Source organism: Talpa occidentalis, unplaced genomic scaffold (assembly GCF_014898055.3).
Source record: "Talpa occidentalis isolate TD23 unplaced genomic scaffold, MPIMG_talOcc4v2.1 talOcc4.8, whole genome shotgun sequence".
NCBI lineage: Eukaryota > Metazoa > Chordata > Mammalia > Eulipotyphla > Talpidae > Talpa > Talpa occidentalis.
This window is the reverse complement of record NW_023605194.1, coordinates 62,277,976-62,350,064: the sequence shown is the minus strand read 5'-3', so window position 1 is coordinate 62,350,064 and position 72,089 is coordinate 62,277,976. Positions and strand designations below refer to the sequence as shown.

General features: G+C 38.6%; 1 protein-coding gene across 2 annotated transcripts; it reads right to left on the bottom strand.

The window, feature by feature from the left end:
- Window positions 1-26,028: 26,028 nt before the first annotated feature.
- Window positions 26,029-70,066, bottom strand: FAS (Fas cell surface death receptor). Of its 2 annotated transcripts, none has more exons than XM_037496575.2 (9): window positions 69,689-70,066; window positions 50,158-50,293; window positions 39,319-39,456; window positions 38,409-38,517; window positions 35,926-35,981; window positions 35,703-35,774; window positions 34,182-34,243; window positions 32,625-32,643; window positions 26,029-29,426 (listed from the first exon to the last, which is right to left on the bottom strand). In XM_037496575.2, exons 1-9 carry the CDS (start codon window positions 69,716-69,718, stop codon window positions 29,089-29,091), a joined length of 960 nt encoding a protein of 319 aa, XP_037352472.1. In that variant the 5' UTR covers window positions 69,719-70,066; the 3' UTR covers window positions 26,029-29,088. The 2 variants fall into 2 exon arrangements, with proteins under 2 accessions (XP_037352472.1, XP_037352473.1); XM_037496576.2 differs by having other exon boundaries at window positions 50,188-50,293.
- Between the last annotated feature and the right edge of the window lie 2,023 nt (window positions 70,067-72,089).

Below are 72,089 nucleotides of genomic sequence, written 5' to 3'. Positions count from 1 at the left end.
GGGTTGTTTCCAAAGCTTAGCTATTATAAACAGTGCTGCTGTAAACATAGGGGTGCAGGTGCTCTTTGGAATTGATGTTTCTGTGTCCTTTGGGTAAATACCTAGGGGTGGAATTGCTGGATCATATGGTAGCTCTACCTTTAGAAGGCTGAGGAATCTCCACACAGCTCTCCATAGTGGTTGGACCAGTTTGCACTCCCACCAGCAGTGCAGGAGAGTTCCTTTTTCTCCACATCCTCGCCAACATTTTTTGTTGCTAGTTTTTTAATATGTACCATTCTCACTGGTGTAAGATGGTATCTCAAGGTAGTTTTGATTTGCATTTCCCTGATTACAAGTGAGGTTGAACATTTTTTCATATGCCTGTTGCCCATTTGTATTTCCTCTTCAGAGAAGTTTCTTTTTAGCTCTTCTGCCCATTTTTTGACTGGATTATTTTCTTTGTTGTTGTTGAGTCTCATCAGCTATTTGCAGATTTTTGTGATCAGTCCTTTATCATTAGTGTTGTGTGCAAAAATGTTCTCCCAATTGGTGGGGTTTCTCTTTCTTTTTGTTATTGTTTCTTTTGCTGTGCAGAAGCTCTTTAATTTGATATAGTCCCAGCTGTTTATCTTTGCCTTCACTATCACTGCTTTGGGTGATGTGTCTGTAAAGATGTCTTTGAGGTGCATATCACGTAGTGTTTCGCCTATATTTCCTTCTATGTATTTTATGGTTTCAGGTCTTATATCTAGTTCTTTAATCCATTTTGAGTTGATTTTTGTGTATGGTGTGAGGTAGTGGTCAAGCTTCATTCTTTTGCATGTAGTGACCCAGTTTTCCCAGCACTATTTATTGAACAAACTTTCTTTGCTCCAATGCATATTCTTTGCTCCTTTGTCAAAGATTAGTTGACCATAAATCTGTGGGTTTATTTCTGGATTTTCTATTCGATTCCATTGGTCTGTGTGTCTGTTCTTGTTCCAATACCAGGCAGTTTTGATGATTATGGCTTTGTAGTATAGTTTGAAGTCTGGGCGTGTGATGCCTCCATTGTCTTCTTTCTTTTTCAGGAGAGCTTTGGCTATTCGGGATTTTTGGTGATTCCGTATGAATTTCATGAATAATTGTTCTATTTCTTTGAAGAATGACATTGAAATTTGATTGGAATAGCATTGAATCTGTATATTGCTTTTGGTAGGATGGCCATTTTAATAATATTTATTCTTCCAATCCATGAACAGGGGATGTCTTTCCATTTCTTTGTGTCTTCTTCTATTTCTTTTAACAGTGTTTTATAGTTTTCTTTGTATAGGTCCTTTACCTCTTTTGTTAGATTTATTCCCAAGTATTTGATTTTTTTTGTTTTGATAATAAAAGGGATGGTTTTTTTATTTCTTCTTCTTCAGATTTATTGTTTGTGTATAGGAAGGCTACTGACTTTTGCGTGTTGATTTTGTATCCTGCCACTTTACTGAACTGATTGATGAGTTGAATTAGTTTATCTGTGGAGTTTTTGGGGTTCTCTATGTATATTATCATATCATCTGCAAATAGTGATAGTTTGACTTCTTCTTTTCCTATTTGGATTCCTTGTATGTCTTTCTCTTGTCTTATTGCTCTGGTTAGGACTTCCAGTATTATATTGAAAAGCAGTGGTGAGAGTGGACATCCTTGTCTTGTTCCAGATCTTAATGGAAATGCTTTCAGCTTTTCACCATTGAGAATGATACTGGCCGTTGGCTTGTCATATATGGTCTTTATGATGTTGAGGTATGTTCCTTGTATCCCAAGAATTTCAAGGGTTTTTATCATGAATGGGTGTTGCACTTTGTTGAAAGCTTTCTCAGCATCTATTGATATTATCATATGGTTTTTATATTTCTTTTTGTTGATGTGTTGGATAACGTTGATTGATTTTCGGATGTTGAACCATCCTTGTGTCCCTGGAATGAATCCTACTTGATCGTGGTGAATTATCTTATGGATACATTGTTGGATTCTGATAGCTAAAATTTTATTGAGGATTTTTGCATCAGTGTTCATTAGGGAGATTGACCTGTTGTTTTCCTTTTTTGTGTTGTCCTTGTTCAGTTTTGGTATTAGTGTAATGTTGGCTTCATAGAACGAGTTTAGTATTGTCCCTTCCTTCTCAATTTTTTGGGAGCGTTTGTGAAGGATAGGCACTAATTCGTCTCTGAATCTTTGGTAGAATTCATTTGTAAATCCATCAGGTCCTGGGCTTTTGTTTTTGGGGGAGGTTTTTGATTACCATTTCAATTTCACTGCTTGTAATTGGTCTGTTTAGGTGTTCTATTTCTTCTTTATCTAGCTTTGGGTGATTGTAGAGTTGTAAGAATTTGTCCATCTCCTCTAGATTGTTGAACTTGTTTCCGTATAACTGTTCATAGTAGTTACTGATTATTATTTTGATTTCTGCTGTGTCTGTTGTGATTTCTCCTCTTTCATTTATGATCCTGTTTATTTGTACTTTCTCTCTTTTTTCCTTTGTGAGCCTGGCTAGGGGTTTGTCTATTTCATTTATTTTTTTGAAGAACCAGCTCTTGGTTTCATTGATCTTTTAGATTGTTTTTTTAGTTTCAATTTCATTTATTTCGGCTTTGGTTTTTATTATTTCTTTTCTTCTACTGGTTTTGGGGTTTTTTTGTTGTTCTTTTTCTAGATCTTTGAGCTTCGAGATTAGGTTGTTTCTTTGAGTTCTTTCTTGTTTCTTGCTGTGAGCCTCTATTGCTATATATTTTCCTCTTATTACTGCTTTTGCTGCATCCCATACATTTAGGAAATTGGTGTCCTCCTTGTCATTCAATTCAAAGAATTTTTTAATTTCTTCTTTGATCTCCTGATTAGTCCAGTGGTCTTCCAGTAGTGTGGTTTTCAATCTCCATGAGGTAAGAGAGTTCCTTGCCTTTTTTTTATGGTTTATTTCTAGTTTGATGCCTTCATGTTCAGAAAAGATGGTTGGTATGATTTCAGTCTTGGTGTTTCTGTTGATGTTTGTCTTGTGTCCCAGTATGTGATCAATCCTGGAGAATGATCTGTGTGCGTTTGAGAAAAATGTGTACTCCATTTTTTTTGGGGTTTAGTGTTCTATAGATGTCTGTTAAGCCCAAGTGCTCTAGGTACTTATTTAGAGCTTTAGTGTCTTTACTTATTTTTTGTCTCGTTGATCTGTCCATTGTTGACAGTGGTGTGTTGAAGTCTCCCACTATGTATGTGTTTTCTCTGATGTCTGTTTTCAGAGATGACAATAGTTGTCTGATATATTTTGGTGGTCCTTCGTTTGGTGAATATATGTTAATGAGTGTTATTTCTTCCTTTTTTTTTTATAGATGCATGTTTTTGTTTTATTTATTTATTTGTTTGTTTGTTTTTTGTTTATACATGCACTGGGTACAGTCAGAAGCGCGGGAGGGTGAGAGAATTCACCAGAGCCAGAGCGGGGAGCAGAGCAGGCAGAAGGACTGAAGTACACTGCTGAGGGGAGCAGCGGGTGGCAGGAGAGGTCTGCGCACCATGTGGGACCCTCCTCCAGTGACCGGGGAGCAGCCGGGAATCGAACCGGCGCCGCAGAGGCCGCAGGCAGCTTCGCAACCCAGCGCTCAACCGCTGCGCCACCGGGGAGGCCCTGTTGGCCTTTTTTCATTGTTATTTGTCCCTCTGAGGTTCTGCCTTAGGACTCCTTGTAGTGTTTTTTGGAGTGGGGGTTTAGTCGTAATGAAATTCTAGAGTTTCTGTTTGTCTGGGAAGGTCCTTATTCTTTCTTCATAGAGGAAGGAGAGCTTTGCGGGATAGAGTATTCTTGGTTGGCATCTGTTTTCTTGGATTCTGTTGACTATGTCCCTCCACTCTCTCCTTGCCCGTAGTGTTTCTTCGGAGAAGTCTGATGTCAGCCTGTTTGGTTTTCCTTTGAATGTTATCTGTTTCTTCCCTCTTGTCAGCTTCATTATTTTTTCCTTGTCCTGGATTCTTGGGAGCTTTACAGAAATCTAGTTTTCTTAAACCTTTACATCTTTTGTCAATATTGTGAAATTATCAATTGAATTTATTCTACACAAAATGAGAACTGTTACTTCTGGAGAGATTTTAATTAATATTTGATTACCTCAATTCAAACATATTAAACTATGCACAAATTTAGTTAAAATCATTTAAATGCACTTATAATTTTTATCTTCAAGTTTCATGTTAAATACTTCAAAATTTGTAACCCCAACTATTGTCTTTCCAAGTATTTTTTTAATGCATTTGATTATTTTTTTTAAATATATTATTTCTACCTCAATAATAAAAGAGGACATAAACAATGAAAGTTCTTGCTGCTCATATTATAAGGTGAGTTTCAGAAAAATTCCCTTTTCTCTCCTATTTTTTAAAATTTTATTTTCTTTTATATATTTTTTACATCATTTTTCATTTTTGCACAATGCATGCATTTTCATCTTGGTTATAGTCCCCATACAATTCCCACCCCCCTTGTTTTGATCCTACTCCCTTCTCCCCCCCTTGTAGTGTGTCTCTGGTTTATAATTGCTTGTTGATTTTGATTTTTACTTTATTATAATTAGTATTTTTCCTGGTATTTAAATAAGGGAAATACCAATTTCCCTTATTTAGGTTTTCTAAATAGCAGGAATTCCCAAATATTTAAACAGTTGTATTCCTAATAAAATAACTTGCAAATATAGTTAATAACCTAAGCTCCCAATACAATTTTTATACTTGGCAAATTATTTTATAACTATGAGCTTACATCCAAAATTCTAAAGTCAATTACATAATCTATTAGGAATCTATGTAGGCTTAGAATCTCCTAAACACTGCAAAACCTTTCATTTCAGATCCTGGAAGAATAATTTATTGATTACAAAATTTATTTTTAAAGCTAACATAAAATTGGTAAATCTAAAAATTCAATTTGTATTTTATTACTCATTTCCCAAGGATGAGAAGTCATTTGCAGTAAGAAAAGTAGATGAGGGCCTCCCTGGTGGCGCAGCAGTTGAGTGCTGGGTTGCGAAGCTGCCCGCAGCCTCTGCAGCACGGTTTGATCCCTGGCCGCAGGGTAAGGGTCCCACATGGCGTGCAGACCTCTCCTGCCGCCTGCTGCTCCCCTCAGCAGTGTATTTCGTCAGTCTGCCTGTTCTGTTCTCCGCTCTGGCTGTACCCAGAGCTTGTATAAATAAATAAATAAATCTTTAAAAAAAAGAAAAAAAGAAAAATAGAAGACACAGGCCACGGCGTAGACATGACCAGATACTATAAGAACCACACTGTGCACTAGTGAAAAGGGCACAGAATGGCATGTAGATACCCTGACACAAAAATGTAAATCTTTTGGGGGGAAGTGAATCCCATGTTCTGGAGAAATATCCACTCTGCCAAGAAGGGCTGGGAATATGCAGACTTACAATGCCACGGCCATGGGTATGCGTGCCCAATCTATCAAAGTCCTTCTAAGGCCCGAGGAAGTCCAGCCTGGCCTCATCACCTCTGCCAGACTCGGGAGGAATGCTATTACCTCCAAAAGGTTGGAATCTTTTTCAGGCCATGGGCCTCAGGGTCCACAGACCAAGGTCCCAGGCCAGAACTCAAATCAAGATCCAGGCTGCAGAGTCTTGGAGCTCCAACTCAGGTTCCCAGAGGTGCCCCAGCTGCCACTAGGCTCCTGAGCAGAGGCCTGTTTGCCAATGTGAAGAAAGAAGGACAGGTGAGACCTCTGGGTCGCAGTCTGTATGGGACCTCCTGTCCTCTGCTGTTTGTGAACAAATAAACGTGAGGCAGGATCTGTCAAATAAAGAAGGGGAGGAATCTTCACACAGTTTTCCATAGTGGCTGGCCCAGTTTACACTCTCACCAGTAGTGTAAGAAGGCTCCTTTTCACCACATCTTCGCCAGCATTTGCTATTTCTGTTTTTTTCTTTTTTATATATATGTGCCATTCTCACAGGTGTGAGGTGGTATCTCATTGTGGTTTTGATTGCATTTAGATCTGAGGTGAACAGTGGCAGGGGGAGGGAAGGGAAAGGGGTCAAACCAGGGGAGGGAAGAGCACAAGAAACTGTGGTGATGGATCATGAGTGCTGTGGTGGTAGGAGAACTCCAGGGACTACACCTGAGGGGAGAAATCAAATGCTGCCCCCAAGCTGACAATGATGTAAGAGAATAAATATATAAAAAAAAAAATTAAAAGAAAGGAAGGAAAGATGGTGGGAAGAAGAGAGGCAAGTAGGGAGGGAGGGGAAAGGAAAGAAAACCAGTTATTTTGCTAAGGTGAGGTAACCTGATAGGATGAACCAAAACTATCTTTCAGGCGAACTGAAGTTACCATCTTAACAGACTTTGGTTTCTGGATGACAATTGATAACTTTAATGCCCTTATTTGCTCAAAAAATGTTGTGACCAAGATGAAGTGAGTGCAGCATAATTCCAGGATGAGTCTTACTGCGTCACAGACAGAAACACTAACTGCCTGCAAACATACATTCTCTCTCCCTCTCCCTCTCCCTCTCTTTTTCTGTCATTATGAACACAATGGGAGATTTCAAATTAATGCCCATTATATGGAATTGGCTTTAAAACCTCCACCTCTGGGTTCAATATCATTTCATAGCTTCTGAACTTCCAACTTTGTTATAAGATATGGGTAGATGATACTCTGTAATTTTTTGCCTAGGTGAGCTTATTAACTGATTGGATTAAATAAATTTGTTGAATGTCTGAATATATTAACCACAATATAGGGTTATTTAATTTTTTTTTTTTTGTGGAACCCTTGCCGGCGGCCAGGGAATGAACCGGCGCTGCAGAGGCTGCAGGCAGCCTCGCAGCCCAGCGCTCAACCACTGTGCCACCAGGGGAGGTCCCACAATATAAGGTTATTTAATGACAAATATTCATCATCTCTTTTTAACTTTTTTGAAACATTTTTTCTTTTCCTTTACATTCTGTGAAAATTTTATTAAAGATTTGATTTTTTATTGTATTTGGAGTAGCTTCAATGTATTGTAAACCTCTCTCTGTTTTCACTAATGTCCATGAATGCATTTGTTACTGGATTCTGACTTCCTGAGTTTGCTGAGAAATGCAAATATTGGAGAATCTATTCCTACAAGCATGGAGAAAGATTCTATTAAAGCTTCTGCAGTTAAGCATAAAGGAGTCAGCTTCAGGGACAGAGTCTGTGTGCTCTTCTCCTGAGCAAAAGGTAGAGTCTCTAGCAAGGTTTTAAGGCAACATAATTAAGGGACTGGGGTCTTTTCTTTGTTCTTCTTTCCATGATATCTTTCCATCTCTTGAACTCATGCTGTGTCCTCATGCCTGTGACATCTTACTGTGTCATGATTGATTTTACATCATTAGCCCAAAAGGGTTGTTAGCCTAGAAGATTTATTAATAGTGAAGGCTTTTCTTTTTTAAATCAAAAGTATACATCGGGGAGGGGCTTCTTCTTAGCGGGAAGGACCGTCACTGTCAGTCGGGTATGTGACATGCCTCATGTCTCCACTGGAGAAAATGCTACTTTCTACTTTGCCATGACTTAGTGGGCCTCCGCCTGAGTTAATGTCCACTACCACGGGGCTTCCTAAGACTCTCCAGGCACTATCTCCTTCTTAACACAGGTTTGTTTGTTGTTGTTGTTGAATCACAAAAAGAAATGATAAATCCTCCTCTGTGGCTAGGGTTGCATTTCTCCTGGGGAGTTTGCACTGTCCAACTCAAATCTTAAGAATTCTGCTTCTAGTCTGACTTCAGACTGAAAACTAACTTATACACCTGCCTACCTGGTCTGCATATTTCAGATACACAGTCTCCACAATTACATGAACTGAGAAAGGTGTCTCCGCTCCTCTTACCTCCTCACACCATCTTCTTGCTTATAAATTGCAGATTTATAAGCAACTAAATGATTATTATTGTTTTAAGCCACTAATTTTGGGTGGATTGTGTTAAGGATCAAAAGTAATCATCTTATACCCCTCTGGGTTCTTCTAGACTGGCAAATATCAAATAAGCATCAGATGGCTTGAGAAGAGAAAATACTCAAAAAGAAGTTAATAATAAAATATAGACTTCCTATATACATGAAAGAGCTACAACATAGCTGACTGTCTCATTCGACTTAGGACACCTTCTTAAGTAGTTTGGCTAAGACTCTGGTGTGTTGGGGGGTGGGGAGAAAGAGGAGGTCAACTAAGAAGATTGTTGGGAAAACACAGTAGACAAAGATATGCAGAAGGATTCTTAATTTCTGCTTTCTCCACTGAAAAGACACAGGTAAGCAAAGGTAAAATCAATAACATATGAATGGAGAATTTATATGGTTGTAAATTCTAAATAATAATGGAGTGGACTAAGGATATTATTCTGTGTTTAGGTCCTGGGATGTCTTGGAGAGGAGATTTCATATGACTCCGAGAGTAAGAATAAAATTTTTAGAGAGAACATGTTCACTGATAGACCTACTGTTAGAGGCATCTCCATGGACAGGGGAGTAGCATTGCAGAGCAGTGAATAGGCATCACTTTCCCACCCCACTTACATGCAGCTGCCTTGGATTACAAGCCCTCATTAGCCACAAACCAGACAGACTTTCAGACTTCCTGACAGTTGGGAAGGAATGAGGTAGATATACAAAAAGGTGAGACACATGTGAAGGGACTTGTAAGTCACCTGGAGGGGACATGTGGAGGAGAGACATATAGATACAGTTGGAAGAGACACATTGGTAAGAGACATCGAGGGTGACTGATCCTGGCTCTTCAGAGAGACAATGACAGCCATTATTTTAATGTAGTGTATTTTGTATTTTGAGTCTTTCCTTCTGTCCCAGCCTTTTAGAAACTGCCAAAGTCCTTCCTTGTGATTCCTGGCCAGAAGTTACCTTAGTCTTGTGATAAGCTTTCGGTCCTCAATGGTCCCACTTCAGGCCAACCCTATTTGACTGGGCATTGCCAGTAGAACTGCAGAATTTTTTTTGGAATTTGTTATTTTAAATCCTTTCTCTTTCTTCTTTTTCTTCTCCTCTCTCTGCACAACAATTCAATTAAAAATATGTTACATTAAGAGTCTGTTTTTTTTTGCTTTTAGAGCATGCACCCCTCAACAGTTTGGGGCCATAAACTAACACTACAGTTAGACAAGAACCCCCCAAATTACATTGTTCTAGGTCATAAAAGAGGGGAGTAGTATTTTCAATCAGGAAATGCAGAAGTTTAGGGAAAGGGAAAGGATTTAGACAGGGAAACAAGTTTCTTCTAGCTTCCAGGGCTCTCAACTGCTTTCAAATCAAAATAATCTAGATTTTAGCTGCAGCAATAGATCTCCTGAGGTTCACAGGTCTTAACTGACCTCTGGTTGCCATGCCTTGCCATACAAAGGTGAAAGAAGGCATACTGAGAAAAGCTTATCTGACCCTTTTGGGGAGACCAGCCCCACAGCAGCATGGGTGATAGATAAGATGTGGAAAGTGATTAAGAAAAAGAAGGTGATGAAGTTTTTTTCTATTATAAATAAGTCCTCGTTATGATGGAACAAACAGCTGGGATGTGTCTCCTCTTGTGTTACTATTTCCAGTTTCCAGAGAGCTTGAATTTATGCAAAAAAAAAAAAAAAAAGGTTTCCAGGAATATTGGGCTTATGTTCAAGATGAGAACTTTCTATTAGTTTATTAGTGTTTATGTCATAAATACTAGCAATTTCTTCTCTAAAATCTACATGAAAAGCATGTTAGAGCTGAAAAATAATCCTAGACCAAGGAAAGAAGTAATGACAATAAATGTAGACGTGAATTCTCTTGAAATATGTGTCTGAGAATTCCTGGCAAGGAAGGGTGTGAAGCCATCTGAAGTGATCCACTAGCCATGAAAAGACAAGAGGATTGCCAAACACTTGGATATTTTCCTTTTGCATGCCAAGGAAAGACTGTCCTCTGAGAAAAGAGGAAGGCAAGAGGATTTATCACCTCAGGTTCCTCTCAATTGCTGTTTCCCAGTGGTCACATTTCTCCCTATAAGGAGCTAATGTCTCTGCACTTCTGTGTTGTTTCACTCAGTCTCTTCAGTGACTTCTCAGGATGCTAAATCCTGCACCCTGACATGCAGTGTTCTGTCTAAACCCACAAATGGTGACCAAAGACAGAAACTTTAAGTGTTCATGTTGTCAGCCAAAGCAGGTTCAACACACTCAGGAGAAGTTACTGGGTGGTCTTAGGCAGAAGAATGATAAGAGTTAAGCAGAGTTTAGGGTACTGTATTGATAGGTACAATAGTAATTGGGGTCCTGGGAGGTAAATGGAGTTGAAAGAATCTGAAGGGGTACAGAAGAGTTGTGTTCATGCATAATTCATTCTTCTTTTCTCTGTTTTGTTGCACAATAGGTGCTTGTTTCATGTTGCCTAATCCTCACAATTTTACATACATTTTACATGCCAGGAAATTAAGACTGAGAGTTTGCAAGTCCTGGTCAAGGCCACATTGCTAGTAAGTGTTGTAGCTAGGATTTGAATCCAGATTTCTTTGGTTCCAAAACCTGAGTCCCCTCTGATCTAATAGAAAACTGCAAGTTGTTTGTGAGGCTCAAATTTCTATGGCTTCATCTTTAGGCTATATTATGACAATACAATATTTCAGAAAACTAATAGGTCTTTCCCAGAATCATATTTTATCAACAAATTGGGAATCTACATGATATAAATGAGTTATTATGCACATACAGTTGTTCTTGGCTTTTATTTTTTTAGATTTATTTATTTATGCATACAAGAACTAGTGGTACAGGCCAGAGGTGTTGAGGGGTGAGAGGAGTCACCAGAGACAGAGTAGGGACCAGAACAGGCAGATTGACTAAAATACACTGCTGTGGGGAGCAATGGGTGAGTCAGGAGAGGTCTGCTGCACCATGTGAGTATCTCCCTGGCCGAGGATAGAACTCGTGCTGCAGTGGCTGTGGGTAGTTTCATAGGTTGTGTCTTAACCCCTTGCGTCACTAGGGAGCCCAGTTCTTGGCTTTTAAAACAAAATGGTATCCCAAAAGACAATTGTCATAGCAACCAGAAAAATCTAGTCTTAAGGTGTATTAGGTTTTTCCATCTTTGACTATCATAATTAGGTTTTTGTTTGATGATAGCTCAGTAAAAGATTAATATGGAGGCACTACTCAACAACACAACATCTTGAATAATATATGTCATATGTACATGTGTACACATATAGATATCTAATATCAATAAAGAAAAAAGGAAAGAAAGTATAAAATGTGTTTCACAGTTACATGTCACTTTTCCTTTGCATGAACCGACAAACTGACAAATATCTAATTTTTTATGGAAATGCAAAAGGTCCCAAATAATCAAAACAATCTTGAGAAAGAAGAAAGCTAGAGAACTTATGGTTTCCAATTTCAGATCTCACTGTTTTCAAGATGATGGAACTGGCATGAGGATGGATATGTAGATCAGTGGGTTAGAGTTAAGAATTCACATATTAAACCTTACATTTATCATCAGTTGGTGTCAAAGCTGTTCAGTGGGGGAAGAATATCGCCTTCCACAAATGGTACAAAGGCAACGAGATACACAAATGCAGGTGCGTTAAGTTGGATTCCCATTCCATGCCATATACAAAAAACAGCTCAAAATAGAACATGAGCTAAATGCAAAACTACAAATTTTTTACAGGAAAACAGAACTACATCTTTATGACTTTGAGTTAAACAATGGGTTCTTAAATACTAAATACTAAATACTAAAAGTTCAAGTTGCAAAAGAAAAAGCAGCTCTGCTGAACTAGCTTCAAATTTAAAACTTTGGGACTACAAATGACATTATTTTGAAAGGGAAATGGTAATCCAAAGACTAGGAGAAATATTGCAAGTCATATATCTTAAGAGACTTTTCCAGATAAGAGACATGTATCCAGGATAGATTAAAAAAAACTCTTGCAATTAAATAACAAAAAGATAAGTAACCAATTTTAAAATGAGCAAAGGGTTTGAATGGACATTACTCTAAAGAAGATGTACAAATCACTGATATGCACTAAAAAGATCATTAAACTTCATTAGTCATAACAGCAAGGAGACACTACTCATGTCCTCTCAGGATGGGTACAATAAAAAGACAGGCAGAAACAAGTATTAGGAAGAATGTTGAGAAGTAGAATATGCCTTCATCACTGCCAGAAATGTGAAATAGGGGCCTCCCTGGTGGCGCAAGGGGTTAAGATGCAAACCTATGAAGCTATCTGCAGCCAATGCAACACAAGTTCCATCCCTGGCCAGGGAGCTACCCACATGGCACAGCAAACCTCTCCTGTCACACCCGCTGCTCCCCTCAGCAGTATATTTTGGTCAGTCTGCCTGTTCTGTTTCCCACTCTGTCTCTGGTGAATCCTCTCAGCCCCCACACCTCTGGCCTGTACTCAAGTTCTTGTATGCATAAATAAATAAATCTTTTTAAAAAATGTGAAATAGTGCAGCCATTTTGCAAAATTTTCACAGATCATCAAAATGTGAAATATAGTTACCAGGTGATTCATTCAGCACTTCTGTGCCTAGATATGTATCCAAGAGAAATGAAAACATATGTCCATACAAAAACTAATGCTATGTCTATTCATAAACTGATAGTGTTCATAACAACATTGTTCATAATATTGAAGAAGTATAAACAACCCCAAGTGTCACCCATCAACTTATAAATTATCCATCAAGTGACAAAATGTGATATATCTAGACAATGGAATATTATCATGACCTCCAAGATAACAAAAATTTGTTCATAAAAAGGAATGAAGTATTGACACATGGGTGCTCCTTAAAATATTATGCTAATGAATAAAGCAATCACAAAAAGCAGCGTATTGCATGATTCCATCAATATTCAGTGTCCAGAATATAGAGACAAAAAGTAGATTAGTGGCTGCCTAGAAGGAATGGGGACTCAATGCTATTGAGTATGGGATTTTGGGGGTGTTCAGTGACATGAATTGAAGAAGATAATTGAATAATTCCAAATAATTTTAATGTCCACTGCCAGTAGATAATCATCTTTAAATGTCCATGAATATCTGTTCATAACAATATAGTGATACACTTAGATATGGAAGATGTTTGATGTCATTTCCTTAAGAAGTATTTACCTGCTATTCTACTGTTCCCTAGTCTAAATTACATTTCCTTGTTAAATCAATTCATAGAACTTGTACTTTTTCACACGGTGGCACAGGGGTTAAAGACAGTGCTATCAAGGGCCTCCCCTGGTGGCGCAGCGGTTGAGCGCTGGACTGCAAAGCTGCTTGCAGCCTCTCCAGTGCTGGTTGGATCACCGGCTTCTGGTGAGGGCCCCACATTGTGCACAGACCTCTCCTGCCACATCCGCTGCTCCCCTTAGCAGTGTATTTCGTCAGTCTGCCTGTTCTGTTCTCCGCTCTGGCTCTAGTGAATTCTCTCGCCCTCCCGCGTTTCTGACTTTACCCAGTGCTTGTATAAATAAATGAATAAATCTTAAAAAAAAAAAAAAAAAAGACAGTGCTATCAAGCTATCACCAGCCATTGCAGCATGAGTTGGATCTCCGGGCAGACAGGCAGCAACCCACATGGTGCTGCACACCTCTCCTGCCTTGCCTGCTTCTCCTCTCAGCAGTGTGTTTCAGTAGATCTGCCTGTTCTGCTCCCCACTCTGTCTCCGGTGGGCCTCCCTGGTGGCACAGGCAGTTGTGCGCAGCACTGTGAAGCTGTCCACAGCCTCTGCAGCGTGGGTTCAATCCCGGCCGGATGGGAAGATATCCACATGGTGTGGCAGACCTTTCCTGTCTCGCTTTCTGCTCCCCTCAATGGTGTATTTCACTCAGTCTGTCTATTCTGTTCTCTGTTCTGTCTCTGATGAATCCTCTCACCCTCCCGCATATCTGGCCTGTGCCCTAGTTCTTGCATGCATGAATAAATAAATAAAAAAAATTAAAAAGAACCTGCATTTTTTCTTGGTATCCTTTCTTAGAGAAGAAATTAATTACTATAGCTGTTTTCCGCTAGTGTTTCCACCAGTAAGATGAGGACAACGTCTATCTTATTTATTACTATATCCCTTGCATTTAACTGAGTATTAAGATTCTAGCTGGATAAATATTCAATACATATTCGTTCCTCTGGGTGTATGTCATGTTCTTCTAAAGCCACTTATCTGCTATCCAATCTTTTTGTCAAGTGCAATCATGAAAGAATCACGTGGAAATAGAATGCCATAGTAGCTTGTGTTCAGAACCATTGCATTTTGTAAACTTGAAAGAGAATTCATACAAGCACGCATGCATACACACACATACTCACTCGGAGTTTATGAAAAGTGAAATCAGGCACAAAAGATATTTGTTGACTTGTACCTGTTCTAGTCATCTTTATTAAGTCAATAAAGTCAATCGAGAAACTTCTTCTAAGAAAGAACAGACACCCCCACCTCTAACTCTAGATCTCATGCCAGATCCCATATTGGTTTTCAATGAGAATTCATTAGATATACAGTGGGGATGTGGCTCAGAGAACTTGAAAATGACATTGTTTCTGGTCTTAAGAGTCTCTGAGTTGTCAGCAGAAAGTTATGAGAATTTGTACAAATCATTCTTCTTGGATCTTCTGTTTCATCATCCTTAAAATGGGAGCAATAATACCTATCTCAGATGTTGGAATAAATCCCATTGATTAAAATAAAAGGTAAAAAAAGAATTTTGTGCGAACCAATGATAACTCTATAAACAGAAGAGTAAGACTAGTTTAAGCCTCTCCACAGAAATCCTCCTTCCCCACACCTACAGGAAGCCACCTTAGTAGATTTCCTTATTCAAATACTTGCTCCCATAGACAGTAAGAGTAGAAATTGAGGTAAGGCTTTTATGGAATGATCTAGCAAACTTGTATTGGTGCCACTCTTATTCTGGATTTATCCAAAGCTAACTGACCTTCGGAAACAGAAGTTTGACAAACAGTATCTAGATTTCATTTTCCTCATGTCACCCTTTGAAGTGAAAGAAATCTGAAAAAGCCTTTTATTTTTTGTGGCAGCTCTCAGACAATAGGTATTTGCCACTGCAATTCCTTTTTTGATTGTGCCTTACTAAAAATCCGCAGTTTCATTTGGACAAGCAGGTTTGTGAAAGAAACAAGACACATAAGCCACATAAACTATTATTTTTATATAAAATATCCAGAATGGTTAAACCCACAGAGTCAGAGAGCAGATTGGTGTCCAGGAGATGGGGGAGGGGAAAGTGATGGATGTAGGGTTTTAATGGATGTAGGGTTTTCTCTGGGGGTAACAGAATTTTTTTCTGAGTGTATTAAATGCCACTCAATTTCAAAATTTGAAATGGTTAATTTTCTGTTATGAGACTTTCATCTCAATTAAAAACAGAAAGTGAGGAGGGGGGAAGGTAGGGACTTTCATAATTCCAAGTTCTTAAGAAAGCCCTTTCTCAGTGAAAGTATGAGTAAGGTGTGATGCAGAGGTCAGCCACTGGAAAAGTCAGCTGCTGTTGGACTGGAGGGCGGGGACAGTGCCTGGGGCAAAGTGTGCTGTGCATAGGAAGGGTTCCGTGGTGGGTTGGGCTGTGGAAGGTGCTGCATTGGCATCACTTCAATTACTGATTGGGGATTCCACTAATTCAGCAAATGGTCTTTGCCAGCCCTCCAGAATGAAACCAAGTCCATTTATATTTATTGTGTGCCTCCTGCTGCCAGAATCTCATCTCCACAGTGGCTGAGTCTTTGGCTATTTTATTAACACTTGAATGAAAGGCCTAGAATGGTGTCTGGGTCTAAGACAGTAATTGTTAAATAAGTATTTGCTGAGAGACTGAAAATTCCATAGTTTCATTTAAGTACCTTCCTTTCTCTATCAGGGTAATGTTTGAACATAGTCCAACTGAAGCAAGTCTCTGCAACTGTGTCTTGAAAACATTCCCAGCAGCTCTGTCTGCTGTTACCTACGATGAGAGCAGAACACCCACATCCAGGTGCCTGGGTTATTATGCCCAAACTATTGTACCTTGGCAAAGGGCCCTCTGAGAAATACGAGTGTTGGCACTATGAAAGTCCAGCTAGTCCTGGTCAAAAAGACCTGGTGATCTCTGATAGCCATGGTGTTGGAGAACTCCAGGAGGTTCTGCAGAACTTTATTGTTAAACTTCCTTGCACAGCTGCCGACTTCAACAGTGAGGGTAATAATTCAGCCATGGACCAGAACGCACTTTTATAGCAGCAAAGATGAGCCTGTGAGGACCCAAAGGCAAAGTTCAGATCAAGTCTATTGGGTCTGCCAAGTTCTATTGCTGAAATGTCTCCATAAATGGGGTGAAATTTCTAGGGACACACTGAATTGTACAAGATCTGATTATCAGCCAAGAAATATTTCCAAGTACTGGCTTTGAACATAAACAGGATGAAGAAAATTTCTCTTCTGCCCTCACTAGTTCATCTATGAGTTGTGGAAATTTTATAAAACCTTTGTTCAAAAAGAGTAAAGGGGCCTCCCTCTTGGCACAGGCAGTTGAGTGCAGTGCTGTGAAGCTGTCAGCTTCACAGGGTTCGATCCCTGCCGGCCTCGGAGCACATGGTGAGCAGACCTCTCCTGTCTTGCCTGCCGCTCCCCTCAGCAGTGTATTTCAGTCTGCCTGCTCTGTTCCCTGCTCTGTCTCTGTTGAGTCCTCTTACCCTCCCACGCGTCTGGCCTGTATCCTGGTTCTTTATAAATAAAATAAAATAAAATAAAACAAAACAAAACAAAACAAATAGAATAGAATAGAAAATAATAAATCGAAAAAGAAAATAATAAATTCCATCATAAGGAAAGTTAAGAGTAATTTCTTAGTTTTCATCTCTCCCACCCCTGGCATGCATTTACGTAGTGCAGTTTCTTGAATTGTGGCCCAAAGACCTTCGGCACCGTAATCTTCAACATCCTTGGTAATGCTCAAATTTCCAGGCACTGTGCTGAGCTTACTGAAGGAGCTCTGGGAACAAGGCATGGTAATATGCATCATAAAAATATCCTTAGGTGATCCTTATGTGCATTATTGGTTATGAACCAATACCTTATAAATTATTACACTTGCAAGGTGTAAGTCTTCTCCTTCCTTTCAAATGTAATAAGTGCAGATGAGATGTGTCTTCATTTTAAAGGTGAAAGAAGAAACTCAGAGATGTTAAATCCAAGCTGACATAGCCAATTCATGGCAGAGCTAAAATCTAAACTGGATTTACCTGACTCCACATAAAATCCTTAGCATATCCCACACTTTGCTGCTGCTTTGCAGAAAAAAATAAACCAAAATATGAAATAGTGTATTTCTAAATGGATAACAATGTTTTACACAGCATCTTTTAGTAATAGGTGGCAGGGGTAAATTCACTACTCAGAGAAGCACTGCCACCTAGTGGCCCTCTGGATACAACATGTAGCCTTTTTAGATTGAGCAAAGGATGCTTTCTTCTTGCTGACCTGGATACAAATTTCGCTGATGGGCTTGTGTTGAACCCCCTCATTCTCCACTGATGCATTTGAAGTTCTTTGTCTTCGGTCTTTGGTTGATGTCCTTGGTCTTTGGTTCTGTGGCTGAGACTGTTTTCTCTTAGTTAAAGTCAATTTACTCATCAAGGACAAAGACCATAGGCTCACTAGTGCCTCACAATGATAAATAGTAGACGCAATGGAACCATGGGGAATCTCAGGACTGGGGATTAGGCCCCCCAACTACTACCCCTACGAATGTAGGGCAATGAGGGGCTCCTTCCCTTTCCATTAACGCCATCACACTGACTTTGAAAACTCATCTGGAAGGCATCACAGGGGCTTTCACTAGGCCAGTACATTAGAGACTATGGAACTATTCAGACAACTCTCAAAAATGTCAAATAGACATGAAATAATCAGTGTTCAAGATAACAAAAATCTTGTTACTGTTGTGGATATTCCTCAAAAACTTGAAAGAGAAAGTTCCACATTATCCACTTATCCCACTTGAGATATTTATCCAAAGAATAAAAAAGAGTAATCCAAAGAGATATGCACTCCATGGTCATTACAAGTTATTTCTAATAGCCAAGATACAGAAAAACCTAAGTGTCCATTGGCAGATGATTGGATAATGAAGTCATGGTATAAATGCACAATGGAATACAGCAACAAAAAAATAAATGAAGTTCTGCCATTTGTGACAACATGGATGGATGTAGAGGGTATTATGCTTAGTGAAATAATTCAGATGGAGAAATCATACATGAATTGATGGAGAAATCTGTGATTTCACCATATGTGATACATAAAGAAACAAAGCAAATGAATGAACCAAATAAAACAAAAATAAATTCTTCGACTATGAAACCAAATTAGTAGTTACCAGAAGGTGATGAGTTTTGATGAATTGGGACAAGGGGTCAATTATATGGTAAAGAATATAATTGAACTGCTAGTGGTGAATTTATTGTAGTACATACAGGTACTGATTGAAAATGACAAATACCTGAAGCTTACATAATGTTATATTGCAATGTTATTTCAATTTTTTTTTTAGTTTTGCTTGAATACTCCAGTCACCTGTGCAAACTGTCAATCACTACTTAGAGCTTGGTTTTAGAAATCTTCACACACACATGCTTCTTTCACTTCCAGGCATATTACTGCAATAGTAAGACACATATTAAAATCAAAGTATATATATTTATTAATATGGGAAAGTATCTACAATCAATCAATGAGAGGATAGCAGATTTTAAGCACCTATGGCATAGTCACTTTTATTAAATTCTGTATATGTATATAGCTATCTGGACTTCCCTGAGAGCAGTTAAATCTGATTAGTGAGGTTGGATTAAACTGCATTTTCTTTCAATTTTTAAAAAAAGATTTATTTATTTATGCATACAAGAACTTGAGTACAGGCCAGAGGTGTGGGGGCTGAGAGGATTCACCAGAGTGGGGAACAGAACAGGCAGATTGACCAAAATACACTGCTGAGGGGAGCAGCGGGTGAGTCAGGAGAGGTCTGCTGTACCATGCAGGTAGCTCCCTGGCAGGGGATCGAATTCATGCTAGTGGCTGCGGACAGCTTCATAGGTTGTGTCTTAACCCCTTACACCACCAGGGAGGCCCTGCATTTTCTTTTAAAAACTTGTTTGCCTTTTAAAAATGACTACATATTGACTTTGTAATCAAGGACAGGAATAGGATGACCGTATTTGCTGGGTTATGCCTCAGAATCATAATCGCTAAAGTGCAAGGAGTCATCATCAGTCCTTAGGTTGCTTCAGGGATGAATTGTGAACTCTCCGGCTTACTAATTTGTGCCATTATTTGTGCAGCAAACTTTTTTTGAATGCTATACACAAGTGAGACTAGTTAGGTACAACCCACCCTCCTGCTTTGTGGGTGATAAGTTTTGTATAAAACTTATTACAATGAGAGTGATAAGTGTAATAATAGATGCTGCATTTGAGTGAGCCAGACACTGAGCTAGATGCTTCATGCAATCATAGACAGTCCATGTTGCAGAGAATGAGGGAGACATGTGAGCCCCTCTTCTAAACAGATGGGGCGCAAGTTCTAAGAATGCTAAAGTAAGAAAGGTGTCTTCAGGCTGAGACATCAGAGAAAGTGTCATAAAGAAGGTGGCCTGCTGCTAATCATGAAAGAGGGGGAGATAATTGACCTTGGTAAAGGGAAGAGAGACTTCCAGGTCCAAAATGGCCGAAGCGAAGATGAGAGGAGATGAATTGTGAGGTTAGGGCGCCGGCCTTGTAATGTGTTATAATTCTTGGGATACTTTCACATGAGATAAGCCTGGTTGGGAGCAGACTAAGGAGGAGACTCCAGGAGACTGCAGCTGGGAGACAAGTCTGAAGTTCCTGCAATTCCTGATCTGACTACATATCATAACACAGAGTTTTTGGTGGTGGTAAAAAGAGACACTTTCTTGCTACTCTTACTTGGTGTTGCTCAGAATGCATTTCTTGCCCTGATGGCTCTTCTTTTGATCACAGTTGCTACAGAATTCTTGTGAAGAAGGTGAAAGGAGAGCACGCAATGAGGGGAGACAATCTTTCATGCGACCATTTCATTTGTCGTAACCTTTGCTGCCCCCTTGTGGCCTTCGCCACACATCTCACTGCTGAGTTGGATTTGTGAAAGCTGATGGATCACCAAGTTGGTAGCTCTTTATGTGGTCTCCTCAAACTTCACTGATGACATGTCAGTCTCACGCATATGCCAATACTGGGCAGGGGAGCTGGCGGGTTAGTGTGAATCTGGGAAATCTATATTTAGTACTTACCAATTGTCAGCACCTTCCATGTGCTCAAATGGAAGTATCTCACTTAAACTCAGAACAACACCGCATGGTAGTCATTATATTATTCCTCTTCTACAGGTTAGGAAACTGAGGCTTAGAGAGGTTAAAAGACTTGCCCAGCATGAAAAGACCCCAAATCTAGGAATAGTTGAGCTGCACATGTACCGTTCCAGAGCCTGCTCTGTGACTTCTTTGTGACATCATTCCTGCTCTGAGGGCATATACAGTGTGTTTGCAGGGACAAGACACACACACACACACACACACACACACACACACACACACACAGTCTGTAAACCAAATAGCACAGGGCGTTGGCTGAAATGTTAGGGGAAGTCCTGATGACAGGATAGATGACTTCAGAAATGACACAGCTTTCAGAGTTGGTGACATTCTCTTGGGGGAGTGCTTTCCCTGTGCTGTGATAGAATTTGACTAGATTTTTGGTTGGCTGTGGGTCGGGGGTGCGGGGAGAGAAACACAAACAGGGTGCAGGTAGTCAAGGGCAGGATTTGCATGGAGAATAATGGTGTGAGAAACAAGATGAGGTGAGGCATCAAGAAAGCAGTGAGAAATGAGGCCACGATGACACAGACAGAAGGGCCTTGGATACATGTGATAATCTAATGACATGATCAATAGTTTGGAAAAAATATCAGCCCTCTCCAACACCCACTATAACTTTCTACTAAATGCCAGTCACAAAACAACAAAAATGACTAGGGCAAACTTTTATTCCCTCATTAACTGATTTAGTCCAGAAACATTGATTAAACTACTTACTCTGTGCTAATCATGATTTTTGACCTCTCTTGGCTTATGACTTAGCACAGGAGAGACAATTACATGAGTAACTATCTACAGAGTAATATCATATGTGAATACATCAGAAGTGAGTGGTTTAGACAGCATCAGGATGGGATTGCATAGGAAGTGTTAGCTAAGCTGAGGCCTGGGGGATGCATTGGAAGTAGCTAGGCAAAATGGGGAAAGAAATAAGAAGGCAAAAATGTAACGGTAAGGGAGAATAGAATATCAGCACTGAGGAACAAAAAGTGGTTTGAATTGGTTGGGCATAGACTGGGGGAGGGGGAAGCATTGAGCCTGCTAGACAGGCACATATGCTGAGTCACAGCTTCGGAAGCTGAGTAGATTCTATTCGGAAAAACAAGGGGGAGGATTTTTTTTTTTAGAATTTTATTTTTTATTTTTTTATTTATTATTTTTATATATACTTTTATTTTTTACATCATTGTTCATTTTTAAACAATATTTTTAAGCGAAGAAGCCAAGCAATCAAAAGTGCCATTTAGAGAGGTCATAGTGCCTGCTGTTTGGAAAATTGATTAGAGGGCTTAGAAGAGTGAAAACAAGATAGATTGAAAAGCTTTGGCAATAATCCAAAGTAAGAAGGTGGCCAGGAATAGGGGAATGGCCGGGAAGGCACAGACAACACTGGATGGATTAAAGAGGCCTTCCAGAAGTCAAAGCAACAGAACCTGGGGCAGACTGGGAGTGAGGAGTGGTGATCATCACTCTTCGCATCCTCGAGGGCTCCCTTTGTAAGAAAAGGTAAAAGAGAGAGAAGGAAAGGATATGACAAAAGCAAGGATGGATAGAGAGAAAGCAAATGTGAGGAGAAGTCAAGAGAGGAGGCAAGAGAGATGTGATTCACACTGATGATATGGGCAAGGCAGGAGGAGGTATTGAAGCTGAGAAAATGAGGGTATTTTCTGGGTTGGTCCAGTTTCAGTGTTTGTCTAAGTGGAGTTAATACTTGATGATTGGAGGCATCTTTCAAGAGAGTACATGTCTCCTCTCATCAAAGCTGGAAGGAAAAGCTGCAAAAGCCCCCTTATATTCTCTTGGCTATATAATAAATTGATCCCTTCTACTTAAAGCTTCAAAGTCAGCAGTCTTTGATCAAAGTAATTATTTCCCCATTGGTAATATTGAGTTTCCAGCAGTCAAACAACTGACTTACAAAATTTCCGAGTATTTTATTTATTTGTTTGTTTATTTATTTATTTATTTATTTTTACATAGAAGAGCTGGGATGTAGGCCAGAAGTGAGAGGGGGTGAGAGGATTTACCACAGACAGAGGGGGAGCAGAACAGGCAGATCTACTGAAATACACTGTTGAGGGGAGCAGCGGTTGAGACAGGAGAGGTCTGCTGTGCCATGAGTGGGTAGTTCCTGGGCATGGGATCGAACTTAGCTGTGGCAGTGATAGCATTAAGACTTAATTTCCTGGACCACCAGGGAGGCCCAATATTCCTGAGTATTTAAAATTGACTCTTGTGAGTTACTGACCCAGACCTATGTACTTTCTGTGATTCGAGGTAATACATTTTTCTAATGTTTAAGTCAGTTTAAGTTTGATGTCCCAAAACACACTGGTTCTCCTACCTAGAATTCCCTTTCACTCACTTAACATTTTGCTTAAACAAGTGAGTTGGGATTTTTGTCACTGTAAATGTTCAGAGCCAATCACTATGGTATATACTTATATACCCTTTATTTAATCATCATAAGCCCCCAAAATGTTGAAACAATATTCTCATTTTACAATGAAGAAATTAAGGCTCAGAGATTAATTCATTTATTTCTGCAATTATGGGGGCAATAAATATCTAATCCTAGATCTTTATGACTCTAGATTCACTGCCAAAATAAAACTCAGGTGCATACGGGAAACACCACTATCTCTGCCCTTCTCTGTTGAGTCCTGGCAAAATACTCTATATAACCAAAAAAAATTTGAGTGCTAGTTGTAACTTAAAATTGCAAAAGAAAGCATTTTTTTCTGATCATCTAATGACAAAACTGGGATCTTAAGTTTAATATAAGTCATTTCTTGAGGGCCCTACTTCCAAATCTGAACAAGTACAATGATGCATAAATACCACTTTAAAAGGAAAGCAGAAAGGAATAAGGAATAAGTTAAAATATAGGATAAAATTCTGTTTTGCTATAAGAATGGAAAATAACTGCAAGACAATGATGGGCACAAGTCAAAGCCTTGTTGGGTCAATGCATGGATGGAAAGCAGAGCTTACTCCTTAGATTTAGTAAAGAATAAATGTGTTGGGCCTTCCTGGAAGCACAGGGGTTAAAGTCTCAGCACTATCTAGCTATCGCCAGCCACTATAGCCTGAGTCGATCCCCAGCCAGGTAATTGACCCACATGGCACAGCAGACCTCTGTTGTCTCACCTGCTGCTCCCCTCATCAGTGTATTTTAGTAGATCCTCCTTTTCTACTTCCCACTCTGTCTCTGGTGAATTCTCTCACACCCTGTAACCTCTGGCCTACACCCCAGTTCTTAAATGCATAAATAAAAATAAATCTTTAAAAAAAAGAATGTGCCCTGCCAGAAGCAGGAACAAAAATGCCTTCTTAAAACAAGGGGCCCAGGTAGAGCTTTCTGGTTTGTGAAGGACAGTTTATAAAAAAAAGCTAATGCCAAACGGTGCCTAGGACTATGGCTTATGTGAAGAGGCCTAAGGAACTGGGAAGACCTAGACATAGCTGAGCCAAATTTTCCTCAGATACAGAGGGAATTTCTGATAGTCCTAATATGACCAAGCGGTGTGAGTACTAAGACTATAATATAAATACACACTATAAGTCCTAGTTCAGAACTGAGAGCTCTGGATGGTCTGGTAAAAGGAGACACAAAACTACTAGATAGGGAGTGGTGAGTGCCAAGAATTACGAAAAAAGTTGTGATTCCAAATGAACTTACAAAGTTCAAAATCATGTGAAGGAAATTGCATGAGAAATTCCAAAGTTCAAAAGCAGCATGAAATCACTGGGTTAAAGATAACAAAGCAACTCTAAAAAGAGCTTTAAAATAATTATGTATAATATCCTCAAAGAAATAAATGTTAAAATGTAATCTATAAAATCAATAAATTGTGAAGGAAAGCCAGACAAAATGAAACAGGTACAATTAAAAATGTGAAATATAAATCCACACAGAAGCTCATTGTAGAGAAACTATAGAACACCAAAGGAAAAGGGTAGGAGAAGCTATAAAAACTATCAACATTAAAAATTAAAGATCACCTGCAAGGAAATGATAGTTCAACCACCACCAGACATCTCAGCAGTAGCGATAAATGTAGGAGGACAGTAGATTAATGTTTTTATTTTTTTTAAAGATTTATTTATTTATTTATACAAGCACTGGGTACAGTCAGAATTCACCAGAGCCAGAGCGGGAAACAGAACAGCCAGACAGACGAAATACACTGCTGAGGGGAGCAGAGGGCAGCAGGAGAGATCTTTGTGCCATGTGGGACCCTCGCCCTGTGGCCGGGGATGGAACCAGTGCTACAGAGGCTGCAGGCAGCTTTGCAGCCCAGCGCTCAACCACTGTGCCACCGGGAAAATTGCAAATACCTCATGAGGAAATTCTATACCCAGATATATTACCCCTTAAAAGTGACAGTAGACAAAAACAAACTTAACTGAATTGATTACATACCTTCTTCAGAAGTTGTTCAGAAACTCAATGATTCAATAGCTAAAATATGCTTAAGCAAATCAGATAGGTGAACTCCATGTGTGTGTCAATAGGAAGGTCAAAATGATGTGGTAGGATGGCCCATTATATGATCTGTGACACCCCTGCCCCCTCGCGTACAAATAGCCTTCTTTTCTGCAGTCCATGAACAACCTTATCTGACATCCTTACCCAGGATGCCCACCAAAAAGAGGATCTTCCCAGCTTCAACATAATGAGGGTGATTTTGAACCAAGGAGTCATTTCCAACTTGGGAGCATGGTTGTGATTGTTGACATGGGAGCAGCCATGCTCAGGTGCAAATTACAAGGGAAAGAGTCATTGTACCAAGTCCAAAGACCTTCTTAACTTTCCCCTTTTTCCCCTGTCAAAACTCTGAAATTCTAGACTAGCACTGATAAGAGTAGGCAAAGGATGTTTTCTAACTCAACTTCACCTTGCAAAGAAGGGCTTTGCTTCTGGCTATGAAGACAAACTCATATGGGACTTGTCCTACTCCTGCCTACAGTTGGAACAGCACAGGACAATGGGCAGCACAGACTTTGATCCCCCAGAGAAGAGAAACAAATTGTCCCTATGATCACTGACTTTCTGCCCAGAGGTGATTTCCAGAACTTAGCACAGGAGAGGACCCCAAGCAGAGCACAGCCATCTTGTTGAGTGGAGGAGCAGAGACTGGAGTTCAGGAGGCAGAGGCCGCCAGGCTGTTCAGAACAGAGTACTGGAAAGAAAGGAGTTACCCAGAAAAAGAGCTCCTGAGATCTGTACAGAGGTCCTCTTGGGTCTTTGCTTGACTACTATGTGCACATGAGGAGGTAAGACTCTAGGAGACAGGTACTGAAAACTGCTAGGTGACGTACAATAGAACAATTTCCAGAACTGACATTGGGTAGATGTTGACATTTCAGCCAACCAGAGTGAAGAGAGTTCATTGAACAAACCCAGGAAATACTGGACTTTAGCAGTAATGCTAAACCAAACATAGAGTTAAAATTGCCAGGACAAAGATACAGACCTGAGCTCTTGAATGTGGCAGCCTCTAGCCACAGTAGTTAGTGAAGCTTTGAAATGTCGTAGTCCAATCTGAGATGTGCTTATATGTATAAATAAAATACAAATTGTATCTTGAATATTTTAGTATAAAAAATGAACACAAATTATCTCATTAATACTGTTTATGTTGTTATGTTGAAATGATGATTGGCAATTATGTATCAAATAAAATATAGCATTGATATTAAGTTTAAGAAAGAGAGATGGCCCAGTGGTCATCAAGTAGCTAGAATGGAAAACATGCAGGAGAAAATATTTAAAAATCTCCACTTGTGTCCATACCAATAAAACCACTCCATTGACATATATATATACACAGTTTTATCCACATTCCAGTGCCTGACATATAATCCTGTCATAATAAATCCTCATGTAATGAGTAATCATGTGCTGTTTGAGAGGAGTATTCTTGGCAGTAACAACCTATGGAGGAAATCATTTAACCACTAAAAGTGTTTAACAAGGAGGCACTTTCTGAATGATAAAAGAGTTGTTAAAGCTTCATACACAGTTTATATTTAGCAGTAAAGAAAGGAAAACAAACACAAATAATAAAACATCATAAAAAAATAGAGATAACCTGACAAAACAAAACCATGACTTTTTTTTTTTAATTGAGGTAATATTGGTTTGCAACACCAGGCATGATACAGAAGTGTAGGATCCCATCTCTTCAGATATATGTCATTGCACCACATCCACCACTCTGGCACCCATGGGCCTCTACCACAGCCCATTTTGCTCCACTTGCTCTCCACTCTCCCCCTCTGTTAGCCTCAATTCTACAGTCAGACCTCCAAGGTTTGTTGTTGATTTGGTTTGTGAGATCCTTTATTTCTTGATATTCTAGATGTAAGTAAAACCATCCAGTATTTGTCTTTCTCCTTCTAACTATTTTTTTACTTAACATAATCCTCTCTATGTTGTCACAAATGGCAAGTATTCATCTTTTTTTATAGACAAGTAGTATTCCATTGTAATATAGATATCACATCTTCCTAACCCACTCATCTCTCTTTGGGTACTTTAGTTGTTTGCATAACTTGGCCATTGTAAACAGTGCTGCAGTGAATATAGGCATGCATACATCCCTCCCAACTAGTGTTTTCCCCTTCTTCAGGTAGATACCTAGGAGTAGAATTACTGGACCATACAGTAGATTTATTTTTAATATTTTGAGAAACCTCCATGTTGTTTTCCAAAAGGGCTGAACCAGTCTATATTCCTATTAGCAGTTAAGAGTGTTCTTTTTTCTCCACACTCATGTCAACAGTTGTTTCTGGTCTTTTTGGTATAAGCCAGTCACACTGGTGTGAGATGGTATCTCGTGGTGGTTTTGATTTGCATTTCCCAAATGATAATGAGGATTTTCTCTCCAAATGATAATGAGGATTTTTCATGTGCCTGCAGGCCATCTGTATGTTTCTTTGGAGAAGTGTCTGTTTAGTTCTTCTATTTTTTGATTGGGTTATTTTGTTTTCTTTTCGTTGACTTGTACATGGTTTTTGTACAACTTGGCTATCCACATGATGCGTGATGCACAAACATTTTCTCCCACTCAGCTGAGTGTCTTTTTGCTTTAATGATAGTTTCTTTTGCTATGCAGAAGATCTTTAGTTTGATGTAGTCTCATTTGTTTAGACACTCTTTTGTTTCTCTTTCTGATGGAGACAAATCCACCAAGATCACTGAAGTCGATATCACAGTGTTTTGCCTAAGTTTATTTCTAAGTATCTTATGATTCCAGAACTTACATTCAAGTATTTAATCCATTTCTAGTTGATTTTTGTCTATGATCTAAGACAGTTGTATAGTTTTATTCTTTTACATGTGGCTGCAAAACCATGTTTTTTTAATAAAATATTTCCCCTATAATTTATTTTTCAAAGATAAAGGAAAAAAATTCTTCTATCCATGAAAGCTAAGTATCTGCTTCAGTTTATAACTATCTTCATTTTATGTTTATATAAATATAAATAGTATTTATTAACATTCTTATTTAATGCAAATTTTCAGAAGTGTTTAGCTATAAAAGTAAAGAAGAGGCAGTGAGAGGAGGGACTAGTTTGTTTAAGAAGCTGCTGAAACAGCAAGAGCAATTCCTAAAAACTTATGATGATTTTTCCCTTTGCTATGTATAAGCTGAATCTGTGGTAAGAAAGAAGACACAGGCAGTTACTGATCATTTTGGGGGGACAGAGTCAAAAAAGGGATCTACTTTATTAGCTTTGGTGGTGGTCATGGGTTTGTGCTATGCCACAAAGCTACCTTCTGTAAGAGCAGTTAGCCCTTGTAAACTAAGCTAGAAGTTTCTAATAGCAGGCTGGGCTTTCATGGATCATTATTTCTTTGGCAGTCCTTCCAGGACTGGGGGTGTATGGCCACCAAGGAGAACAGAGGAGAAAGTGGAGAGGTGACAAAGCTCTACTAGGACTTTCCTGATCAAAATGTTTTAACACCTGAGAAAGATGATTTTGATCCATGAAAATTGCATACAAATATAAAATATTCAAGCATTATAATTTAATCTACATTTTGTATGTGAAATCTAAACGGAAACACTTCACAGTAAAATGTCAACAATCTATGAAAAGATCTTTGAGGTCCTGCTCAAAAGCTCAGATTGTATGTGAGCTTTCCCTGAATATGGTCTTTTCAAAATTGCAAACAAAGCTTACAAATAAGGTAAAAACTCCTGAATCATCATGGGTGATGATTACTGGGAAGGTAATTTAAAAGCATAGGAGCCTTTCCCTTGATTGTGAGATTGCAACAAAAGGTCACAGTTTCTATCAATTCATATGATAGGATTAGCTTATGGCTAGAGATGTGTATCTATATACATTAAATACATTCATACCTCCAGAAGCACATATTCAACACCAGAAGATGGTCCCAATCTTTGTCCTTTGCCTACAATCCTTTGGGTATTTCACATGTCATTACGTTAGCCATGTCTCCCCAACTAGATTTTAAACATCCTTAAATGTGCAATCATGAGATCCTTGAAACTTGTAAACATATTACCACTACAAATCTAATAAAAGAAACAAGAAATATACCCATTAATAAAACAAGCAATATTTATAAAATAGAGTTACTAGGGATTACTAAACACTAGTTTTTCCTTCCATTAAATGCATATACAAAAAACGAAGTTATTTTCTTTTCATTTTAGACCAAGTTTTGTCTTTCAGGATCATTTTTGCAGTCTGCATGCTTGCGTTCATTAGCAATGTCCTTTGAGATTAGATCCTGAATTTTATCTGCAAGAAGACAAAGATTAGCTTTTTTGAGATTGCTAATCAAAGTTCCACATGCATCTTTCTTCCCATGAATTTGATACCAATTACGAAGCAGCTGGACTTTCTGCTCAGCTGTATCCTGGATGTGGTCATTCTTGATCTCATCTATTTTGGTTTCACTGACACCATTCTTCCGAACAAATTCTTTAACTTCAGTTATTTTCATTTCTTCAGCAATAGTAGTGATATATTTACTCAGGTCAATGTCTGAAAAATAAAGAATAGCCTCTGAAAAATTGTTTATCTAAATGAAATTCCCATTTCTGAAGACCATGTTGATTTCTCCTTTATGACCTGGGCAAGATATATAACATCTCTGTATCTTCTTTTTTCATCTATAAAATAAGTAGGTTTGAGGGGCCTCTCTAGTGGCACAGGGGTTAAAGACAGCACTATCAAGCTATCCCCAATCACTGTAGCACCAGGTCAATCCCCCCGGCCAGCTAGGGAGGTGACCCACATGGTGCAGCAGACCTCTCCTATCTTGCTCACTGCTCTCCTCAGCAGTGTATTTCAGTGGATCTGCCTGTTCTACTCTCCACTCTGTCTTTGGTGAATCCTTTCACCCCCCACACCTCTGGCTTACACCCCAGCTCTTGTATGCATAAATAAATAAATCTTTAAAATAAATAAATAAATAAATAAATAAATAGAAAGGTTTGAGAAGATCACCTCTAACATTCCCAAAACCAAACAAAGACAGCACAAAAAAAGAAAATTACAGGTCACTCTCCCTAATGAACACTGATGAAAAAATCCTCAACAAAATTCTTGCCAACAGAATCCAATGATGCATCAAAGGGATAATACACCACTATCAAGTGGGATTCATCCCAGGGGCACAAGGATGGTTCAACATATGAAAATCAATCAGTGTAATCAAACACATCAACAAAAAGAAAATTAAAAACCATATGATCATATCAATAGATGCTGAGAAAGCATTCAACAAAGCCCAACATCCATTTATGAAGGCCCTTGAAATTCTTGGGTTAGAAGGAACACACCTTAACATGATAAAAGCCGTATATGACAAACCCACTGCCAATATTATTTACAATGGCAAAAAGCTGAAGGCCTTTCCTTTAAGATCAGGAACAAGACAAGGATGTCCTCTCTTACCACTGCTCTTCAATATAATACTGGAGGTCCTAATCGGGGCAAGAGAAAGACATACAAGGAATCCAAATAGGGAAAGAAGAAGTAAAATGATCACTATTTGCAGATGATATGCTATTATACATAGAGAACCCTAGAAACTCCACAGAAGAACTACTCAAAATAATCAACCAGTTCAGTAAAGTAGCAGGATACAAAATCAACACACAAAAATCAGTAGCCTTCCTATACACAAACAATCAGTCTGAAGAAGAAGAAATCAAGAAAACCATCCCTTTTGTAATTGAAACAAAAAAAATCAAATACTTGGGAATAAATCTAACAAAAGAGGTGAAAGATATATACAAAGAAAATTATAACACACTGTTAAAAGAAATAGAAGAAGACACAAAGAAATGGAAGGATAGCCCCTGCTCATGGATTGGAAGAATCAACATTTTTAAAATGGCCATCCTACCAAAAGCAATATACGGATTCAATGCTATTCCAATAAAAATCTCAATGGCATTCTTCAAAAATAGAACAAATGCTGATGAAATTCATATGGAACCACAAAAAAAAAAAAAAAAAAAAAACCACCATGAATAGCCAAACCCCTACTGATGAAAACAAAGGAGAAAGGAGGCATCACACTTTCAAACTTCAAGCTATACTACAAAGCCATGATAATTAAAACAGTTTGGTATTGGAACAAAAACGACACACAGACCAATGGAACCGAACAGAGAGACCAGAAATAAAACCACACTTATATGGACAACTAATCTTTGACAAAAGAACAAAGAATATGCAATGGAACATGGACAGTTTGTTCAATAAATGGTGCTGAGAAAACTGGACCACCACATGCAAAAAAAAATGAAACTAGACCACTACCTCTTACCATACATAAAAATGTATGGTAACTCAAGATGGATAAAAGAACTGGACATAAGACCTGAAACCATAAAATATATAGAAGAAAATATAAGGAAAACACTACAAGACATACATCACAATTACATCTTTAAAGACTCATCACCCAAAGCAAAGAAAGTCAAGGAAAAGATAAACACCTTGGATTACATCAAACTGAAAAGCTTCTGTACAGCAAAAGAGACATTAACCAAAATAGAGAGACACCCCACTGATTGGGAAAAAATCTTTGCACTCCATTCAACTGATAAGGGACTGATCACAAAGATATACAAAGATCTCACACAACTCAACAAAAATAAAATAAACAATCCAGTCAAGAAATAGGCAGAAGAACTTAAAAGACTTTCTCCAAAGAGAAAATGCAAATGGCCAACAGGCATATGAAAAAATGTTCAACATTCCTTATCATCAAGGTTTAAATGCAAATTAAAACCACATTGATATACCACCTTACACCATATCAAAATGGCACATATCAAAAGAATGGCACATATCAAAAAAACAAGTAACAACAAATGTTGGTGAGAATGTGGTGAAAAAGGAACCCTCCTACATTGCTGGTGGGAGTGCAAACTGGCCCAAACACTATGGAAAGCTGTCTGGAGGTTCCTCAGTCTACTAAAAATGGAGCTACCATACGATCTGGCAATTCCACTACTAGGGATCTACCCAAAGGACACAAAAACATTGATTCAAAAGACCATGTGTACCCCTATGCTTATTGCAGCACTATTTACAATAGGTAAAACATGGAAACAACCCAAATGCCCAAAAATAGATGACTGGATCAAGAAGATGTGGTATATATACACAATGGAATATTACTCAGCAATCAAAAAGATAAACTCATGCCATTTCAGCAATGGGGATGGAGCTAGAAGGAATTATGCTCAGTGCAATAAGCCAGAAGGAAAAAGAAAAATATTGGATGGTTTCACTTATAGCAGGAATATAGGGGAACCAAATAAGACATCAGTGTAAAAAAAATGATAACAGTACAAAACAACAAAACAAAAACAGACAATTATAAATCAGAGATATACTGCAGGGGAGGAGGAGGGAGCGGGATCAGAGGGAGGGAGGGAGGGAGGAGCACAGGGGACTGAGGTGATGGTGCACAGGTGCAGAGGGGAAGGAAACTCTATGGGGACTACACCTGAGAGAATGGGGGGAAGCAAATATTGTTTAATAATGAACAATGATGTAAACAATTAATAATTTTTTAAGATAATAGAGAGGACAGTAAAAAAAAAAAGGAGAAATGTGAGCTCAAGGACTATGTCACTGAAATAAGCAACATTATTTTATCTAAGATGTCCTTTTTATCCAGGAAGCTATCTCTATGAATTAACATAATAAAAGCCTTACCTGTTAAATCTAACATTTCCTGTAGGGAAAAAAAATTGGAAGAGAGATAATTAAAAATATATTCAAATATTCTAAGTGTAATTCAATTTGTCCTTAATGCTGAAGGAAGTACAATCAGTTGTTTAATAGATAAAATTAGCTAGATTAAGTGGCTAAGTCAATTTTTTATTAAACAGTTTCAGCATTGTCTTATATTTTACACAAGGAATCTAAGGAATTCATGGTATGGACTGAAATTACTATTAACACAGAATAAATAAAAATATACAGAATAAATGTAACCATTCTAAATTTTTTTTTTGCTGTAACTATTCTATTTCTGAGACAAAAAAATGACTTTTAGCTGAAATTACAGTGGACCTTTGAACAACACAGTTTTGAAATGAGAGTCCAGTTATTTTTTGTAAATAGATGCTATAAACTGTACAATGTCAATAAATATACAATATCAAATAAATACAGTATAGTACTGTAAGTGTATTTTCTCCTGCCTGTGATTTCTGAATATCTTTCCTTTTTTCTAGCTTACTTGAGAATACAGTATATAATAAGAATATTGTTAAGAATACAGAATATAGTATATATAAACAATATACATGTTAATCAACTGTTCATGCTATTGGAAAGGCTTCTGTTCAACAGCAGGCTATTAGTATTTAACTTTTGAGGGAGTCAAATGGAGTCAAAGGTTGTAGATGAAGTTTAAATAGTGCAGGTGTTGGCACCTCCAACCACTATGTTATTGAAGGGCCAACTGGTTTCTGCCATATTGATTTAAAGAGCTCTAACTCCACTAAGCTCTGGCTCCAATGGAGAAAATCACTATTCACTAAGTGGATTGGTCAGTTTCCCAGTATATTTTTTGCTATTTGAATTATTTTGATTCCATAATAGAAAAAGATATAAGAGAGAAATAACAAGTGGCTGGAGAGAGTTGAGCTGTGTCTTTATATTGGACTTTAAGAGCCATTTCTATACCTGGACTTGGACATAGAATGCACAAATATGGTATCTCTCTGCAGAGATAACACCACCATGGGGGATGGAGTTTGGTCACACCATTTTTTCAATTCACATTCAGCATAATCTCAATTATGCCCTTTGGCAACTCAATGTTACTCACACAGAAGTCTACTGAATAAACTTGCACCATGTCTTAATTCATTTTTGATGTCCCTTTAACTCATACACACATGAACACAATAAATATCCATTTTTAAAAAAGGTAACAAAATTGGGGCCTCTCTGGTGGTGCAAGGGGTTAAGATGCAGCACTATGAAGCTATTGGCAGCCACTGCAGCACGAGTTCAATGCCCGGCCAGGGAGATACCCACAGGCGCAGCAGACCTCTCCTGTCTCGCCCACTGCTCCCCTCAGTAGTGTATTTCAGTCAATCCATCTGTTCTGCTCCCCACTCTGTCTCTGGTGACTCCTCTCATCCCCACACCTCTGGCCTGTACCCCAGTTTTTGTATGCATAAATAAATCTCAAAAAAAAGAAACAATTAAAAATATGACTGACCACTTTATTTTAAGAAAGTTGTTTTCAACACTTACAAGATTTGGGTGTACAAATTCATGATGACCTTTCTTTTTATTCCTGTGCCACCGACATATGACTGAAAGATCAAAGAAATTTCTATCAGACTCAGGTCTCAGTCTTGTAGGAAGCAGGTGAGACTATATCTCATGTTAAGGAAGCATAGGAAAGAAGGAGGAAACATTCATTTAAAGTTAATTTGACCAAACCCATTGTCCTGATTTTAGAAATCCCACCCTCCTAGGTCAAGTGTTCTTCAGCTATGCTACATCTTAGTCGAGATATCCAATTACCATACACGGCCTAGCATGAAGCTGGTTGGTCATCAGCTCTCCTCACAAGCTTGGAGTGGGTAGCACAGCTATAGCAAGACATGGAAGCATAAACTATGGAAAGTCATATCAACTCACTGTGGAGTGGCATTTAATGCCCAGCAATCCAAATACACACTCACAGATAACTCAAGGGTACACATTCAATGAATAGGTGCCTTGGAGTCAGTAAGAGTTGGAAGAAAGTATCTGTGAGTCTCCAGGCACAATTACACCATTGAAACATTTTTTATTTTTAGTTAAAGTATATCTAAAGGCAGGGCAATCTCTTTATTTTCAGCTGAACTGATGAAACAGTGGCTTGTTTCAAGAAGGAAAAATTGCATGTTTTATAGTTATCGAAAGTTGACACTACTCCATGCTTTATGCATGATTTAAAGGAACTGCTCTTGAGTAATTATGATTATATGTAATTTAGACTCAGCTGCTGGCCTTACGAAGGTAACCCTTGCAGAAAGTATATTGCTACAGGGCCTCCCCAGTGGCGCAGCAGTTGAGCACTGGGCTGCGAAGCTGCCCGCAGCCTCTGTAGCACTGGTACAATCCCTGGTTGCCAGCAAGGGTCCCACATGGAGCACAGACCTCTCCTGCCGCGCCCGATGCTCCCCTCAGCAGTGTCTTCTTCGGTCCATCTACCTCTTCTGCTCCCCGCCCTGGCTCTGGTGAATTCTCTCACCCTCCCGCGATTCTGACTATACCCAATGCTTGTATAAATAAATCTTTAAAAAAAAAAAGTATATTGCTACAGTATTTTAAGTTAATGTGGAACAATAAATATACATGAAGTTTGGACAAGGGAGAGAAGCCACAAAAAGGGAAGACTTTATCAAATATCCCTTGCATGCCTTTCCAGGGGAAACCCTTGCTTCTTGTGTCCCCTTCATACATGAGCCAACACAATGGACAGTAAAGCATTGGTTCTGATTCTTGGTCAACTAGGCTGCTTCCTGGATGAGAATACCCTGGTTCATAGGGACGATAGGAATATTCACTCAGTGCTTCCAAAATAGTTGCACAGAAGCAGTAACTGAGGGATAATATCATTTGTTCCTATCAGCTCTCAGGGGTGCTATTTAGTGGTAGGAATTTAACGATGTAAATTGTGACCTACTAGCTACTTGCCTGGTAGGAGATTTCTCCAAAATCTTTTGAATAACTACTTCCCAAATTACTTCAATGTGTGGTTTGAACAAAATTAGAACTTACGGTATATGATTAGCGCAGATAATGGCACCAGGATCAGAAGGCCACACAACCCCAGCAAGTTATGTCTGGATCCTGCAGATGGGAGCATTGCACATTTTACATGAAAAGAAGCAATCTTTAACATTAAACAAAATACTCAAAGAATCAAAAGGACTGCCTTCTCTTCATATTTGACTATGGGGATGGAAAAAAGGAGAATATAATCATAAAAAGAAATAATAACCTTTGCATTTGGTGCTACTGGTTGGTGTACAATTCTCAATGTTTCCATCTTCACACCTAGAAAAATATACAGAGGAAATTTTAAAAGTCTAGGGGATGGATTCCTTGATCATTTTCCATGACACATTATAAACCTGGGGCCAATTTACTCATTGCAGCTCTGGCAAACATATTCCCCCAATATTTCTAGATTAGCACCTAAAGCTGATACAAATTCATACCATAATTTGGATGTTTGGATGAAAAGTATCCCAAAGAATGACTATGTTTTAAAATGCCACCAGTTAATGGAAGGTAATAAAATATTGGCTTTTAAGAAAAAGGATGAAATAGAACAAAAAATAAACTCAATATATTTATTGGTAATAATCTGTACGTTTCAAATGCCAAATGCAATTTCAGAGCAGTCCTATGGGACAATAAAAAGGCCAAACAGCAACCATGCCCAAAATACTGGTTAGGGAGCCTATCTGGTGGCTCGCAGAGGTTTCCCCTTTTTATATGTAGGGGATGAGTAGGAGACTCAAGTAGGATTTTCTTCAAACAATGGGACACTGACAGTCTGATGAAGTTACAGTATGGCTTTGCCCATTACTTAATTAGGTGAACTTGGACATCTCACTTAACCACCATGAGCCTGTTTTCTCACCGGCAACAAGGAGATAATACTACCACCTGCCTCAAAGAGTTATGGTGAAAAAATCAAAACAAGATTATGATCTATTGGGCCTCCCTGGTGGCGCAAGGGGTTAAGCACAGCACTATGAAGCAATCTGCAGCCTCTGCAGCATGAGTTCGATCCAGGCTGGCCAGGGAGCTACCCACATGGCGCAGCAGACCTCTCCTGCCTCGCCTGCTGTTCCCCTCAGCAGTGTATTTCAGTCAGTCTGCCTGTTTTGTTCCCTACTCTGTCTCTGGTGAATCCTCTCACCCCCCACATCTTTGGCCTCTACCCCAGCTCTTGTATGCATAAATAAATAGATCTTAAAAAAAGATTATGATCTATTTAAGTCTACTACCTAACTTATTGTTTTATAAGTTAGTTCCTCTCCCACAGTACCTATTTAATGTGTCAAATCTTGGACACTCGGGGTTAGAAGGGAGGACCAGGTTAACTGCATAAACCTTAACTTTTACTAGTGAATAAAAAAAAAAAAGGTATCATGTCCCTACTCCCAAAAGATCCCAAGATGAAAAGATGAATTGTAAGTTTAAGGAGAAACTCATGAATCCAATCCTAAATGTTTATGTATATACAAAACACTAACTGACAAAAAAGGGCTATTTTTTTATAATGCCATTATCCATTGTGGATTGTCACAGAAATGAGGTTGATAGGACAAGTGAATAATTTCTGCAATCTATGAGTGAGGAAACTCAAGTTAAGAGAGGTTACCTGATCTGCACAAACTCAGCCAATTCATTGGGAGAAAAGTGAGATGTATGGATTTTCTAAATTCAGATTAAAATCAAGCTCTTGAGCATGAAAGACAAGTTCCAGTCTTCCAAGCGCTTCCGCTGTCTCTCTGCAATTGCTGTTCCCTGGCCTGCAATGTCTCTTCCATCTATGTACACCTGGTAATGCTTTTTCTTCTTCAAGACTCAAGACACATGTCATAGGTTTACCCTATCCTTCTAGGCAGAGATGAAAGATTCTCCTGTATAACTTACAGCATCCTGAGGACAAGTCTCTTCTGATGCTTGCTACATGGTGTTGACATACAATAAACATTGATTTTTTTTTTTTTTGTCTCTCTCTGTCCCTAGTCCAAGACTTTTGATGCCAGAGTGTGTCTTGCTCCCATCATTAACTGAAGCAGCCAACACAGTATCAAGCACACAGGATGTGTTCAATAACTCTTTGGCAACTGGATGTTTTGATGAACAAATGGTTATCTAGTTGCTTGGAGGCAAAGCAAGACTAGAACCCAAATTCTTGACTCTCAGTCAGTGCTGCTTCCACCCTAGGAAGACATTATCTCTGTAGGGAAACCAAAGTGATTCCATCTAGTAATAATGCCATTTTAGGCCTGTGACCAATACTGACCAACTCTCTACCCCTGATTGGATAGCCAATTTCCACATGGTTTCATTCATGTATATCCATCTGTACTGATCTACACAAGACTCTACTTACTATCTTACTGGAACAAAGACTCAAGTGACAGCCACCCTTTCCCTTCCACACACACACACACACACCTGGTCTCATTAGTCTTAGACAAGAGAGATCACACGTACCAAGGGTGCACACACTGTCAAAAGTTGGTGTGGATCCTGCCTCCAACTCAAGTCCTATTCACAAACTCCAGTGCTGAGGACTATACATAAGTAGCTCTGAATAAACTCCAAATGTGATTAATGATTTGTCTGTTTTGCTTTTCAGACTCAAATCACCTCAATTTGAGACAACTTATTCATTCCCACAGTTGCACATCTATCAAGGCATATCTAGTGTTTTAATCAGAGAAAGATTAAACTTACTCTTTGCAAGGGCCACAGTATTCACATGCAGAATTCGCACAAAAAAAGTTTGCTTTACATCTGCACTTGGTATTCTGATTCCGGGTACAATTTTTTTCTACTTCAAGGCCTAAAGAATCAATTTGAGGACCATTAATCACAGCAGTTAGTAATAAATAGGTTATGAAAATAGACCCCAGTTGGAATCATCAGGGCAAAAGAGAGCCTCAGTGAAACGGCAGTGTACTATCCACTTTTTGGGTTTTTCTGTCCTTGTATTGGCAAACTTATGAGCTCTTTTTGAACATAAACAAGAGCCATTACCCAAGTGTAAACCAAGGCAGGAAAAAATTACCTTCTACAGGGGCCTCCCCAGTGGCACAGCGGTTGAGCGCTGTGTTGCAGAGCTGCCCGCAGCCTCTGCAGCGCCAGTTCGATCCCTGGTTGTTCCCCGGCCACCGGAGGAGGGTCCCACATGGCGCACAGACCTCTCCTGCCGCCCGCTGCTCCCCTCAGCAGTGTACTTTGGTCCTTCTGCCTGCTCTGCTCCCCACTCTGGCTCTGGTGAATTCTCTCACCCTCCCGCGCTTCTGACTGTACCCAGTGCTTGTATAAATAAATAAATAAATAAATAAATAAATAAATCTTTAAAAAAAATTACCTTCTACAATTTTGATTATAGATCAAGATGCTTTTAATAGGGTTCAAAGTAAGTTATTCTCCTATGTCTGGGAGAATTGCTTAGACTAAATCCATAAAAGTCTAGACCAGTGATTAGTTCAGCACCTGGTCCTGCTTTACTCCACTAGGCTCAGCCCATCTCTTCCTATATGCCAACACAGCACCAGAATAGTTGCCAATTTTACACTGCATTGCAAATGGTTTTATATGGATACCATAATTGGTCCCTCTTATATTTAAAGACACTTACCATGTTCTGCATCACAAATGCTACATCTTCTACATTTAGGAGAATAATGTTTTGCATCTGTATACTCCTGTCCATCTAGACAAGGCACACAGGTTGGCTTTCCTCTATCAATGATGCAGTCAGTAACTTTCTTTTCACCTGCCCAAGAAAAAAACAGAGCAAGTGATTGAACTTGAGGTGGCCATGCATTACCATGGGAAGTCTGCAAGGATAACAATTAAACATTACATTTCTCTGATGACAATGATGATAAGGATTTTTTCATGTGCTTGTTTGACATCTTTATGTCTTCTCTGTAGAAGTGTCTACTTAGCTCTTATGCCCATTTTTTGATTGTTATTTGTTTTCTTTTTATAAGTTATATGTGTTATTCATAGATCTTGGATATTAGCTCCTTGTCAAATGTATTTTGTACAATTATTTTGTTTGTTTTAATGATAGTTCCCTTCACTGTGCAGAAACATTTTAGTTTGGTTTAGTCTCAATTGTTTATATTCCTTTTTGTTTCTCTTGTTGGAGAAGAATCCACAAATCTGAATCAACAAATCATGGGAGCCTATTTTGTGGAGTGTTTTACCTATGTTTTCTTTTATGTATTTTATAGTTTCAGGTCTAATTATTAATGGTATAACTGATTAAAAAGAATAGGTAATTCGTCTTTTAACGATTTTGAGTTAATTTTTGTGTATTGTGTGACATAGCAGTCTTTCACTCATTTTATCTGACTGTTCAGTTTTCCAACATTATTTATTGAAGAGATTACCTTTCTCTAAACTATACTCTCGGCTCCTTTGTCATAAATTAACTGTACATAGATGGGGAGGTTTATTTCTGGCTTTCAATTCTATTCCATTGATCTATGTATTTGTTTTTGTTCCAGTATCATACTGTTTTGATTATTATAGCTCTGTAGCACAGCTTGAAGTCTGGGTATTCAATACCTCCATTTGTCTTTTTTTGTCAGAATTGCTTTGGCTATTTGGAGTCCTTTGTGGTTCCATATGAATTTCAGTAGTATTTGTTCTATATCTTTGAAGAATGTCATTGCACTTTGATAGGGATTGCATTAAATCTTATGTTGCTTTGGGTAAAATGGACTGTTTAACAATCTTAATTCTTTGACCCTATGAGCAGCAGATATCTTTCCATTGCTTTGTCTTTTTCTTTCTTTGAGCAATGTCATATTTTTCATTGTAAAGGTCCTTCCCCTCGAATAAGTTTACTCCTAGGTATTTAATTTTTTTGATGCCATTGTAAATGGAATTGTTTTCTTGATTTCTTCCTCTAATAGTTTGTGGGTTTTATTTTTTGCATGTAGGAAAACAACTGATTTTTGTATATTGATATTGGCTATTTTATTTTCTAAAGTATAACAACCTTGCCTTCTGTAAAATCCCTTTATCTAACAAAAGTTTATTAAATGTCTGCTGTGTGCAAGGCATTTTCTGGGGGCTGGATATACTGCCAGAAACATGACAAAGCCTTGATTTCCAAAGACTTCACATTCTCAGGGGAAAAACAAGTAATGTTCGAAGAAATACATGACATCAAATGATGCTTAGTGCTTTGGGGGCAACTAGGTTAAGGCAAGGAGGTAGAAAATGAAAAAGAGAAAGAAAGTATAAAGGGAAATCTAAGAAAAAAATATAAAAGTGTCTAATTATTAATGGTATAACTGATTAAAAAGAATAGGTAATGTGTAATCTGCTCCATTCACATGTACAACAAATAAAATTGATGTCTTTCTAGGTACATGACTTTCTAAATAACTTCATAGAATTCTTTTTGATAAAACAAAATACTTGCTACATGAACAAATTAAGAAATTTAATGTATATTTTAGTACACAAAGACAATGGAAATAAATAAATAAATCACAAAAATCTTGAACCAAATTCAAATACAATGCATCAGAACTATGTAACACATTATGGCAATATTTTTAAGGAAACTGACCAAGGTATAATTTCATTGGCTCGCCAGTGATAACTACACTGATTTATAAGTGAACTGGTGTCTTGAATGAATTACCTTGCAGAATGGAATTACAGATCTTCTTTCCTCCGAAGTAAAAAAAAAAAACAACTTACATTTATCAAATATAAAAAAATGATTGGTTGTTTTCTTGAAAACATGAGTTTAAGATTTTTTTTCTGAGTATGAAAGTACATAAGCTCATTGCAGAAAATTTGGAAAAGGCAAAAAAGTATAAAAAGCATCTACACATCAACTATCCAGAGATATTCATTGTTAAAATTTTCATTGTTATTCACTGCTACCATTCATTGTTATCATGTATGATAGGTACATTTCTATGCATAAATACACATACACACAGTGTATGCAGAACACTGTAAAATTCTTATTGGATACGGCATCATTAAAAACATTGCAAATATTTTGTTTTAATTTATAAAGCATAGTTATATAATCATTTACTAATCATGTAATGTAGAACCAACTTATTAGAATTCCACATTCTTTCTCATTTAAATCACATAAAAATGTATCATCTGTGATTTTCTATTTTATTTCTTCTTTTTCTCTTTTCTTTCCTTCATTCCATCCTTCCTTCTTTCCTTTGTTCATTTCTTTTTGAAGAATAAAAACTTAGATACCAATAATCTTTATGAAAGGCTTTCAAGATTTTTTTCATTTGTTTTGCCCTCATCTAATTCATCAATGATATTTTTAGCAACTCACCTTTACTGAAATTCTCCAAAGCATTCAAACTAGTTTTCATGGAAATAAAATCTGGTATTTCTCTATATTCATATATCCATGATTTATGCCATATTTAATTAGATTATATATTAGTGTCATAACACCAATGAGCATAAACAGATTCTGAAGCAATCTGAATATTGATAAGCCTAAAATATAACAAGAGGAGTAAAAATAAGGAGAATGCTTAGCACTCATTGTATGTCAACCAGAATGGTATCAGAGATGGCGCAGAGAGAATCAGCTAATCCAGGCAGCAAATCAGTTAGAAAGACCTTAAAAAAATTTATTATACATTGATAACATATCAGAAAATGACTTTGATGGACATAATATTCCTGCCAGTGAATAATATAAAATTTAATTAATCAATCTCACACCATTGGGTATTCTAATGAAATGCCACGCATACAATACTTTCCTGTGGTTTTTTTTGTTTGTTTGTTTTCTTAAGACATTTTCCTGTAAATCAATTACTGTGTCAGTGTGTGTAAACATTTTAAAGTTTTTGACCCACATATCCACATATCCAAATTTCCTTTTTTTAAAGGTTGTAACAATTTACATTCCAATAGTGGTATATGAGACATCTCAGAAGAAAACTCACCAGGGATGGAATCACTTCTATTTTTTTCTTAAATGATTAACTTTTAACTTTTTTTTAAATACATGATTTTTTTTTAAAAGATTTTATTTATTTATTTATACAAGAACTGGGGTACAGGCCAGATGCGGGAGGGTGAGAGGATTCACTAGAGACAGAGCGGGAAACAGAACAGGCAGATTGACTGAAGTACACTGCTGAGGGGAGCAGTGGGTGTGACAGGAGAGGTCTGCCATGCCATGTGGGACCCTTGCCAGACAGTCAGGATCAAACTGGCACAGCAGAGGCTGCAGACAGCTTCACAGCGGGGCACTCAACTGCCTGCGCCATCAGGAGAGGCCCACTTTTAACTTTTTTTTAAGATTTTTTAAAAAATTTATTTATGCGTACAAGAACTAGGATGTAGGCCAGAGGTGCAGGGGGTTGAGAGGATTCACCAGAGACAGAGTGGGAAGCAGAATAGGGAGATCCACTGAATTACCTGCTGAGGGGAGCAGCAGGTGAGACAGGAGAGGTCTGCTGAGTCATATGGGTTAGCTCCCCGGCCAGGGATTGAACTCATGCCACAGTGGCTGGCAATAGCATGACAGTTCTGAGACCTTAACCCCTGCACCACCAGTGAGGCTCTGGTATCACTTCTTAAATGAAAATAAAAGTAAGCAAAACAAAGAGAATAAATAAAGCAAAACTAAAAAAGCAAAAGGATAAAAATAGACTTGGCAGTTTGATATGCAAAGCATATTCTTTGTTGTAGTTTGTATTTTAGGTTTTAAAAATGTGAGTAAAGGTCTCAATTTGTGGGACAAATAGATGGTGTTTAGTAAGTCAAAAAAAATTCAAGAAGCCTTTATTTACTCCCATTTGGAGAAGAGTCAATGTGAATGGGCTCAAGTGGGTTGGAGTATAAAGGAAAATTTCTATAGAGGTTCTGAAAACCTGGACAAGAATATGGCATCTGAGGAGATTACTTGAGTCACTCCTGAAAGGTCCATCTAAATTAATATTTCAGGCACTACAACAAGAGAATTTTGTGGTTTGAGAAGAAAGGACACCAGAGATTAATACTGACTGCACTGAAGGAACATGCATATTCATGCTTCATTAAACAAGAAGTGAGTGGAAAGAGATGCCTGGAGGCCATGGTCTGGGGCAGGGAGGGTGCCATACAAACCACTGTTCTGCCACTCTGCTTATGACCCTAGGGAGGGAGGAACACCCTTAACTGAGGAGAAATATACTAAGGATCTGGGGTATTCCCAGTAGACTGGGTTCTCAGTAAAAGGAACAAGAATGTGTTCCCACTCTCCTAACCTTTTAGGACTGCTATCTATGTTCTGAAGCTGACTGACAAGCAGCCTGAAAAGACTCAAGTCTGGATCTGAACAAAGTGGGCTATTGCTGGTACCACAAACACCAGCAATCATCCCCCTAACACATTTACTCCAATGGCTGAATTCCTTCAGTTCCCCGCTCTCAACACTTGACTCAGCAGCAGGTCTCTAGACCTAAGGAAGCTGGAAAAGGTGAAAATTCTAAAGGTCACATTAAAACCATAGTACCATCTGCAGTAAAAGTAGTAGTTCAAATTTCTAAGTTATTGATAAAGACACTTTAAAAAAATAGGGAAATCTAAAGCTGCAAAATGGGCAGACCAAAAAACCACAAATTATGGCAACTTGAAATCTCCAAGGATTATAGCTTCACAAGAAGAGTACAATACTCCAGAATCCAACCACAAAGATATGGAAGATTTTATCTTTCTATCAAATAGATAGTTCAAAATTGACATAATAACGGAAATCAAAGTGATGGAAGAAAGCAGTGAAGCTGATCAAGGAGACACAAGAAAACTCAGAAACACAAATGAATGACTTGAGAAATGAAATTAATCAACAGAAAAATAGAAACTGAACTTAAATAAGAAAATAACATTGAATCAGGATGTAAAATGCTCAAAAGGAGAAATTAAAAATTCTACAGAAGTCTGTGGAAGCAGAACAGATCAAATGAAGGATATAATCAGTGACCTTGAAGATAATAATGCACAAAGGACCCAAGTGGGAAAAGAAAGAGAAATATGAAGGAAAAAAAAAAATCAAGAAACACTTTAAGAACTACCCAATTTCTTCAAGAAAGGCGACAGAAGGATAGTAGGGACCCCTAAAGAGGGGAGGGGGCAAACAGAGAGCTTATTCAAAGAAATAATAAAGGGAAAGTTTCTAAACATGAAGAAAATTGAATATAAAGCTAAAAGAAGAGCCAATCCATGAAGCTAAAAGAAGAGCCAATTATCTAACCATAATGCCACCTACATCTAGAAACATAGTTATGAAACTATCACAAGTTCAAGACAAAGAAAGTATACTGAAGGCAGCTAGGGAAAAAAAAAAATAGGTAAACTATAAAAGTACTCCCATCAAGCTTACATCAGACTTCTCTGAAACAGCCATGCAAGCAAGGAAATAATGGGATGACATATCCAAAATAACATAAAGATAAAAACAGCAAACTAAGAGTATACATCCCGCAAGATTCCTTTTCAGATATGACAGGGTAATAAAGGCCATCCCAGACAAATAGAAGCTGAAAGACTCTTCAAATACTCATCTCCCCTACACGAAATGCTGATAGGAGCACTCTTGTAGAAATCAAAGATAATGAACAAGAAAATAGAATCAGAAAAGTAACAACAAAATGATGATAGTAAATCCTCATATATCAACAACCCTACTAAATATAAATGGACTGAACTCACAAATCAAAAGGCACAGACTGATTGGATCAGAAAACAAACCCCAACTTTCTGCTGTCTCTAGGAAGTATACCTGAGCTCCAAAGATAAACATAGGCTCAAAGTAAATTATTGGAAAAATATCCCACAGGCAAATGGGACCCTCCCTTCACAAATTGCAGGACAGTCATATTTACATCAGCCAAGATAGACATTTAGGTAGAAAAGGTAACAAGAGACAGGGATGTAATTTAGATAATTATCAAAGAATTATCAGGAAGAAATAACACTCATCAACAGATATGTAACAAATGAAGAGGTATCAAAATATGTAAGGCAACTATTAATAAATCTAAAAAGAGATATTGACAGAAACACAATTGAAGTGGGAAGCTTCACTACCCCACTTTCAAAAATGGACAGATCAACCAGTTAAAAAATCAACATGGAAACAATCACCTGAAATGAGGAATTAGACTACAGGAGCTTAATAGATATTTACCAGTGCCTCCCCAGTGGCGCAGCAGTTGAGTGCTGGGCTGTGAAGCTGCCTGCGGCCTCTGCAGAGCCAGTTCGATCCCTGGCTGCTGGCGAGGGTCCCACATGGTGCGTAGACCTCTCCAGCTGCACCCGCTGCTCCCCTCAGCAGTGTACTTCGTCAGTCTGCCTGTTCTACTACCCGCTCTGGCTCTGGGGAATTCTCTCACCCTCCCACACTTCTGACTGTACCCAGTGCTTGTATAAATAAATAAATCTTTATACACACACACACACACACACACACACACACACTGACATCCTAAAAAAAAAAAGATATTTACCAGACACTTCACTGCTCTGCCCCCTCCCTAATGCTGAGTACACATTCTTCTCAAATTCTAATATAACATTCTAGAGAATAGACCATATGCTCGATCACTAAACAAATGTCAAAAAATCCACAAAGATTCTAATCATATCAAATATCTTCTCTATTCACAATGTTATCAACCTAGAAATCATCCACAAAAAGAAAGCAGAAAAAACTCTAACATGTGGATACTATTGAATGACTATTATGTCAATGAGGAAATCAAAAAAATTAAAAAATGACTAGAGACAAACAAAAATGAGCTCCCAGAATCTATGTGACATTGCAAAAGCAGTACTAAGAGGGAAGTACATAGTAATACAGTCCCACATCAAGAAGAAAGATTTCAAATTAATAATGTAAACTTATACCTTAAAGAAAAAGAACTATGAAAACCAAAAGCCAGTAAAAGGGAGGATATAAAAATCAGGACACAAATAAATGAAATAAAAAAGTCCAAAAAAATCAGTGAAATCAAAAGTATAATATTAAAAAAAAATAGACAATCCTTTAGTTTGATTCACAAGGGGAAAAAAGGGCAAAAAACTCTAATAAAGAGAAATAAAAAAGCAGAAGCAACAACAGATATCTCAGAAATACCATGTATAATAAGAAATAATCAACATCTACATGTCAATAAATTGGATAACCTAGAAGAAATGGAAAATTTCTAAAAAACATACAAACTTTACAGACATCACTGAAATTTACATGAGAAAACAAAACATGAAATAATCCTGATAAAAAAAGTAGTACAGAAGTATCATATAAATTATACTACAAAGCTACAGTATTGAAACCAGTATGGTAGTTGGATATTAATAGAAACACAAATCAAAGGTGAAAGGAATAGAATTGAGGGTCCAAAAATAATTCCACACAGTTAATCTATGATAAAGGATCAAAGAGTATTCAATGGTAAAAGGAAAATCTCTTCAACAAATGGTGCTAAATAGGCATATGCAAAAGAATGAAACTAAATCAATATCTCACACCTTCCACAAAAACATAATTCAAAATGAATAAGATAGTTGAATGTAAGACCAGCAATCATAAAATACATAAATGACGGCAGAGTGAGCACACCAGGCTTGACTCCTTCAAACACCCAGTAACTGCACTGCAGTAAAAGAAAGTCACCCCACCAAAAAAAAAAAAACCCTGGGGGAGAAATGGACACCCACTGCACAAACTAGCATTTCACACACAGTCCAGCAGAAAAGTATGGAAGAACTTTAAGAAAACTTAGTTTATAGTGATAATGGGACACTCACAAGTGGGAGGGGCACCTGCTGTGCAGAGCCCCAAATAGTGCAGGCACATACCAACAATGAGGACTCCTGACATCTGGAACTACACTGGGTAGGGGGTGTGCAAACTAGCAACCAGGATGGAGGGTGCATCTGCACTTTTGGAGAACTGCATAGGTAGAGCTGCAGACCAAGGATTACTGACTTGAGCCTAAGGCTTTCAACATAGAACAGCTGGAGCCTAAATTAGCAGGGAGCAGCAGATAAGTATTACCTGGGCACCCTCATCTAGGAGGCTAGATTGGAAGCCTAGGCTGAGATATTCAAAACACGTGCCACCCCCAAACCCCAGGGCTAAAAACATAACATAGAAATGCTTAAATAAACTGTCAACACCAGGAGCAAAGATAAGAGGTTTTGTGAGATGGAAAAGAAAAGAGAACTCAGCCAGTGACTCCATATCAACTACAATCTAGCTGCATCTTGTGCTTACAGATAGCCTGGAGTGGAAGTGGGTTTGAGACTATAAGAGACACTGACTAAGGAACTGACCTGGAAGGGATCACCTTGGATCCCCACCACACAGTGCTCCCAGTACAAAACAACTCCATGAAAAAAAAGTTCATCATCACTTCGAATAAGAGAGATGCAGATTAAAACTACAATGAGATACCACCTCACACCCATGAGAAAGGCACATATGGGAAAGACCCCCAAGAACAGGTGTTAGAGAGGATGTGGAGAAAAAGGAACCCTATTACATGGGTGGTGGGGGTATAAATTGATGCCACCGTTATGGAAAACACTCTGGGTTTACCTTAAGAAACAGAAAGTGAGAAAACATGAAAAAAATCTAAAAATGGAAATACTATACCACCCACCAATTCCACTCTTGGGCTATATCCACAGAATATGAAGCCATCAACGCAAAAACCCATATGTCCCACTGTAGGGGCAGGAAGACCACTGAGCAGGTTTTCTGATCCAGCAGACCGGCTAAAGGAGGAGTCCTGGAGCCCTTGCAGGCTTTTATTTAGATTTACCAGGCACATGGCAGGCAGGGGGCTGGGAGGCCGGCAGGCTGGCCTCCCAGCCCCCAGCAAGTCTTCACTCTATCTGGGCTCTCCGGCCTTCTCTCTGCTTCTCTTCTTCTCTCGGCTTCTCTGCTTCTTGGCTTCTGCTGGCGTCCCCGTGACGCCGCTCTTATAAACTCAGTCTCTCAGCCCAGGTGTACCCACTTCAGGTGCCCACCATCAGGCATGCATTCAGGACCACAGGGTTCCCTCATCTATCCTAATGGTGGGAGGGCAGAAAAGCCTGATACTTTTTACCTTACCCTACACCCACAATGTTCTCACCAGCATTATTCATAATAGTTAGTACATGGAAGCAGCCTAAATGTCCATCTATGGACGACTGGCTCAAGAAGGAAAAAGAAAAATATCAAATGGTTTCACTTATAGCAGGAATACAGGGGAACCAAATAAGACATGAGTGTAAAAAAATAATAACAGTACAAAACACAGCAAAGCAAAAACAGACAATTATAAACCAGAGACATCCTGCAGGGGAGGAGGCGGGAGAGGGATCAAAGGGAAGGAGGGAGGAGCACAGGGGACTGAGGTGATGGTGCACGGGTGCATTGGGGAAGGAAGTTCTATGGGGACTATATCTGAGTGGGGTGGGGGATAAAGCAAACATTGGTTAAAAATGAACAATGATGTAAAAAAATTATTAAAAAAGTAAAATATGCAAAAGAAAAAATTCAGAAAATACATGTATATTAAAACTTAACAAAAATGTGTTTGCTAAACTGGGTGTTTTGCTTCTCCATATAAACTTTAGAACTTGTCCACAAAAAAAAGAAGGTATGATATATCTATATATCTATATATACACACACCATGGAGTTAGTATATAGCTGTCAGAAAGGATGAAATGCAGCCATTTCCAGAAAATGGAGGGAATGTGAGAGAATTATGTGCAGCAAAGTAAGTCAGAATGATGAAAACAATTAATGGCCATTAACATTTCATGTTTCAATAACATGAAATGCTTCCAGAAACTAAGGGGGATTAATAAACACTCTGAGGTTAAGACGGAGATGGGGGACAATAGAGACCAGGAGACACAAGGGATGGTAGTGGTGAAAAAATCTGATTTAAAAGTGGTGTACATTTTTGTCCGTTGCTTTTCTAGCTCATCTAGTTATTCAGATGCAAAATGCAAATATATCTTGCAGGCTTCAGTGCCTGATTCTTAGAGACCTTCTGATGGAAGGGAAGTGCTGAGACAAGCCTCTCAAAGTTGGAAGTCCCTTGCTTTCAGAGTTCCACAGTTACTGTGACACAGTTACTGTGTCCAAAGAGTTCTGATATGATAAGGTTTAATGTCCACAAATGAGTCTTCTTCTACTACTGAAAATGGAGCTAGATAGATAAATCCTCTCACTTTGGACATACAAGTCATTTGTAAATTATTTGTACTCATATATATATCAAAAAAGTGTGGTGAAGATGAACTAAACCAACCTTGGGAAAATAATTTTATAGTTTTTTGTTTTCCAATAATGCTATAATGTAGGAGAACCAAATGCTATAAAAATATTTTTTTCATTATTAATACATTACTCCTCATTCTGGTTTTTCATTCTACTTGCGGGGTGTTTTGTGTAACATACCCGCCTCACATGGCTGACAGCATAACTGACCCACACGATGAAGGTCTCTTGGGCACTCACGCTCGGCCTTAGAGTTGTTAACAGTCACTTGGGCATTAACATCTTTAGGCAATGATCCAACAATAGCAGTAAGTATCTGTAAAACAAAAGCACGAAGAGCATTTTATGGACTTCCGAACTGAACTAAGCAACTTCATAAACGAGCACTAGCCACGTGAATGTCTGATTTTGCATGTACAAACGTCCTGCTGACTCATCTTCAAAAAAGGAACTGGTCAATTGCATGGCAGGGGCCTTCCTGGTGGCACAAGGGGTTAAGCACAGCACTGTGAAGCTATCAGCAGGCAGTGCAACACAAGTTCCATCCCTGGAAGACCAGGGAGCTACCCACATGGTGCAGCAGACCGCTCCTGTCTTGCCTGCTGCTCCCCTCAGCAGTGTATTTCAGTAAATCCTCCTGTTCTGCTCCCCACTCTGTCTCTGTTGAATCCTCTCACCCTTTGCACCTCTGGCCTACACCCCACTTCTTGTATGCATAAATAAATCTTTTTAAAAAATTGCATGGCAGTCCATACCTCCAGTTCCCTAAACTATCTTAGAAACAGCATCATAGATGGTAAGACCTGCCCAGGGCTCTGGATGAAAAACTACTGGCCCCCACTTACCAGCCTGTGACTGTGGGTAAGTCACTTAAATTTTCCAAGTCTCTGTGTCTTTATTTACAAAATGAAAATATTCACTTTTTCATAGATTTATTCTGATAATTAAATTGAATAATGCATTTAAAGCTCCTAGCACAATTCCTGGCACATAGTAAGTAGGTACCCAGTAAGCAGTATTATCATCAATTATTATTATTCCTATTCTAATAAAGCTCCTGTGAAGGACAACATAGTGGAATAGGGAAAAACATGTAATTTCAAGGTGACTGTGGTTTAAATCCCAGTTCTGCTACTGACACTATAAGTTTAGGCAAATGTATAACCTCACTAATTGACAATTTCATGATCTGTAAGTGTCAATAATGCTTTCTGTCTTGAAGGGTTTTTGTGAGGATAAAAGTGATAACTTTTCCCAAACCTGGAGCATGTTCTATTTCTTCCCTTTTTATACATAATCATAGAGCCAACCAGTTTTGATGACCTCTTTCCTGATTGTCCAACCATACAAGAAATCTAATGAGCTTGTCTTCTCTTTTATACAGGAAAATATTTATTTCTCTTTATAGAGAACCAATCTTTAATCAATTTTCAGTTCCTGTCTTCTGGATTAAGAAGCCATAAGTCTAAGTGACTTTGTTTCATATATCTTAGTTATAGACGAGTTTCTTAGAAAAATGAGCATCCTAAAATGGATGGAAGTGATACCGGAATTGTCAGGCCTAGTCTCTCAGCCAGGAACGGATCCCAGGCTGCAGGGCAGCGCTGAGCCCCGGCCATTAGTCCCCCACGGGTTGGTGTCTCACGAAGCCACAGTAGGAACTTCGCAGACGCTCAGGCAAGCAAGCAAGAAGAGGCAGGTTTGTTTATAGAAAGAAAAAGTTTATTGAGGAGAAAAAGAGCAGAAATAAAGTGGGACTCCCAGGCCAGGGAACCAGGCCTGGGAGGGGCAAGGAAGCCAAAGTAGAGTCGTGTCTCAGGGAATATATACTTTCTTTCCCTGATTATTCTAAAGCTCCACCAGTCTCTTTGTGATTGGTCAGTTCTCGGCTGTCTCACTTAATTTGCTACTGAGTGGGGGATCTGCACATTTCTTATCTAACAGGTCTGTCTTTCCCCATTTGTTGCATCTTTATCTTTATGGCCTAGTCTTCCAGGAGAGCATCTCCATACTTTATCTTTATCACCTGAAGCTCTTATTATAATGTCCTTTCCCCTCTGCCCAAGACACAGATGAACTTACCCTAGAATATAGCTGATTTTTATATATGAACAACTAAATGTAAAGAATAACTGGATCTGGTATGGTACACAGAGCAAAGGAATCATGCCTCAATATGCTGACTTCACTATCAAACCATTCTCTTCACCCAAAAGATACTTCTTGAGCATCTACTATGCGCCAGATCTGAGAATACAAATTAACATTGATTGTAATAAAAAATAAATGTTAAGCTTCCAAAAGCAGGTTTGCACATGGGCATGCCATTTATAATGCATTAATAATTTGGAGGTGCTTTTGACTTTTCATGGTAGTCTCTCCTTATCTGAGAGGAAGACTCCAGTGGATGCCTGAAGCTGCAGGAAGTACCAAACAAAATACTATGTTTTTTTTGCTATACATGCATACCTAAGATAAAGTATAATTTATAAATTAAGCACAGTAAGAGATGAACAATAAAATAAATAACAAAATAGAACAATTATAATAATCAAAAGTTATGTGAAAGTGGTCTCTCAAAACATTTCACTGTATGTTGTATCTTTAGAAACCAAGGAAAGCAAAATGCTGATACAGAGGGACTTTGATGTTATTTCAGCTTCAGTTCCAACACTATAATAAAACAATTATTATCACAAAGTGAGTTTTTTCCCTCAATACACACATCAGTTATGTCTAAATTCCACTGAAGTCTGCTAACTGTGCAATGGCAGTATGTCTAAAAAACAATGTAAAATGTACAAACCATAATTGAAAAATACTTGATTGCTAAAAATTGCTGTCATTATTGACCCTTCAGTGAGTCATAATCTTTTTTTCTGGGAGGGTCTTGATGAATGAATTAAGGTGGTGATTGTGAAAAATTGGGGTGGTGATGGCAATTTCTTAAATTAAACAACAAAGTTTGCTTCATCAATTCAGTTTTCCTTTCATGAAAGATTTCTCTGTAGCACATGAAGCTGTTGGTAGTATTTTACCCATAGTAGAACTTCTTTCAAAATTGGAGTCAATCTTCCAAAACTCTACTGCTGCTTGATCAACTAATTTTATATGTAATTCTAAGCCCCTGTTGTCATTTCAGCAATGTTCATAGCATCTTTACCACATGTAGATTCCATCTCAAGAAACCACTTTCTTTGCTCGTCCATACAAAGCAACTCCTTCTTTAATTTTATGATGAGATTATGACAATTCAGTCACCTCTTTAGGTTCCACTTCTAACTTGAGTTCTCTTGCTATTTATTTTCACTACATCTACATTTATGTATTTCACTGAAATCTTGAATCCCTCAAACTCATCTTTTTTTAAAGATTTATTTATTCATACAAGAAATGGGGTACAGGCCTGAGGTACGGGAGAGAATTCATCAGAGACAGAGCAGGGAGCAGAACAGGCAGATGGACCGAGAACCCTGCTAAGGGGAGCAGCAGGCGAGACAGGAGAGGTCTGCTGTGCCATGAGGGTATCTCCCTGGCCTGCCAGGAATTGAACCCGTGCTGCAGAGGCTGTGGACAGCTTTACAGTGCTGCGCTCAACCCGGGAGGCCCCCCTCAAACTCATTCATGAGGGTTGGAATCAACTTCTTCCAAACTGCTATCCATGTTGATATTTTGACATCCTCCAATGAAATCACAGATGTTCTTAATGTCACATAGAATAATGAATCCTTTCAATTGGCTTTGCCCAAATCCACCAGACAGTTATAATCTTATGAAATGTATTTCTTAACAAATATGATTTGAAAGTTGAAATCACTTCTTGATTCATGGTTTGCAGATCGAATGCATGTTAGCAAACATGAATCTCTTTGTACATCGCCACTAGATGCATGATCAATAAGTTGCAATATTTTGAAAAGAAACTTTTTTTCTGGTAGCAAATTATTCAATAAACTATGTTGTAAATGGATGCACTGCTATCCAAATTTTTTGCTGTATTTATAGAGAACAGGGAGTTTAGATTTAGCATAATTCTTAAGGACCTTGGGAGTTTTGGAATGGCAAATGAGACTTGGCTTCAACTGAGAGACATAATCTACATTAGTCCCTAATAAGAGAGTCTGTCTGTTCTTGGAAGCTTGAATTTAAGTATTGACTTCTCTCTAGCTATGAAATTCCTAGATGATACCTTCTTCCAACAGAAAGCGTGTTTGTCTGCACTGAAAAAACTGCTGTCTAATGTAGCCACCTTCATCAATAATCTTACCTACAGCTAGATCTTCTGGATAACATGCTGCAGCTTCTATGTCAGCACTTGCTGCTTTACCTTGTAGTTTTATGTTATGAAGATTTTTTTTCTATCTTAAATCTTATGAACCAACTTATGCTATTTTTAAACTCTTCTACATTTTCCTCACCTCTCTCAGCCTTCAAAGAATTGAATAGTTAGAACTTTTTTCTCAGTTGGGCTTTGGCTTAATGGAATGTTATGGCTGGTTTGAATATTTATCCAGGCCACTCAAAATTTCTCCTTATCAGTAGTTAGGGTGTTTGCTTTTTTTACATTTATATCTTCACTGAAGTAGAACTTTTAATTTCCTTAAAGAACTTTTCCTTTGCATTCAACACTTAGCCAACAAAATGGCACAAAAGGCCTAGCTTTTTGCATATCTCAGCTTTTGACATTCCTTTCTAAGCTTAATCATTATTAACTTTTCATTTAAAATTAGAGATATGAGTCTTCCTTTCACTTGAACATGAGGTTATTGCTGCATTATTAATTGGTTGAATTTCAATATTGTTGTCTTTCAGAGGCCTGAGGTGAGTGAGGGAGATAGGGAAAAGCTGATAGGTGGAACAGTAGAACACACATTTACTAAGTTTGCAGTCTCGTATGGGTGCAGTCCATAGCACCCCAAAACAATTACAATAGTAATATCAAATATCACTGATCACATATCACTATAACAGATAAAAATAATGAAAATTTTGAAATATTGTGAGAATTAAAAGTTGTGACACAGACAAAAGTAGAGTGTGTGCTGTTACAAAAAAATGGCACTGATAGACTTGCATTGCCACACACATTCACCTTGTAAAAAAATGCATTATCTGTGAAGTGCAATAAAGTAAGGTGTGTCTGTACTGTATTTGCATGTCTCATGTTTTAAAATAATGTGAATTTATGATCTTTTCCTAGGGCAAAATGTATAGCTTTAAACAAAAGCTCTTTAGTAGCATTAATTTCTCTTTTCAGGATGACAGTTCCCTTCTTCTAGCTTTCTCTATATAGCTTGTCATCTTGTTAATAATATTAGTTCTTCTTCCTAATCAGATAATCATAGCTAATGAATAGTATGTGAATTGGGCACTAGGAAGTAATACCACTGAAAGCATAGCAAAGAGCTAATAACTAAGATAAGTAATTAACAAAGAGTTAATTACTAAGGGACTTGTAAATTAAAATCATTAAAACTTTTTGGACATTTATCCCACAGCTACTTTATTTGATAGTCAGGAATTATTTATATTTTGGGGCACAAAGGAAAATGTTTTCCCACCTCATATGGGCTCCTTTTTAAAGCTGGATAGACAAATTAACATTAGACAGGTTAGTAAGAGAAAGGACCATCATTTATTAATATATTAATGGGGAAGTTACATGGTTGTAAATTTTAAAGAATAATGCAACAAACCAGGAATATTTATTTATTTTGTGTTTAGGGACCTGTCATATCAAGGAGAGGGAGGAGGAAACTTCACACAACTGACAAGACGTCCTCCCAAACTACAATCGTCTAAGTTATAAAGGGGAGGTAGTCGCTGCTGCTTCTATTAGGAATAAGGGCAAGTGACAAATGCCCCTAAGCTTTCACTGCTACTAATTTACAATCTCCCTTTAAGTAATGACAACAGACTTCCCCAGGCTCAAAGGGTCTCCACTGGCCCTTAGTTTATATCAAGGTTACCTTATTGGGAGAGCATACTGAGCTTACTGAAAAAACCCTACATTCAGGGAAGACCTGTGAAACCTTTAGGCACTTTGACAGCAGAACTAGACATTTGCTAATGGACATATCTGACCTGCAAATATAATGGGATTTAATTTTCATTTCCAATTTCTTACTCCTTGGTTAAAGATGGATATAACAAAATTAGTTCAAAATATAGTTAAACTCAATTAAGTGAATATTTTAATAGCAAGTATTGAGTATACCTCTTAGGAAGTGACCTCTAGTCTATCAGTATGCAAATTAAACTACTCTTGGACCTTTTGAGCATAATCCCTGCTTTAGTAGAGTCTTGGCTGCAATTGCCCAAAAATGATGTCATAATTTTTAATAATATGATTTTTAATAATATATATCTGTGTTCCTTTGAGATATGTCTGTCTGAGGGGCAGATTGCCAGTCTTTGGTTTATAGGCATCTTGATGGCTGGCTATAGGAGGAGAGTTTGTTAGGAAGTATAATTATACTTTTTTTCAGTCCTCAGCTAATGGACTAGTTCCTTAAAACTTTTCTCTTGAACTAGGAGGTCTAATATAGATGGGGATACCATTTGGAGAATAATGGGTAAATATTTGTCAGGGACTTAGGATGATGGACCCACCTTTTTTTTTTTTTTTGTGGGACCCTTGCCAGCGGCGGCAGAACGAACCGGCTCAACCGCTGGGCCACCAGGGGAGGCCCCCCAGACACTTTTTGTATGAACCCTGCTACTATAGTGGGAAAAATCGGTCAATGAGCACAAGATTAGAAATCTCTTGCTCACCTTAGAAATAGTGGCATATGAAACAGTACTAGCTGTTGCCCCTCAACAAAAGGTATTGAGATTCCCTAGGTAAAGTAGTATTGGATAGTAAGTTGACCTAGACAATATGTTAACTGAAACAGGAGATGTCTGTGCAATAGCTAATTATTTCTGCTGTGCATATCTAAACATTTCATCAGAAGTGGAAACTCACTTAGAGAAAATCAGACAAGAGACCACATGATTCTAACAAATTTCACCTCTAGAACTTGGATCTGACATTAGAAAGTATATTGTCATTGATCTCTAGAGGGAGCTATCATCCATCATCAAAATATGCTGAAATTGGCATTTGCACCCATTTATATTCTAGGTCTAATATTTCTATGACCTAAACTTTGTACTTGTTGCTTATCTGGTATATTCAAAGCTGATACTGACCACAACTTCAGATCCCTCCTCCCTAAAGACATGAGTATCTCCAATTGAAGCAAAACCAGTTTTATTCCTCTGACCCAGGTCAACAATCCATAGTTAGCAGCAAGTAGTCAACATGGTCATCTCCTTTAGTCACTCAGGATTGAGGAATAGACAAGCTCAAGGGGAGAAAGAACAGTGATGGTCATCATGATGGTCGCTTCCTGCTTCTGCTTTTCTCACATGAACAGTCATGTGAGACAGTCAAAAATACCCCCTCCCAATTTAAAAAAAGGAAAGAAACCAATTTTTCATAAATTGACAAGTTGTGTTGCATAATGCAGGCTCAGAAGAGTATTCACACTCCTTAAGGTGATTGCTCATTCCCAGGACAGAAAAATGGCCATGGAAGATAGAACTAAGATGCCCTATTCATGGCAAGATGGACCATTCAGAAGCAAAGAGTGCTCAGTTTCATTGCAGTTCTAGATCCCAATTTGCGTTGCACCATGATTCAACAGAAAGCTACCAGACTTTACCAACTTACATTTCCCCCCCACACTTTAACTTCATAAATCCTTCCCCAACCTCAAGGAGACTGATTTAAGTCTTGCCTCCAGTCTCTTGCCAGGTGACCTTGAATTAAACTGGTTCTTTTCTCAAAAGCTGGTGGCAGGGCTTTTCACTTCTGTGCCACCGAGTAGTGAACCCACAACCTCATCTCATATTTGAACATACCTCCTACACAGGGTGGAATCCCTGGAAATATTTCTTAATTAGTTCAGCATCAAAGACTGAAAGATGGGTCTCAAAAGCTTGTCACCATTCCATGATGTGATATAAGCAGTGCTCTGTATAGCTTGTATTTTTAAAAATTTATGTGTAAACTCAATTTGCAAACATTTGATCCATACTTTCCAAGAAGAAAATGGGGCATTTTGACTGTGACAAGGAAGAAACTCACAAAGACTGAATACTCTGGACCCAAACCGAGAATCATACCCCTAGACCAACGAGCCAGCTCAAGACTGAATACTCTGAATGCTCAAATTTTTTTCCAAAAAAGTTGAAATGACCAAAAATGGGTAGTATAAAAGGTCTGAAATGTGAATAAAAGGCAAATGATAAACAAATGGGGAAAAAGATAATTTTATATCTCCATAATAATGAAGGCTAAAAAATCAGAGAAATATTGATTATATAGCATATTAGGAATAATATTAGCTAATCCATTAATCATTTATTGGGCAAATCCTTTGTTGAGTATCTACTATGTGCCAGGCTTTGTCTGATAAATGCTTGGGGACAGAGTAGTGAACAAACAGACAAGAACTCTGCTGTCATCAAGGGTGTCTTTTACAATTAAGATGTATTGGTCAGGATTCTTCACAGATATGGAACCAGAGGTATGTATGTGTGGAGAGAGAAAAGAGAGAGAGGGGAGAGAGAGAGATTGATTTTAAAGAATTGACTCATGCAAATAAAGAAATTAGGTAAATTCAAAATCTGACAGGATAGACTAGCAGGCTGGAGAGTCAAAGAAGAGTGGTAGTTTGAGTTCAAAGGCAGTCTGGAAACAGAATTCCCTTTTCCTGTGGGTTCTCGGTCTTTGTTCTGTGAAGGCCTGTAACTGGACGAGACTCACACATCATGGAGAGTAATCTGCTTTACTCGATGTCCACCATTTTAAATGTTAATCTCATCCCCTCAAAAACATCTTCTCAGTCAGAATAATGTTTGGGCAATTATCTGGACACCATCTTTCATTATCTGCAGGATTTGAAGTCCTGCAAGTCATAAAATTTGCATCTCATTTTCCCTTTGAATCATTCAGGAAAATGTTAAATGAGAGCACCAATCCCTGGAGGGTTATTTACCCATTTCCAAGGGACATTTGCTTGGCCTTTTACAATTTCATTCAAATATATCATCCTGTGCTAGTTACAAGAAACCTGCGCATGAGGAATTATCACTGTCTTGTATTACAATTGAGAAAGCTGAGCACAGAGTACATGAAATGACTTGTCCAATAACCCAAAATTAAGAGCAGCCAAAGAAGAACTCAGCACTTCTGGCCCAAATCTGAGCTGTTTCAGGCATGCAAATTACATTCCTAATTACTTTTTGCTCCATTTAGGCATGCAAACAACTCAATTTGTTTTCAGACAATTAGTTGGCAAGAAGCAGAAGTGCTAATTACACAAGGAACTTTCAAAGCCAAGGCATGTTAAGGACAAGGAGGGTGTCTGGCAGGAGTTCTCTGCATAGTGGAAGCCAGCCCCTGTGCTGTAGTTTGGAAAAAACTGTAACAAGACCCCCACATTTAGGGTTCTGGCTGGCAAGGAAGATGAAACTCCCTAGCCTTGGCCAGCAGTTTTGGAAGTAGCAGAGTTTTTGTTTCTCTCCTTACAATTTGAGAGCAGCTATGATGAGTGCAGGTCCTTGCAGAGGTGGCTTCTGGAATGGACAAATAGGAACTGGAAGTGCACAAAGGAATCACCGGAAGTCTGTTAGACTCTGCGTTGGCTAATTTTAAAATTCTCAGAAACAGGCTAGGTGAAGGTTTTGCCCTCGTATCAGATGAGAAATTAAGAAAACTGTGAGATAATCATTCATTATTTGCATTAGTGATAAATCACTTTGTATAGCCAACCAGGTTGCTAAATAGAAGGAATGAAGAAGGCATGGCCAGACCCAGAAATCGATGACCCATGTCGCTCAATCCTCTTACACATCACCCAGTATGATACCTCTCCTCAGCTTCCCAGGAACTATCAACACTAGAGGGCTACCGTGGCACTTTCCAATGTAGTAGCATCTCAGTGACTGAACTCAACAGACTGCATTGGGATTACTCAAAGAATCAGTGTGGCAATTGATCCTGAGAGGTGAGCTAGGATTTGAAAAGGAAATAAAAGGAAATAAAACTCTTATTTCTGTTCTTAGTGAAGTTCCAAGCAAGCAAGAAAAGCATTTTAAAAAGCAGCAAGACAAAAAAGGCATGGGGCAGTGGAAAAATGACAGCCCTGACAATGGCAAGAATGAAGAGACTGAAGCCTGGAACTGTCAGTGAGATTTTTCAAAAGTGAGCACTAACTTGAGACTGACAGCAAATGTGCAAGCTGCCAACAGACTATGATCATGGAAAAGAGTGTTTTACTTCCAGTCAAAACCCAAAGGGGTTGTATTCCGTATGACTTGTGCTCTGCTACTGCAAAAAAAAAAAAAAAAAAAGCTCTCTTATGAGAAGGACTAAAGTAGATCCAGACCATTCAATACTGGGAGGATGAGGGTTGGCTTCAGAAAACAGAAAGAAGGGGAATAGAAGAAGGACATTTCAAGAAAAAACAATGTCTCAACAGAAAATTATTTTTAACCTATCAAAATATTACCAGTGGTTAGTTCTAGTTGGCTAGACTATGAGTGACTTTACTTTTCATTTTTGCTTAACTCTGTTTTTCTCTACAATGGACATGTGTTAGATATATAATTAAAAAATAAAAAGAGGCAACTTCAGAGGTAGCAGGAATGTTTTAAACCTAAAAATCTTTACTAATTTCTCATTTGAGTTAGTCTTTGTCAATAAGATTAAAAAATCTGATTCATAGGGGCCTCCCTGGTGGCACAAGGGGTTAAGCACTGCACTATGAAGCAATCTGCAGCCTCTGCAACATGAGTTCGATCCCTGGCCAGGGAGCAACGCACATGGCGCAGCAGACCTCTCCTGCCTCGCCCTGCTGCTCCCCTAAGCAGCATGTTTCAGTCAGTCTGTCTGTTCTGTTCCCCATTCTGTCTCTGGTGAATCCTCTCAACCTCCGCACCTCTGGCCTGTACTCTAGCTCTTGTATGCATAAATAAATAAATCTTAAAAAAAATCTGAATCATAACAATAATGGATCTATAATAGCAGCTTAGAATTTAGACTTTGAAAAAATTCTGAATCTTTGAATAATAATCCAATTAAGTGCTAATAAGCACTCAATCCATACAAATGTTCTATCTTAAACTCTTATAGATTTATTTGGAAGTCCTACAGCTATACTAAAAAGAATCATAAACATTGGCCTTGAACTGGATATATTTCCTTAAACTAGTGTTAAACTATATTTCCTTAAACTGGATATATTTCCTTAAACATTTGCCTTTAGTCAACTGAGACTATGTATGTCACTGCTCAAAATAGCAGAGTTGCTTAATAATGATGAAAACAGTTTTATTTTGGAATAAAATTGCACAAAGGTGTCACATGAAAAGGAACTTATCTTCTTAATTTATGAAATTGCAAGCTCTCATATACAAACCACCACAAACTGGTAACTCCAGTTTGCTTAAGTTTTTTTGTGGTCTTTTTTCCTATGGGTGAGTGTATCATTTTATTTCCTGATTCCATTGCGACAAAGAGTGAATGGCTCCAGATAATTAACTGCAGCTGTCACTCAACCCCCCAGTAATTGTGCCCTGACTTTGTCTCCTCCCTGTCTCCTCCCAGTCTCGGCTCTCTTGGTCTCTGGGCCTTTGAGGCCTGAGATTCAATCTCTGGCACAAGATAGGGTTACAGTCGCCCCTCCCAGACAGAGTGTGTTTTGCAAGGGCAACTGGTAGAAAGGTTCTGGAGTAGCCCCTCCAGGAAGACTGGTTTATAGCAAGTTCTGTCTCTGACTAAATCTTGCCTTATTTTCTTAAGGGATACTTATCAGATGTGTAAACCCTATTAGCCACATTCTGAGAGATTCTTAAGGTGAGAATATAACATTTGAATTGATAATGAGACAAATAAAAAGTGTCATAATTAAGCATCTCATCAAGCTAGCACTTAATTATGAAGAGCTAGATGTGTTTCTCAGAATAATGTCTATTTGTACACATCTAGAAAAGACATGGTCTGACTTTTTTGTGTGGCCTATAAACAGAATTTCTAATAATATAATAATGATCTAAAAATGTAATATTGATTGTTTGCTCACCCATTGGCCCACCTAGGGGGAAAGCATTCATTTGTATGTATAAGTTCTAGAAAGTTTGTTTTAAAATATCAGGAATATGACTTTGTATTTTAACCCTGGTAATACTACTATAATGTTTATCCTCACATACAAGTATAATCACATAAAATACTTAACTAGAAAAGCAAGCTAATAGAGTGATTTGAAAGATTCAAACATGTAAATCGAAAGTGTACATTTCAACCGGACTCTGAACTTTCAAACAGATTGGTAAGAAGAGATGGGTTGTGACATGCCAGGGCAATGCTCTGCCATGCAAATTCAATCTCATAATTCGGCTAAGAGTAACAGAAGACAAAGAAGCACAGGGGAGGATGGTAGAGTCAGAAATTAAAATAAAGTGCTGACACCAGTGGAAAAGCCAGCTAATTCCTAAACTCTTAAACATACGAACTGATATTTTGTATCTTATCATATTTACCATTTAGAGAAGAGAGAGTTTTAGAGAGGACACAGTGCAAGTCCCCAACTAGAGAAGTGACTGGCCCCTGGCCATGCAGAACTGTCAGGGCTAATTTTGTAGCCCCCGTCTCCAAATCCTATGTTGTCTTACACCCACCTCCACGCCCCAGTACCCAAGAGTGTCACCCTGTTTGGACATAAGGTATCTTTAATGAGGAAATTAAATCCTAATGAGACCCATAGGGTGTGTCCTAATCCAACATGACTGCTAGCCTTATGCCCTAAGAGGACATTTGGACACAGACACAAAAGAGTTGATGATGTGAAGATACAAGTCAGGGAGAGAAGCCTGGAACAAATCTTTCCAAGAACAAGAGAAAGGGGGTGTGGGGAGAGAAAGAGGGAGAGCGGGAGAGGGAAGGGGAGAGAGGAAGGAAAGAAGGAAGGAAGGAAGTCTGCCAACGCCTTGATCTTGGACCTCCAGCCTCCAGAACCGTAAGAAAAGAAACTTCTCTTGTTAAAGCTCTCCAGTCTCTGGTCTTCTGTTTTAACAGCCACAGGGTCTGTATACAAGGACCACACTACAGTTTCTTGATTCCCACAGACTCAAGATTTGAGGTGTGCTAGTGATGGTCATAGCTGAGCACGAAGGTTTCCTGCTTTAACTTCACTAAGCTAACCAGACAAGAGATCTCTAAAGGTCTTTAGAGATGGACTCATCATCAGGGGCCTACAGGAACCTGAACTGCTTTTCCCAGCCTTGTAGGCCCCACTATGTGGGCTGAAATCTTGGGGTCCTCTGCTGTCAAGGAGAGGAAGCTCAGGTAAGCCTGCCTGCTTACTTTTTACACTTTTAGCTACTAAAAAAATACTCAAGGAAAAAGAATTTATAAACAGACCATTAATAGTTCACTGTTTCCAATTATATGATGCACTTCTAATATATTGGCATAAAATAAATAGTAATATTTTTGTAGAGGCACATTATTTAAAAAACAAAAATAAAATAAAATTTTCTATGTGAAAGGTTATCAGAGAAGATGACTTTGTTCTTGTTTTAAAAATGTGTTAAAAAAAAAAAAGAGGGGGGGGGTGATCTTAGCCTAGTACTGCTGCTTTTTGAAAGCCAGTTTCTGGGAGGACCAGGAGAGAAGTAGTTGAAGCAATTGGAGTAAGTGACTGGTAATGCTGCTATAATACTTAACCATGTAAATTGAAAGTGTACATTTTAACCGGACTCCGAACTTTCAAACAATATAAATAATATAATAAATATAAATATAAATAAAAGAGAGAACCTGGAAAACTCCATCTGGGAAGAAATTTTGAGTTTAGTACAAGAGTAAGAAAAATAGCTCTCAATCCCTGAGAGACATCAGAACCATGTAGGGATGGGTCAAAAAAAAAAAAAAAAAAAAAAAAAAAAAAAGCTTTACCTGTACCCCTGATCTAAAGAGTCAGGTTCTGTGACAGTGGGTCTCTCCTTCTGATTATCTTCAACAAAGTTCCATGGTTATTTTTACACCTATCACGGCTGGAAATCAGCCGTGCTAGAGGAAGCAAAATCTGAGGTTAGCAGGCTACAATATTTACATGAGAGAAAAGTTTTATGCACTAAAACATCTGTGTTCTGCACTTGCAAATTAGAATTTGCTTTTCTTGAAGAAATAATGACTCTTCCAAAAATACTCCTGAGAAGAAGTTATCTTTGGTGAGGAAATGGGTAACATGGGGCTATAAAATCCTAAACTAGAGCCCTGCAGCCTTTACTGTTCTGAGTTGTCAGAGTTAACACAGAACTAAAGTATCCTGGTATAACAGACAATAGCGGTCATGGGAGGCTTGTCAAAATAGAGAGGTGCTGGACAAAAGGGCAGACCATTGTCAAGGGGATTAGGGCCATGTGGCATCTGGGACTAAATCTTCCATTTTTCCTAACATTTAAATGGTAGCAACTAAAATTAAAAATACATGTACATGCATACATACTATATGTTTCACGATGCAGATAAAACAAAACATACTTTGGGGCCCTATTTTTGAAATCACACTTAAATTCATACAGAACTTTATATGAAAAAAATCAGTACACTAGGATCAAGGATCCTTTTGGGACGATGTCTAGAAACCAAAGCTCAAACCTCAGCATGGGCAAGACCTTACTTAACTTACCGAGTCCTCTCTATCTCTCAGTCTCTCTGTGTGTTTGTCTCTCCTCTCCTCTCTTCTGCCAAGATTCTGCCCTTGGAAATGAAAAGTATTGACTTTTCTAGCATCATTCATTTGTATGGATTCCCAGATAGTCACCCTGGTGAATGATTCCATAATGCCGCATAACTTGAGACTCAAGGACAATATGTCATTAATTAACCAAATGCCAATTGTATTTTAATTTTGCCAATTTATCCCAGTTCACAGCTTAAAGAAATCCACAGAAGGCTTACTCAGCTTGCTGGGCTGAGCACATTTGGAGATTGAAATTGTAGATTGGAGATTGAAATTGTAGATAGAGTTGCTAATTTTTAAGATGGACCTTACTGAAAATGCATAACTGTGTACTAAATTCACTGTTATTCTTACTTAGTCAAACTTGGATCCTGTCTAACAGAGCTATGATTCTGTTTCTAAATGCCTGTTGATGGTGTTGGCTTGATTGCAGGAAAGCTCATTTCAAATCAAGAAGGGAGCTGTGATCACAGGGAAGAACCAGCTCATATACCTCCAGGGAAGGTGAAGTTACCAACCTCAGTGGTAACTGCTTTATAATTCAGGGTTTACTGTTCATACTCTCACTACAAAGAAAATAAAGGAAGGCAAGAAGATTGAATTAGACTGAATTAAATATATTTTGTTGGTTTATGACTACAATTATGCAAAAAGCTAAAGACAACTTATTTTTCTTTTTAAAGCAAAAGGCTTCCAGAAACTGAAAAGGAATTAATGGGTAGGTAAATGCTATTTTCCCACTATTGTGAATATATATAAACATACATAGCAAAAGAGAGCTATAATACTACCTACTAATAGTTTTTACATTGATTCTGCAAATGATTTTTTAGTAATAAGTTACACGGCATAAATATATATGCCCACTACATCTAAGAAATGTTTTATAGGGGCCTCCCTGGTAGCCTAGGGGTTAAGTGTCAATGCTGTCACCAAGATGGCCTGAGTTGGATCCTCGCCAGGGAGATGACCCACATGGTGAAGCAGACCTCTCCTGTCCTGCCTAGGGTTCCCCTTAGCACTGTATTTCAGTAAAATAGTCCTGCTGTCCTCCCCACTTTGTTTTTGGTTAATCCTCTCACCCCTTGGACCTCTGGCCTATCTCTGGCCAGTTCTTCTATGCAAAAATGAATTTAAAAAAAAATTATAATTATAAGACATAAGTAATAAATAGACTACTAATTTATTATTTATGCCTTATAATTTATAATTAAGAATTATATAAATAAGAATTATAAAATCCAAGTTCATTTAATAAGTGCCTTCTATAATGCACCCAATAAATCAAGATGAAAATTATGTAGAAAGAGTTATGTACATGCATGCAATTATAAATATGTATAGGCAAGACTAACAGACTGTAAGTAAAATAAAAAATACTTGTATTAGGTAGTAAAATAATGGTGAGTTAATTAAAAAATACTTTTAGTTTCATATCATATGGTCTATTTCTCTATATCTATTTAAAGGAAAGAGATCCACTCACTGTCCTAAAATTGATTTCAATTTGCTTTTTGTCTTATGGATTGTGTTAAATTATATACTTTAGTTATTTTTCATTATAAGTGAATAGTCTTTAGTGTACATTACAAAACATGTGCTCATTAAGGGACTTTTGGGATTCAAGATAATGAACCAAAGGCCCTTAAATCACCAGGGGCTTTCAGGGGGGTTTCCATATTCAGGTTTGGTACAATATCTTAGAAAAAGGTTATTTTCTCCAACTGAAAGTTATGCTATAGTGATGTGGCTTCCTAAAGCATTCTTTAGAGAGATTAATCCTTACACTTTCACTTTAAGAACTGTTTAAACAACATCAAAACCCTGAGTTCTCCCTGCCACTAGTTCACCTCCCCTCCCCCTTCAAACTCAGCAAGAAACAGTTTTCTTAAATTAAATTCTAATTTGCTATCCAGATTGGTATTGTGGTTCAGTCATGGACAATAGAAGACTTCATTTGTCTAGTTGTAGTTAATAGTGGGAACCCAGATGGCCTCCATATATCAATTTCATTTTTGCCCCCAATATTGCAGTCAATTAAAAATTAAAAAAATTGCTTTCTCATACTGGTTGCTAATGTTGTAAATTATATTTCATGATTTTATTTTCTTCATAAAGATTTTCAGGTCTTTTGTGTGAAAACAAAAATAAATAGAAACACTTTATAACACATATTTCATGTTTCTTAGGCTGGTTGCAGAAGATAATTAAATTATAAATTGAGCAGCTATTCTTTATTTTCTTCTCCAAACTATTCTGTATAATTGCTTTTAAATATACTGGATTCCTTTTTTAAATGCCCTCTTCTTTCCCTCAACCATAATTTTAAGACAATTATGCTAAGGAATGTAGAAGAAATTGACTCTTTGGTATATCTAATCAAAGACCCAACAAATACAAGACAAAACCTGTAGGGGTCATAGGCCATTAACAAAAATAAATAAAATAAAAAGTGGAGCCCATAGCTATTTATGACACAAATTTCTAAGCTTGACTCTTTTCTGTCTCCTTTAGACATCTGCTATTGTTGGTGCCATGGAAACAACACCCAGAAGCAAGGGAAGAGAACTAACTCTGAAACAACAGAAAGAAGGCAAGAGAAGCAAAGAGGTAAAAGTTGGGGATAACTTGCTGACTATAGAGAACTTTAGAGATAGAAAAGAGGAGAAAAGAGAAGTGAACATATGGCCACTCCCAGTGACATGATTAAACAAAATTTGCTTGTCTGTTCCATGAAATTAGCATTCCTACCCCCATTTTAGTTTCTATTGCTGTTCACGATTTAAGCACTATTAAGTGCAAAGGCAGAAAAGGAAGCAGTTTTTAGGAGACACAAAGGTGAAATGAGCCTATAGAAACGTCTTTAAGAATAGAAGCTTGAGGGGCCTCCCCGGTGGCACAAGGGGTTAGGATGCAACCTATGAAGCAGGAGTTCAATCCCCCACAGTGGAGTGGCCCAGCAGACCTCTCCTGATTTCACTGCTGCTCCCCTCAACAGTGCACTTCTGTCTGTCTGCCTGTTCTGTTCCCCACTCTGTCTCTGGTGAATCCTCTCACCCCCCACATCTCTGGCCTGTACCCCAGTTCTTGTATGCATAAGTGAATGAATCTTTAAAAAAAAAAAGAAAAGAATAGGGGCTTGATAGTGGGTGCAAGGCAGGATGCTGTGTAATTATATTTAAAAAAATCATATTAGAGAGGAGAAATGGAAGATATACTACAAAATGTAAACAATTATCTAGTTGATGGGATTATGTCATAGTTTTTAAATCAACTGCATTATAATTTTATTTAATAAACTTCAATTTCCTATTGATATACAAACAAGAATAAAGGCAAATTGTTTCATTTATAGCATTTTAGATTTACAAGTATATGTATATATAAATAAATGTTTATATCTATATGGTATAGTTCTGGGCTTTGAAAGTTTCGCTACACTTACTAAAATGGCTGCCCCAGGACCTATGAGAGCTTTTCAAAACAACCAATACTACAATAGCACAATGGTTAATGATAAGGGAAAGAATAGTATTGTCTGAGGTTGTATGAATGGTGTCTCAATTTTTAATCTTAAAGTTTCCTTAGAACTAAGAACGTTTTTAAAAGAGTCCAGGTATCAGACATTATTTCTGAAAGACCTGGAAAGGATTAGATTTGCAATTATGAACTGGTTCCAGATTATCACTACTTTTTCCCTTTCAACTCTGCTGTAATCCGGAAATCGGCTGCAGTCGACAAATTAGTTGCCTGAGTTTTGGAATTAAATCTAAATTAAACCACAGCTCTGCCACTTACAAGCTGTGTGATCTCCACTGAATTATGTCAGCCGGCTGAATCCCATTTGTCGTGTGTAAAATGGAGAAAAGCACACCTTCCTCACGGTAGCACCCCTGGGAGATGGTCATGCCATTTGTGAACACTCTTACCAAGTCCCAGGAACTTTCCTGGGCCCAATAAAATAGAATGTATTGACTTTCAGAGGTTTTAGGGTCCAAAAGTACCTCTGGAAATCAGGCCTCTGATAAGTCATCCAATTGGCATTTCCGAGACAAGGCCTCCCACAGAGAGACGGCTGCTGTCCATGCCTCCAAGCCCAGATCAGATGCTCCCTGGGCGCTGCCCGGGAGGAGGCTTGGCCGCCCCAGCTGGGGGCCTCGCTGCCCCACCCTTGGGGTTTCAGAAGTACAGTGGCAGGGCAAGATAGAAGGGGGACAGCAAGGAGATGAGTTTGAACAAGAAAAAAAAACACACCAAACCTAATAAGGCGGTTTACCGTCTTAAGAAGAGAGATTCCCGGAAGGGAAACAAAACAGTTTCTTTTCCGGTGTTGCCAGAAGAAGGTAAACAAGCGGCGGGCAGGAGCACAAAGCCCCGAGAGAGCTTTTACCAAGAAAGAAACGGTGCGGTCTGAAGTCTCAACTGTAACCACTGCCCGGGAGTTGATTTACTCCCAGCTTGTGACAAATTGCCGGGGAAAAAAGTGTAGTATCAGCTCTAAAGAGCTCAAGTTTTCACCGTTCCAAGCACACGCGCGCGTGCACACACACACGCACACGCATACACACACACACATGCGCGCGCGAAAGCAGAAGTGAACTTTGCCTTCAATTATGTCAAGAAGAATTATGTCAATTCTGTCAAGAATTATTCAGCACATTTCCCCCCCTCTCCCGCGAGCCTCTCCTTCCAGCGACCCCACTCTCCCAGGCTCCTGCCGGCTCCCCGCGCACAGGAGATGCTCTGGCCTCGGGCCTTTGGAGCACCCGGGCGGGAGCGGCTCTGGGGAGCCTGTCAGCTCCCTTGGAGTGGGCAGCCCGCGCGCTCACCCAGCGCCGTGCCCTTCTCGCCCCACAGTGCCTGCTCCAGCCGGACCAGGGCGCGCCCCCGCCAGGGAGGAGAGGACTCACCAGAGGCAAGAGAACCGAGCTTCTGCCCATGGCTGGGGAGCACTCCGCCGAACAGAAGCGTCTCCACGCCCAGCAGAGCCGGCCTGCCCGCTCAGAGAAGAGAAACGTCTCCAGGAGATCCAGGTCCAGTCAGCGCTCCCCGCGAAGCCTCAAGCCTCGCCCCGGGCACACCCACAGAGTTCTGTAAAGCCGCTTTCCTTTCTCCAGAAGCTTTTCAGAGCAAGCACCTTGGGCGAGTGGGTCTTCAGAGACACCCAGGGCAAAGTGACAGAGTAGCCAGAGGCCCCTTGGGAGTAGGAGGAAGCATTGCTGGGGAACCCCGGGTTGGGGAGGGCGCCTTTGATTTAGCAACTCCTGCTGGAGGTGGAGGGAGAGTCACGGTTTTTGCACAAACGGGCAATCCCCTCTCAGGACTTTTTTTTTTTTCTTCTTCAGTCAGCTGGTAAACCCAGTGCAGGTAGGACCTTGAGAGCACACCTGCTGTCCTCCCTAAATCTTTGTGCTGTAGCTCAACCTGGAAAGGTTTTGTCTGGGTGTAGTGCTGGCAACAATCAGAAGGTGATCTGACCTGCAACTCAGCTCACTGAACTGTGGCTGCTACTTGAGAAATTCCCAGGAGCCCTTGACTGGAGTTTGAAGTGACAGTTGCCAAGTGAAAGGGTTCACATATTGTGCTTTGGGGTATTCTGAAGACGGGTGACCTCTTAGTTTTTATTTCTCATGAGAACAAAGTAACTTGTATGACAAATTACACAGCTCTAGCCCTATGAAACAATCACAATTACTTGCCTTCCTTTGTTAGTCATTTCCTGGTCAAGTCTCTTGAAAAAAATTTTTTTGGGTGCTCTGATTAACTTGCAACAAAGTCACCATTGTTTTGAAAAGTGGATATATGTTTAGATAGCTTTGCAAGAATTTTGCAAAAGGACAATTTGTGTGATGTCATTAATGAGTGTGATTTTGAATATAATTCTAAAATAAAAAGGTCATTTAAATAAAAAAGTACAGCAAAAAACGAGGAAGGACAAAAGAAGCAGAAATGTGACCAAGAGGGAAGGGGAGAAAGACAGAGAAAGGAAAATTGGCAGTCAACATCTTCCATTTAAGAGCCAGCAATTTTCACAAATGGTTCTTCTTTGCTTAGTGTTTATCTTTTAGCCCAGAGAAGTGGATGTTTATTTACTTACTTACAAGTGATAATTGTAGCAAAAAAAAAAAAAAAGTAAGTAACATGGGCAGCATTGATTAGTTAATAAAAAGCCAAATCAGGAATTAAAAAAATATTCTTGCTCCGTAGGTCCTGCTCTTTCTAACCACTCCTCCTCTATCCCCCTACCCAGGGGCCCCTCCCAAACCCTCTCCACCCCTCCCCCATTACCAGAAAGTAAGACATGTATTTTGTGGGGAGAAACATATTTATGTGTTTCAGGATTTTAGAAAAATTCTGGGTTAGCTTAATTAAAACAAGCCTCTTCCCAAACTTCTCAGAGCCTTCATTAAGCTAATATGCATTATGCTAAGAGAGGGCTATGACATATGCTGTTCCTTAAACTTCCATGTCTTCCTTAAGGAGTCCTGTGGAGAACATTTATAAATGAATACTTCATGAATAATGGTGCTCTGAGGAAAATAGTTCAAACATCTCTGATTAATTGTGTATTATAGTAACACATTCCTAAGGGCCTCCAAACCTTCAGGAGCAAAGAAATGCAATTTTATTTTTATTTATTTATTTTTTTAAAGATTTATCTATCTATGCGTACAAGAACTGGGGTACAGGCCAGAGGTGTGGGGGGTAAGAGGAGTCACCAGACACAGAGTGGGGAACAGAACAGGCAGACTGACTGAAATACACTGCTGAGGGGAGCAGTGGGTGAGTCAGGAGAGGTCTGCTGCGCTATATGGATAGCTCCCTGGCCGGGGATCGAACTCATGCTGCTGTGGCTATGTATAGCTTCAGAGGTTGCGGGTTTTTGTTTTTGTTTTTTTTTTTGTGGGACCTTCGCCGGTGGCTGGGGATCGAACTGGCACTGCAGAGGCTGCCGGCAGCCTCGCAACCCAGCGCTCAACCGCTGCGCCACCAGGGAAGGCCCCTATAGCTTCAGAGGTTGCGTCTTAACCCCTTGCACCACCACGGAGGCCCAAGAAATGCAATTTTAGTAATAGAATTTCAGGCTCTCTACTGATACAGAGTGCACCTCCTCAAAAGACAGAAAGACAGAAGAACATCACAGCAAGGTGAACTGGTGCCATATTTCCTGCTCCCACTTACAGGCAGCTGTCTTGGATTTCAAGTCTCAGTATGCCATGATGGGGGGAGCTAGTAGGAACCAGAGGTGCAATGAAGCAGCCATACTTAGTATGTAATTGAATGCACGTGGGCTCAGGAGTACTTGCAAGG

Bases quoted from the DNA above. Each gene is read 5' to 3' on its own strand.
- FAS (XM_037496575.2), bottom strand. From the start codon at position 69,718: ATGGGCAGAAGCTCGGTTCTCTTGCCTCTG. The intron at 35,775-35,925 runs GTTATTATTTCT...TCCCATCTGCAG, and splicing joins CAGTAGCACCAAATGCAAAG to GATCCAGACATAACTTGCTG. The intron at 34,244-35,702 runs GTAAGTTCTAAT...TTGATCTTTCAG, and splicing joins ATCTGCGCTAATCATATACC to TCATATGTCGGTGGCACAGG.